The sequence below is a fragment of the Cyrtonyx montezumae genome, unplaced genomic scaffold (assembly GCF_038088225.1).
Source record: "Cyrtonyx montezumae isolate F1298 unplaced genomic scaffold, pur_monq_1.0 scaffold_11, whole genome shotgun sequence".
NCBI classification, from domain to species: domain Eukaryota; kingdom Metazoa; phylum Chordata; class Aves; order Galliformes; family Odontophoridae; genus Cyrtonyx; species Cyrtonyx montezumae.
This window is the reverse complement of record NW_027071837.1, coordinates 8,553,233-8,618,859: the sequence shown is the minus strand read 5'-3', so window position 1 is coordinate 8,618,859 and position 65,627 is coordinate 8,553,233. Positions and strand designations below refer to the sequence as shown.

At 42.3% G+C, this 65,627-nt stretch overlaps 2 protein-coding genes across 2 annotated transcripts; both read right to left on the bottom strand.

Moving 5' to 3' along the window:
• Positions 1–15,799: 15,799 nt before the first annotated feature.
• Positions 15,800–16,597, bottom strand: LOC136044489 (ankyrin repeat domain-containing protein SOWAHD-like). The gene has a single exon (XM_065729814.1). The coding sequence runs from the start codon at positions 16,595–16,597 to the stop codon at positions 15,800–15,802; it is 798 nt and encodes a 265-aa protein (XP_065585886.1).
• An 8,646-nt stretch (positions 16,598–25,243) lies between these two features.
• On the bottom strand, positions 25,244–65,269 carry HDX (highly divergent homeobox). The gene is made up of 11 exons (XM_065729513.1): positions 65,199–65,269; positions 63,616–63,762; positions 60,996–61,142; positions 56,346–57,467; positions 51,362–51,415; positions 43,297–43,443; positions 38,847–39,054; positions 36,293–36,372; positions 30,996–31,079; positions 28,117–28,239; positions 25,244–27,117 (listed from the first exon to the last, which is right to left on the bottom strand). The coding sequence occupies exons 3-11, from the start codon at positions 61,140–61,142 to the stop codon at positions 26,992–26,994; spliced, it is 2,091 nt and encodes a 696-aa protein (XP_065585585.1). The 5' UTR covers positions 63,616–63,762; positions 65,199–65,269; the 3' UTR covers positions 25,244–26,991.
• Between the last annotated feature and the right edge of the window lie 358 nt (positions 65,270–65,627).

Below are 65,627 nucleotides of genomic sequence, written 5' to 3'. Positions count from 1 at the left end.
TTGGTAACGCACGCAGCGGGCGGGCGCCTTTGTCTGTGGGGGAGGGCAGCACGTCCAATCCTGAGGGGGTCAATTGAAGAGCGTGGATGAAAAGTGACGTTTTCTCATCGCTGTTTGATGCTGCGGGGCTGGGAAGCACTAGGCAGCGCTACCACCTGTCTTTAAAGACGGCAGGCTGCCTCGGTGGCACTGCATTTGTTGAGGCACTGCGTGGTTTCTCGGTGAGCCCTGCCCTCTTGATATGGCTAGCAAAGAAAGTCTCAAACTGCTCTTCAGTGCCCAAGAGTTGAGAAGGAGTTAGCATGACCGACGCAAAAAGATGGTGCGTGTCACAGTCCTGCACGCTTTCCCTTGCTGGTCTTTCAACTCAGAGGTCTGACATGAAAGAAACAGGTGTAAGATACACGCAGTTGCGTGCTGCCCTGCTGCCAGCCTTGGTTACACGAGAGCACCCTGCCCCACGGCTCAGCACCGCAGCCCCACTGCAGCCCATTGTGAATGTGTCACTGCAGCTCTGCCAGCTGGCGCGTCAGCGTTTCTACTGCAAGCCTATTTTTAAAGGTCTGTAACTCAACCGTGGAAGACAAATGTTTTGGAATGAAACGGGGAATGTGTGGTAGGAATGTTCCTCAGAAAATAAAAAGTGTGCAGGAAAATGGAGGATTGAAGTTAGCACTACTTAGTATCGAGAGAAAGTTTAAGTTCTGGACATAGAACTGCATAGGCCAGGTCACTTGTAAGAATTATATTTGTTGGAGGAGGATGATACATAGGTGAAGCTTTTAGGGCAACTGTGTGACAGCAGAGGAAGGGACAGGCCCAGCTTTGTGTGCCTTGGTGCACACACTGCTCCATACCCCAGTGCCTCTGCTTGTTGATGTTATTGCTGTGTGTCCTCAAGAATCCAAATGGCCAAATTGCTTTTCCTATGAGATTAGATATGCTTGTGAGGCAAATCTTTATTTAAATATAAGTGAATTGAAGTGAGAAGTGACTTTTTAAAAATGCTTGAGTGCTCAGCAAGAACTGTTACTGTAGATGCTGTTTCCCTGCATCTGAATTTCTTTTATGCCAACAAGGCTTTTCTTTGGCATCTCAAACAATGAGAGGCTGCAAACAACTACTCTGCACCACTAAAGTCCTAACCCTTCGTTCAGAACATTCAGAAGAAAGCAACGATCAAAGTTGGGACTGTTATTCATCCATTGTCAAAGACTGTACAAGGGAAATGATGGTACATGTAGATGTAATAATGATCAATTCAGAAAAAGCGAAGTCAAAACTTCTAGTCTGTCTCACAACTAAAGAAGCAAAAGATACTAATTAAAAGGCAATGACATGTTACTGAAATTAAAAAGTTGGCAAGATCCAAAAAGGTTTCAAATGACTGTTTAAATCATACATACACATTTTCTGTTTGGTTTTTTTTTCTTTAGATCATCTCATCTCACCCATGTCCATGACTGTACAAATATCAGATTTCCTTTGGTGTGCAGCTTTCAGGTGAGGATATTGGATCTCATTTGGTGTGCAATTTTCAGCTGAATATTTTTTACATTTCAGAACCTTAATTTGTTCAGCAAGTTATTCCTATTATATTCCTCAGCATGATGTCGTATGGTCATCATGATATTATAACCTTTGTTCCTGTCATTTAGTAGATGAAGGTGTGGAAATAACTGGGTTCTAAAAATATATTTTCTTTAAAATTACTTTTTTGACAAGGAAAAGTTGCTGAGAATACTCTTCTACCTAGGAATTCTAATAATAATAAGCAGGATCTGTAGCAAAAATTCAGTGTTAATAGTATGAACTCCAGTCACTCAGCTGTCCTTCCTATAGACCTCAGAACTGTGGCCAACTCACAGCATCATCCATGCTTAGTTTGCTTATTCAGTTACCCTGGAAGTATTCATCACACATTTGAAAATATGAGGAACAGATTATTTATGAGATGAAAAATCCCTGCATATCAAATTCCCTGCATATCATTCCTAGCAGTACATATCTCAGAGAGGTGCATTACAGAGCTGCACCCTCTCCCAGCTTTAAAGTCAGTCTTTGTCAGCCTTGTCCATAAAGAAAATTCTTTCAGTAGGGTCCTACAAACATTGTGTTCCTTCATCCAGCAAGTTTTCCAACAAAGGAAAAGTAATAGTATTATAATCAGGCCAATTTCTTCCATTCCCCTCCTCCTGACAGTTAGTGATACTGGAATCTGAACCGTGCTAACCATGGCAAGTGCAGTGCAGTTCCACCCTAGAAAGCAAAGCAGAAAAAGTAGTGTGACTACAGGAATATGTGAAGAGTACCTAGCTCAGCAAGATCTCAGGAAGGAAATCACTTAAAAAGCAAAGTTTGAGGAAACTGCCCAAGCCAAACTGAAGTTTTTATTCTGTTTTCACTACAGTGGTAAATCTCCTGAAAGGGATCAGATGCAAATTTAATTTTTGTAGGTTCTGTTTGAGACAGGACATGAACTCTACTATTGATTGCAAAGGAGGTTTTGGGGTAGGTACAGTTAATTTTGTAGGGCAAGTTTATTCAAGTTTGTAATTATTTCACCTTTAATCTTTTGTACAATACAATTCAACAGTACTTGCACTGTCTGAGCAGTGTAACTCTTTCCTATTGTGTGGATGAATTTACGTGGGCACAAAGCATGCTTCTGTTAATGTGTCTTGTTCTCTCACAAGAAGTAAAAAGAACTGTCCTGAGACACAGAGGCTGTTTAGTTGTGTGCTTGTGTCTATGCCAGAACTGTACTGGAGTAGGAACGGATTTACACAAAGCTCAGGTACTCTGGAGGGTATGCTCTCACACTGATGTACAAGAGTGCAGTGTGTTTATTCTCAGTCCAGTGTCACAGTAGTATCTGATTAACCTGTGGAGATCCTTTAAACACAGAATAAATTGATCTGGCCCTGATAAGGTGAATGTTACAGAAAGATTTTCATATTTCTATAAACTAATATAACAATGTCAAGACTTTCTATATGTTTTGATAAAGTTATGGAAGAGTATAGTGAGAAAATATTTAATCAATGTTGAGTTAGTCTGAATATGCAATATAAATGTGTGTCTATAACCCATTCTATTTATACTGATATTTAAAAATGCAAATAAAGCCAAGCTCACATATGTACTTACAGAAAAGTGATATAAGATATATTATAAACATCTTGATGTCGTTAAACAGTTCATTATGCAGTGTGCCCCACCCTACTGAGGAGAGAGAAGTCAATTATGTGGAGAAACAGCAAGAACCACTTTTATGCTCAGTTATGGTTATGCTGACTGTATGAAGCAGAAGTGAAGAGGCACTTACTGAATTCCTGCTTAAGGTTTATGATTATATTTTTCCAATTATATCTTTTTGTACTATTGTAGCAAGTTTTCCAAAAGCCTGTTCATGGATAAGAATGCAAACCAATTTAAGAGATAACACGCATAGTTAAACACCTTGAGAAAGAGACTTGCTACTTGCTATTTCACTCTCATTAAAGCAGCACTCTTTTCCTATTACATAGGAGTAGCTGGCTAACCCCACAGGACAAATCTGGCAGAAAATTTTGCCACTTTTATCCAAAATGAGCTGAGAAAGTTCTCAGAAAACACAGTGAATTTCTCTCTGCTGGTCACATTGCATCAACAATAGGAAGCTATACAGGCACAGTGAGTGAAACTTCTGCTAGACATTTAATGTCTATGTAATTTTTTATTTTTTTCACTTAGTACTTTGGAGTTGTTCTTCATTTCAAATGCATTTTGAATTCAAATATCCTACAAAATAATTTGTTTTTGCAAACCTGGGTGAAGGCTTCATTCCAGCCAAATGAGAGATCTCTGAAACCATATGCAGTCAAACTAAAAGCTACATACACTCAAGTTAAAAATCCAGTGTCATGTCTCTAACAATGGCTAAGAAAGCAGATGCCAGACATAAAAGATAAACAGGGTAAGCAGTGTCTAACAGTAATTCTCCAGAGTTTGATTTCAGTCTCCACCGAGTCAGGTTTCTTGAGCCATGGACATGTATTATACAGAATTATTCTTGATTGAGACATCTTCTGTGAATTTACCCAAGCTGCCTTCTATCTCCAAATTTTTAGCAACAGTAACATCTCAAAGGTTCCACGTCTATACCTGATCTCAAAAACATCTCCACTTAAGCCTACTGCTTAATTTCATCTGACATTCCCCAGCCGTACATTGCAAAGGGATTAATCACTCTCTTCATATCGCTCATGGTTGTATTTGTGGTGTATATCCCACCTTTACCATCCTTCTCTGTTGCCCAGGCTAAGATTCCTGGGCTGTTCAGTCAGTCATTAATGAAGGTAGGGAGAATCCAGTTTCTCTGTACACAGTTTCACCAGTGATCTGGAAGTAAATATAAAGAAGCTACCAATAGTGTGCACAAATAACAAAGGGAAAGTAATGAGCAGTCATTAGCTATCAAAGTCCTCTGGGGAATAACAAGCAGTTCAAAGCAAAATCCTCCTCTACCATGAGGATTGGATAGACAAGCAACAATCTGGTGAGGAGGGAGTTTGTTTTACATCCATGAGCACCACTGCAGAGATGGAGATTCAGGTTTTGTGTACAGTTTTTGAATCTGTGCATGGAAAAGCACAGTAGCAAACCACAGAAATACTCTAGCCTCTATTTAAAGACTTACTGAGGAAAAAACAAAAGGATCAGCTTTATCAAACCCATATTCATCAATAAGAATTTATTGGGTAGCTCAGTTCCTTTTCCAAAGACTACAGAAGAAAACCAGAGCAACTATATTTATTGTATAAACACCTAAGCTTAGCTGAGGCAAATGCAGGCCAGAAAAAGTAATTAAATATTGAAATGAATTACCACAACAGTCTGAAGACACCCAGAGATGACAGATCTACCACAAGCACTTGATCCTATTTTTTAAAACTTACATACTTCTGAATTTTCCAAAACTTGCTTCATTATTTTTCTTCAAACCAGTTTGATCCTTGAGGCTGAAGCCAAACCAGAGAAATCCAGCTTATATTCACTGCCAATTTTACCTCAGAGCACAGAACAAACCATTATGATGTTCCAGCATGCAAATGTATCAAAATTGACAAATACTTGAGGAACTGATTGCATCTAAAATCATCATGATCTCAATATCAGGGAAGGTTTTGTGATAACAGAGTGTGTTATGCCTAAAATGATCCGGAGCCAAAGCTGTTGCCAGCCCCCAGCTTTAGACAGCCTTCATACCATGCTTCAGACTAGTATCCTAATCACCTCAGGTGAAATGAATGTTCCCTTCTTTTAAGATTATAATTAAGGAACCGTGCTTAGAAAAATATCTCAACCTGAAAGATTAAACAGGGACTTAGTATCTGTCAGCAGTCATTCAGTGGTAGCTGTTTGTGTCTCGAGGCATAAATACACCCATTTAAAATACTAAATTTAGTAATTATTTTCCCCTTGCTGTGGAACAAAAGGACTTGTCTGCATGAGTAATCATTGTGTTCCTGGTAATAAAGATTAGGTTGCTGAATACCACTTCAGTCCTACCAGTTTAGGTCTTCACATAACTGCTGCAACAGTCGCACTTTCAGAATACTCACTCCTGGAGAAAATCCTTCCCAACCCACTACCTTTCTCCGAGGATCTGTGGGTCAATATAACTCGGATCGATTGCTGTTTTTTCTCCACTGCTATCAAGGTTGTTTTCATGCCATCTTGACTTTGCTTCTGTTCCAATTGGGACACAACTTGACTCATCAGTTCTTTATTTGGAATACACATCACATTTCTTCACTTCATCACTTCTCCCAGTGAGGTCAACTGTTTGTGGCCATTCAATACTTCATTCAAGTGCCCATTTCTCAATTTATTTCATTTTCTTATTATCCTGCACAAAGGGTCTTTCTTAAAGGCACAGTTAAGCCAAGTACCTATTTTGCAGAGGGACAAGATATAAACATATGGTAAAAACTGAAATACACGAGAACAAGTATCTGAAGCCCAAATTCTTTTCCCATAAAAAATGGTGAACATGTTCATAATAACACGCTCATTCTCTAAGTAATTGCGATCAGGAATTTAATTTAAACTTCATTTGACTGACATTTCTTGTTTGCAAGGTATCTATTTTAGGAATAATGTCTTGCTAGTATATCTCTCTTCATCTTAGTCATGACTGATAACAGAATAATCATCTCAACCACTTTCCTTTTCCTGCATAATGGCTTTACTGCATTTTTACATACCAAACAGACAAGAATAGAAACAATTAGACAAATAACAGTATTATATGCAGATGAGCCAGTAAGTGGATAGAACTCACCTGAAACTCTATCCTAGTCTGTATATCAGGCTGAGAACCCTTTGTAGTCACATATGGTTTGTTTAACAGATGAAAGGAAGATGCATCTTTCTCTCTGTAGCATGTCTGGAACTCATGTTACTCCAAACTGTTGTTACATACTTGTATTAAATACAGAATTTCTACATGCCATAACTCCTAACTGCTCTTTTCTTGTCTTTCTGCTTTGGCACGCTGCTCTGCACGAGCTCACCGTTCAGTCCTGTCAACGCTATCTGCTAACACAATGCTACCGGCGAAGTCAGAGCTATTTACCCCACTCATGTTGAGCTTTCCCAAGACAAAACTGAAGCAGAAATTACAGTTGTAATTTATTTTTAAACAGTATTTTCCATACAGGGAAATGCCACAACATTCTTTACTGCTTCACATGCTTCACTGTTCATTTCATTATCTTGTTCCTTCTACCACTTTAACAAAGGATAGTGGTCGTAGGGCAGCTGAATTCTCAGTAAAAAAGGACATTACTTGTTACTGTTTCTACGATTTCTTCATAATATTTCCTCATTTGCCATAATCTATGAGGACGAGGGATTACAAAGAGTTTTCAACAAGTTGACTTTGACACTGAAAGAGCTGCTTCTCCTTTTAATGACAAGCTGTCACAGGCATTGATCAGTAGCTATGGCAGAACAGATGATAGCAGTAAAAAATGACAGATGAACAGACCTCTTAATGATAAGGAAAAAGTACAGTTCAAACCATCTGAGGGGCAGATTCTCATTGGCTTAATGGGAGAGGTTTTTTTTTTGTAGTGAACATTGTGTATTGCCTTCAGTGAGAAATGAGAGCACTTTACAAAGGAAGCATCTAATAGAGTGAGGTCAGACTTTTAAAGAATGGCTATTACCCAGCAAAGCAGAACATCAGCAGGTCACTGCAGAGTAAACAATAAATAACTTTATGTCAACAGGAAGAATAATGCTAGTAGGAGGCACCCTGAAAACCCTAAGGAGGCTACAAAAAGCCAGTTCTGGCCCTCGTTAGGTTCACAGCATTTAACCAGTCAGTGGTGCTTCAGTAAGAATAAGCAGATTAGAATCGAGACCTGATTCAAAAAGACTCTAAAGGAGGAGCTAGATGTAGAGTCTTGCTGCTAAAACACTGCTATTACCCAGCTCTTATTAAAGGGGATGAGAAGAAGGCAAAGGCTGCAGCCAAATTAAATTCTACAGCAATGATCTGGCAGTGCTATCCAGTGATACTTCAGTAATTTCAACGGGATTGCTCCTGTTCTAGCAGTACAGGCAAGATGTGATTGCAGCACTTTTTCATAAGAATAAAACCTTCAGTCTTCCTCCATGCTGCAGCCAGGGCAGTGCTCCTGTGCTGCTTTTGTGCCTTTTCCCCTTTGCAGCTAGCTGGGTATACCTGGATGGATGCTTAATACTCTACAGTTTAGAAACACCCGTGTATCTTATAGCTGGGGAAATAAACTCTTATTTTTATTAAAGGCCAGGTTTTTAAACTTGTAATTCTGAGCATCAACGTGTATGTAATAGAAGAACAGCTGCTGGTATTTTCTTGCAACCAACACTATTTAGCACCAGTTTTGTAAGGACATCAAAAAGCACCAGAGATGGACTCTTAAAAAGAGAAGGATCTGATTTCTCAGTATAAAAAAGTAATACTTATTTTTAAAATATGTTAATTGTAATATAAAGAAAAAATAAAGGGAAGAATGCTGGGTTTGTGTGGGAAGAGAGTGTATTTAAATCTAAAATGAATGATGTACCTGGTAATTACAGGAACATTTGAAAGAGATAGTCAGAATTAAAATACTTTAAATATTCAGTTTGAAATATTAATTTAAAAATGTTAAGTATGTATAAGTGCACATGAACGGAGGCAGATGGCACAAGGCTGAAGTTCAGATCAACTCCAAGAAAGAAATCCTCCCCATTAAGTGAAAGCTGAAGTTGCTGAGCTCAGCAGGAAGGGCTGGGGGCAGGATGAGGCCGGGACAGTGGTTCTGCAACTTCAGATTTAATGCTGAATTACCATCTGTAGAGCACTGTAAGTGCCTCCCAATGACTCTTTTATAAAGCACAGGAACTCTGAGATCTCTTAAACGTTCAAATTGAAACACCCTTCTAAATTCTGAATTACCAAACAATGGATGATTAAGTGTAATTATGAAGCTTACAGCAACAGAAGTAACATATTTCTTCTGTTATGACAAAATCCTCATTGCTTAATGCATTTTATAAGACAGTTATAAAGTATTTTATGGTTTTACACACATTTTACATCCATCTATTAATATTGCTTACTTCCCTTACTGAGTGGTAGATGGTTTCCCTCAGAAATTATTCTGTCTGGTTTAACAGCTACAGATAAACCTGTGTCTCCATTTAAGATTGAGAGATGGCATTTTTCAAGCAAGGAGTATGCTTGTCTAAACATAGAACTGGCACAAGACACCTACAGATCCATTACAAAATTAGATAGGATTTCGATGGGGCAAACATTGTATTCTTTTTTCTTTTTTTTATATATATAGGAATATTTTACCATAAAGTTTTTTACATAAAAGATTTTCCTTCACAAGCATCACACTGAGTGCTCAGTGCTTCCTCCCAGCTCCCCGAGTCATGCTGGCAGCCCTGTGTAACCCAGAGATCGATGCAGGGAGCTCACGGGACGCGAGAATTGTCGCTCCTTGTTTGTTCACTTGTTTGTGGAACACTAATCCAGCACTTCTGGCTTTTTCCAGCACTGCTCGGAGACTCCGGGAATGCTTTTTCATGCTATTGTCAAAGGGACATCTACATTTCATTATACCCTCGGTAACTGGAAGATGGGAGAGGTCACCTACAACACCTACTGGCTGCTGAACCAGCTCTTCACCAAATACTGCTGCAAAAGAGTTTCGGGGATTGGTGGTTCAGTCTGAAAAGCACCTGCAGAAACATCTGCTAATGCATTTCACTTCAGAGTCCTTTAAATATCTGTGAGAAACAAGAGCTTCTCCATGGCACCGGCTTGCCTGGGGCTTGGAAGCCTCCACTAACAACAGGCAACATAGAGACGCTGGGCCTAGCCCTGCCTGAACAGACTGCCGTGCTCACCACCAAAGTGGATCGGTTCGAGAGCTCATTCTATCATCAAATACTTCTCATGCAGGAAGGGTTAATTTGGAGAACATTTCAGCTTCTCATTCTGTGTGTGGGTGAGCGTGGGGGCTTCTGTTTTGTTTTTGAGCAGGAAGTTGTATTTTGAGCATTTACTGACTGCCTTAACCCCCCAAATGACAAGCACACTGATTGGCCCTAATGTAGTCCTAAGCTCTTCTGTGCTTTTATCTGCATCCCACTCTCTATGTAAAAACATCTTTCTTCTGCTTTGTCTCCATAGGAGAGCAATGCTTCTCAATTTTTGTTTTAATTTCTTCTCTAGTCTGCTGAAAATGAAGTACATTGTGTGCTGCTGTCAGCCCTTTTGCCTCCAAACTGTCCATCCTTCAGCTGGCATTGAGCTCACAGGGAGCCGCTAAAACCTTTCTCTGTGATCTTGTGAGAGACTCAACACTCTGGGGACTTCAAGACTCCAGTCTGACACGTGGGTTATGGGTTATTGGAACCGCAGTGCAGTGCATCCAGAAAGCTCTGTGAAACAGCATGTGAGGAAGGTCCTGCCCCAGGCAGGGTGCTGGTCAGCCTCACTCCTGGAGCAGTGCTTCTCCACAGCTCCCAGCAGGTTCCTGCAGGAGCCCCTCACAAGCTGTATTTCTTTCTTTAATACAAATTAAAAATTCAGATTTACAATTTCCTAATGTGTTGAAGGAGTCACAAAAAATGTACCTTGAAGTTATCAGGACAGATCTTGGACAGAGAAGCACTAACTCAATTTATTTCCAAGCTCGAGGTTCAAGTTTACAAATGGATGGTACTCTGACTTTGCTGTCAATAAGCTGCTCTCTCTTCTCTTGCTCCTTCTTCCACATGTTCATGCGCCCAAACCCTTCCTGACACTGCCTTTACATATCTCACAAAGTTGTCCTCTTTCTCATTTTTGTGCAAGGCCATTTTGCCCATCAGTTAAATCTGGGCTTGTTACTTGCACTTCCCATCTGTTCTGGTTCTGACTTAAAGTTTCTGTGCCACTGTTTACACCCCAGCTACAATGAGAATTCAGGTGACCTTGGAACCAGGCTTTAAATTCAAACCTAAATCGTGATGGTCGCAACTCTTTGTTTTATCTCCATTCTCCATACATCTTACACCTTGTCTTTGCCTCAGAATAGGGCAGCTCTGCATTGCCTGAGATTCACTTGTGCCAGACCTCCAGATTTCAACAAGGGCGACTCCTGTGTGAGCATCTCCAAGTGGGGAGGACACAAAATCTCCCTCCCTCAGAACTTTGTCCTAGCTCCTCCAGCAGCACAGCCAGCCTGACAGGTGACTGCATCCCCACAACCACACTGAAACCGCTCTGGCACACCTGCTGAGCTGGGAGGCCATCCCAGCACTGCTGAAAGGCAGCAGTCTGCACCCAGGGGATCTGTGGTGGCCGGGCAGTGCCAGCCAGCTCTGGAGGGGTGCCAGGCGAGGAAGTGACGATAACAGCAACGCTTCCCACAAATGGCAAATAGCAGATTGCCAAAGGGGAGCCGGTCACTGCCCCGGTGTTTTTATGAAAAATCTGAAATTGCTCTCAAATAACTGCATGTGGTCAGGGTGTTAACCTGAGTTGTACGCAAGAATGCCAGCTCAGGAGATAAAGCAGCAACTCGAAGGCCGTGCTGCAGTGCTGACAGAGCGGTGACTCAGAGAGGTGCCACCCACTGAACCTCCTTGGATGCTGGGCTCAACACAGCAGCCTCCTTGGATGAGATGCAACAGATGCACACGCTTCCCTTCCCATGTACATATTTCCAATTCACACAGAGACCTATGAGTGTATATATATACACACACACACGTTATACATCGACATTTAAATATAATATAATGCCAGAGTTATGATTTTTTAAATATCTGAAGGATGTGGTATCTTGGAAACCAATTGCTTCAAGTTGCCCAAATCAATTACAGAGTGAATCAACACATTGCTTCAGCGTGGGAGTAGCAAGCAGCTGGTGATGCTGCTGTCCCCATCCTCAGGGGATGCAAGGCTCTGCCAGCACCCAGGTGCCCACTGCCAGCCATGCCCAGGACCCCGGCTCAGGGGCCACAGGCACGGAGTGCTCAGTGTGACACCACAGGTGGCTTCTTCAGTTGGAAGGAATAAGAGGAAGAAATCCTTTAAACAGTACACAGAGGTGATTTAGCTCTTTGTGATGAGTACTTGCACTAATCTGAAATATTTCATCATCTGATTGTTCAGCAATCAAACTAAATCAAACCTCTGAGCATTATTTTCTCTCTACTGCATCGTTCAGACAAATAAGAAACACATACCCTGAAAATAAAATCACATGTGTTTGTCCTATTTCTCAATGAAGAAGCGGATCATAGTGAGCAGCGTGTGAGCTCATAGCCCACTGATGTCAGCAAGAAATGATATTTTCAGGGCAGCACTTGGAGTTTTATAATTTAGATAAATTAACATTCTAACAAAACTGAAATCAGAAAGCCGTAGTTCTGAGGCATGACGGTGGGGCACAGAAAAGCATCTCTCTTCATTTCTTACAGCCCTGAGCTCAGCTGGGAGGCAGAAAGCCATAGCCAAACAGGGTCTGCCTCTGGGACAGAGGTGGTCACCAGCTCCTTATCCCGATTCCCCAAGTTCTTGCACAACTGAGTGGAGAAGCACGCACTGAGCTATTCATTGCAAGTAAAGAAGGGTGAGCAGTGGGCCTGCGTGGCCAGGGCTCACCGGGCATGGCGGAGGTTCACAGTGCATGCAGGCTTCTTATCACAGCCCCAAACCCTGTGTGAGCTGAGAGCAGCTCAATGCACAGATAAGAGACAAGTGAATCCGTTTGTTTTATTTCTCTCAGATCAATTTTGTTTCCTTGGCCAGCTCTTTGAAAATGCTGAAATTTTAAATAATGGTCCAAAAATGGGATGATGTAGCTAGGAGAGTGTGGGTTGCTGAGAGAAGAGATTGAGGAGCTCAATATTTGGCAGAGTTAAGAAAACCAGGAAAGACATGTGGGCATAAAGAAATAATTCAATATTAAATTTCTGGCAGAATTCATTAAATGTGTTTATAGTTGAGATCACAGTGAGCCATTTACTCACTGTTACTGGAAACAAGGCCCACCATCCAAGGGAGTTTGCTTACAATAGTTTTGCAAATATTACAAACCAAGAAGTGGTCTCCCGCTGGGTTGTGCTGCTCTCATGCTTCTCCGTGCTGCATGTCCGAGAGCTCTCAGGGTAACCACTGAGTTAAGTGTTGTAGGAGCAGCAGGGGGCCAGCAGGCCAGGCAGAAGGATCACCTCCTCTTGGATTTGCACAGACATGAGAGATGAGATCCAGGGGGTGATGCTGTTTCTGGGTTAGGGCTTTCTGTGCAGCTCCACTTGCCCTGAAATACTGCTTCCCTTCAGGAGGAGGCAGATGATGCAGCTGGCCTCATGCCCAACTAATAACAGTGCATTCTTGTTTCCAAGGCCTTCCAGGCCAAAAGACAACACTGGTTCCAGCAAGTGCCAGCACAGGACCCCTCCCACATCCCTGTTCTGAGGCCAGCTGTACCCAAAACACTTGTGAAGGAAGGGACAGCACACCTTCAATGGAACATCACACTAAACAGAAAAGAGCAACGGAGTTGCAGACAGGGAGCAGCAAAAGCCTTCCTTTTGAAAACATTTCTAACAAGATTTCTTTTTTTCAAGTGACAAAGAGTTACGTATTCCATCCAAGATTGTTCCGGGTTTCTGTGACAAACAGACACAAATTCAGATACAGTGATAAGGTCTGAAATGCTCAGTTCTCTTTAGGAGGAGCAACACTGCCTCCCCTTTCCTCCTCCTTTCTTCCCTACTAAAATGAAACAAGGAACTGCAAGTAAATAACCAGAAACAGTTTCTTTCTGATGTGTTTTCTTACTCACAGCCTATATGTGGATGAAGTTGCTGCATGAGGAGAACAAGCAGTATGTAAAAGCCTCCATGTGCTCTGTTCAGCCCCACGAAAAGGAGCAAACCCAGCACTGCCCACGTCCACCACAGCATTCTGCTTAGTGGCTCCACTTGTCAGAGGGTGGCACAAGAGGCTGCGGGGAGGCTTTACCTTCCTGAGCAGCAGCTGGCACCACAGCCACAGCTTCAAAGCATCGCTTCCACAGCAGCTCCCCGGACACCCTCCACCTTCCCCTTTCCCTGTGGAAAAGCATCTCTCTGCTGAAGGCCAGCATTTGAAGTAGGTTTCCAGACCCCTTCCTTGGTTACAGGCAGCTCCTTACCCATACAGCACACCAAGATTCCTCAGATGACTGCAGGCAAAATTTTACCTTCTTTCTGATCGTGTTTCCTTTGCAGGCATTTGATGTAGAAGCATGATGTTCAGACAGGAAAAAACACAGGATAGCTGGAAGGCTCAGCATCGCACTGCAAGTCCCTGGATGCTTCATTTTAATTTCTGAGAAGTGTTTCCATTTCCTCAGTTTCAAACAGACCCAGGAATTTAGCTCAGCTGATACACACAGCTGCTTGCTCTTTGTTTCTTGGCTTTGTATAAGTATCAGTATCAAGGCTGTTTAGATGGTACCCTGGAAATCCTGTTTACTTGCTACTCCAGTACAGCAGTGGATATCAGACTGAGTAAGGCTGTTTCGGTTGCTTTAACACACTGGCTGAACTTCTACAGCTGCTTGAGGAAACTGGGAAGCAGCAGAAGCTGAAAGTACCACTGAAGATACAGAACTGCCACCAAACACTTTTCTCTACGATATCAAACACATACTCGTGTTGCAGAGCAAAACTGCTCGGTGGAAATAGGGCAGAGATGAGTCCGCACACTGCCTGACCTCCGTTCCTGAAAGCAATGTTAAACCGAGGAACCGAGCCTTTAGGTACCGCTTAAATGTCAGCGCAGGGAGACAGAACGGCTGAAGGCCTTGCCCCAATTGCTGGCAGCTTCCCGCCGCCAGGTGGGGATACAACCACGGGCAGCTGCCCCGGGACGACTTTCAATTCCCTCCTCAAAACCGAACAACTTCAGTGCTCCCCACAAACGCTGTATTGTCAGACACGATTTCTTCAATTCTCTGCTTTCCTGCCTTTCAAGATTTGAATTTCAATTCAGACAAGTGTGAAGGACGGAAACTGTTTTCCTTTCTTTTGTCTGAAAGCTTGCTTTGTAAGGCCTTTTCTGGTGATTAGACTCTGACTGGAAACTGCCAGTTATCTAGATGGGTGTTATGGTGCCTCAGTGTCACTGCTTATGGTTGTGAAGATAAGCAGAAATAGGGGCAAACAGTCTTTTCTGGGAGGGGGGGTTACGGCTTGGAAAAGCTGATCACCACAAAAGACAACAATGCTCCTGCATGGCTATGAGGGCGACATCCGCTGCTGGCTTAACTGTTTGGGCAGACATGTCACACAAACAAAGAGAAAAGAAAAAAAACAGAGAAATGGAGAATAAGAGGCCCTCACTGAACCAAGAACTCTTGGAGAAGAACTCCCCCCCAAAAAATCTTTGACGGAGAACTCCTGAAGAGAAAAAACCTTTGGTGGAGAATTCCCTGAGGGGGAAACCTCTTTGGAAGAACCCCTTGGCCTGCTTGCTGCCATCTCCATCCCCCGCAGTGACCTGACAAGTTCCTGAGATCAACGGACCTACTACGAACCTCGCTGGGTCCACGGTGGTCATGATATCTCTCTTGCTTTCTGCCAAGACTCCTTGCTTTCTATCTCTTTTCTATCGCACACCTTCCCTTCCCCATATCCCTAAGCAACTAGTATTTGTAATAAACTGGCTGGGCTAACGTTTGACCCGTTGTGTCTTAATCTCATGCCAGCTATACACATAATCAAAGAACTTCGTCTCCCGCCTTTGTATTGGAGCGTGACAAGAAGAGCAGTAAGAGACTGCCCCTCTGTATGTACACAAACCGCACAAGGCACAGTGGTGGGTGGGATCAGCACTACGCTGAGGGTCATGATGCTGTAGGGGGGTTTATCAAGCAGAGGAAATCTCATGGGCTTCCATCAGTTTTCCATGGTTTTGAGCAGCAAGTCAAATTTTGGGAGCTGCCCCTGGATCCTGGTCCCAGCAGGAGCCACCGCACACTGCACCACGGGGCATCCTCTTCCCTCGCTCCCCGTGAGGCTGAGCAGCTCAGGCTCCCCCTTCCCATGGACAGGGGTCCTTAGGGAAGAGGACTGGGAGATTGCCAGAGGGATTGGGAGTGCTTTGAAAGGAAGCTCTGGGCACTGATAAACGGGGAACTCTAACTTTTATTCTAACGAGAAACAACTACTATGCAATAAAACAACAACAGTCCAAAGGAAAGCCAATTCAGGGGCAGGGGAAACTTCAGTGTCTCTGGGAGAAGGACAACAGTCTCCTGATGAACCGGGGCACAGACAGCTGTCTCCAGGGGCGCGGGGCTCCTCCTTCAACGCTGGTGCCATGAGTGCCAGGCTGGGCTGAGTTCTCCCTGCAGGCTCCTGCCAGCTCCTTCAGCTCCCTGGAGGCACCTGCCCGCAGGTACTGCCATGCCCTGCGCCCGCTCTGATCCCTGCAGCTGGTGTCTGCCTCGTACTCCCTCACAAGCAGTTCCACAAGTGATGTGTGGCCCTGCTGTGCAGCCAGGATCAGAGGGGTGAGTCCACCCTTCGTCGTGCTGATGTTCACATTCACGGCACAGCCCTTCTCACGAGCACTGGAGATGACCTCGGCGAAGGTCTTCTGCTGGCCGTGCTTGGCCAGCCAGTGGAGGGCGGTGAATCCTGTTATGGGGTCTGCGGTGCTCAGCAGGCTGGGGTCCTGCTCCAGCAGCCCCAAGATGGTCTTACTGTCACCCCCAGCCAGGGCCAGCAGCCACTCACGGTGCAGGGCGATGAACGGCACCTTGGAGCTGTCCTCCTGGTGCCCTGCGAGCAGGTCGGGGCCACTGGCTGCCGTCTGCACGGCACCAGCCCGCATGGCACAGCTGAGGCTGCTGCTCTGCAGAAGCATTTCCCTCAGCTCCTTCAGCCGGGCGTTGTCAGGGCCACCATGGAGCCTGAGTGCAGCCCTGCTAGGATGGGCGACCTCGGGGCAGAGAGGTTCCTGGGCAGCACCTGCTGCTCCATCCTCCACGAAGCATTCTGCCTGCTGCAGGTGGGCCATGGCAGTGCCACCTGAGGGGCTCCTCACACTCTCTACATATGTGCAGGTCAGAGAATGAGCTGCTCTGCACTGTGCCAACACACTGTGGCACAGTGCTGCCTAGCAACGGTGGAACCCCAACTGCTGCCCCAACTGCTGCCCCAACTGCTGCCCCAACTGCCAATCCCCGACTCTGGGGGTTGGGGCACTCCAACCTGCAGGGCCACAGCCCCCCACGCCTGCTGCCATCCCCTGCGCTCTTTCCAGGGGGAGCCCGCACCTGGACGCTGCAGAAATGAAGCAAGTCCATTATCTGCAGAGCAGGAGACGCTTGACTTTCAGCACGAGGGCATCCATATTGAAGCAGAAATGCCACTCTCACCTTTTCACTACCTTCCATTTGGCTTTACACGGGAGAAGTAAGGGTTTTGCTACAGACGAAAACATTTTACATACAAACATTTTGCAGCTACATTGCAAAATGTACATTTCAACACCAGATAAATTGGAATAAATACGATGGCATAGGTAAAACTTCATTTCCTGTAAAAGCTGAAGTTGCATTACACATCTAACCATTCCTCAAAAGGAGATTTCTACATTACTGCACCATGTACAATGGCTACAGAACTACGACGTTTCAAAATCATCCAGAGATAAGTACAATTTTCTTCTCAAATCCATTTCAAAAGCTGAAGTTTTGTCCAAATGCGCTGCTTCTCACAGAGCCCTCCCTGGAAAACTGTTCCCAGATGGAGGGTGCAATTTTCACCACCACCAAAGCTAACCTGGAATAGCAGGTAGCTTCAAGAGGCAGCCCTTCACCTGACACAATGACTTTGCCTCTGATCCCTTCTGTTTCTCATTCAACATGGATGAGAACACATTACCCATGTCCCTGGCAAGCCCCTCGTGCCAATTCATGGGTGCGTCCCATGGGACGTGTCCTTCTGTGGATGGTGTTTTTGTTCCTAAAGCCTCCTGCTCACTCTGAGGTAGAGAGGGAGAATTTTTAAATTCTTAAATATTTTCCAAAACAATTTTTCCCCCTCAGTGCCATCTCTAAGGCTCACTGGATCTATGATTAATTTTATTAGTTTGGAAGTGTATGTTATTTTAAAAGCGTGCTTTCCTGATGAGTGCTATAATGTTAATTGTTCTAGACGCTCTGCAGTGTACTGCCCACCACAACACGTTTCAGTAGTCCAGCACTCATCCCCTTTTTATTTTCTGTCTCAGAGCAGTTAAAAGTTGTGCTTATGAACAAAATGATAGCGTCCCATCACTTGCTGACCTACGGAGTGGCTCGTCACAACTCCAAGTCTACCTGCAGCACTGTAACATCATCAGAAACGTGCCCAGAGATGCCTCACGCCTCTGGCTGCAATGGCTGTAACTGTGACCTGGTTCATTCTCCACATAACCTTTTAGACTAAAAAATAAAAATCACTCTACCACTTGGGGTCTTCTCTCTTCTTCCTCCTCACTCTTCTTCTAATCTGTGAGAAGGCAGCCAGGATCAGAAGGGTGAGTCCACCCTTCGCCGTGTGGGTGTCCACGCTGATGGCACAGCCCTTCTCACGGGCACAGGAGGTGACGTCGGTGGAGCTCTTCTGGTGGCCGTGCTTGGCCAGCCAGTGGAGGGCGGTGAGCCCTGTCACGGGGTCTGCCACTCTTGGCAGTCTGGGCCTCTGCAGCATCTTCCCTCCTAGTCTTGGTCATCTCTAACTTTACATTTAAATTCTATTCAGGAGAGATATTATTACACCACTCTGCCCGGTGGAAATAGGGCAGAGATGAGTCCGCACACTGCCTGACCTCCGTTCCTGAAAGCAATGTTAAACCGAGGAACCGAGCCTTTAGGTACCGCTTAAATGTCAGCGCAGGGAGACAGAACGGCTGAAGGCCTTGCCCCAATTGCTGGCAGCTTCCCGCCGCCAGGTGGGGATACAACCACGGGCAGCTGCCCCGGGACGACTTTCAATTCCCTCCTCAAAACCGAACAACTTCAGTGCTCCCCACAAACGCTGTATTGTCAGACACGATTTCTTCATTTCTCTGCTTTCCTGCCTTTCAAGATTTATTCTGCGTCCCACCCACGTAAACCCATAACTGCACCGCGGGCTGCGATGCTCACAGCTCCCAGCGCTAGGGCACAGCCCCTCTACTCCGTGTGTCCATAGCTCCGTCCTCCCGACGGCCACGCTGCTGAGGGCGGATTGTGTCGTAACGCCGTTTTGGGCGCATTCAGTTGACTCTAACAGACTGGGGATCTTAGTTTCCATTTCCAGGGGCTACGTTGGCCATCACGCCCATCATCACTGCAGTTTAAGGATGGAAAGAGGAGGAGCGGCGCGAGCGCACTGAGCGCGGCCGCCCGGAGCTCTGCTGCCGCCCCTGGCCACGGTGGGCACAGGCACACAGCCGGGGGGCGCGGGCTCTCCCCGCAGCTGCCGCTGAGCGGCCCCGCCGTCCTGTTTGTAATCTGCTCTTCCTCAGGGCTACGCAGGGAACGGGACGACGGTTCTTAGTTCGGCGCGCCGAAAAGCAAGAGAAAGCTCAGGACACCGCTCTCGCTGCACCACAAGCGGGCGTCACAGGGAGGGAGGGGAAACCGTGTTCCCTGTGCCTGACAACCCAGCTGAAGTGAGAGCACTTTAAAGGCTTAATGTCACAAAGATCTGCTGCTGTGCCGCACTCTGAGCAGCACTGATCTACAAATTTCTGGGGTTAGACTCAGCTTGAGAAGAACATTTCTAAATAAATGTCAAATATTCACACGCTCTTTCTAATACACTCTAACATGAGTAAAGAATGGATTCAAATTTCAAATAGGAAAAGTGTTCTGCGAAGTCCAAGTGCAAATGCAAGAGCACACGTTTTAAGAATTGTTAAAGTGCTATTGGAATAGAGCATAAGAAAACAAAAAACAAAAAACAGTCATCATTTCCTCCCCTCCTTTCCCCTTATCAAAATACATAATGCTGGAGTTTAGGAGGAGAACGATGGCTCTCGGACATCACCTTTTACCTTTGTCATTTTATCTTCTGCATCTCCATGGCAAACACATCAGCCTGAGTGATTATATCTAAGGTCACAGCAGGCTGCTACAGTAAACAGAAAGGAAAAAGGAGCTGTGTCTGTGCAGGGAAGACACAGAACACACAGCCCTGGGATTTCTTTTAACCAAAAGCTGATCATATGCAAACAAAAGAAATAAAAAAGAAATAAAATGTACTCTTCACCATGCAGATACGCCCATAGAGGAAAGAGAATCTCCCCCCTAGTCTTGGTCATCGCTAACGTTGCTGTTGGGCTTGCAGCTCTGTGTCACAAGCATTACTCAGGCCTAAGCTGGCAACGGGACAGCGGTTCTTAGTTCAGTAAGCTCCCACCGCTGCTGATGCAGTGATCACACAGCTGGAGAAGTGCTCTGACAAAAACCAACAGGAACCTCAGGAGAGCGACTGCGTACACAGCTGATACCCACAATCAGAATCTTACCACAGAACTGCAAAATCATCAGTTGGTGCCATTTGGGCCCTAACTCGTCCCTCCTCACTGCCACAACACGGGCTGCGGGTGCAAGGCGTTACTGAGCGAGGGGAGGTGCCAGGAACCGCAGTGCTACTGTTAAGATGACGAACACAGAAACAGAGAACGTCGTGTAGGAAAAGGACTCAGTTCACCTTTATTTCATTTCGCCATAGGCCCAAACTTGACAGACGTAGAAAAATATCCTTGAGTCTAGTAGGCAAAGTTACCAGCGCTAAATAGCCCTTTGCTGCGACCGTCTGGGCACTCCAGATACGTTTGTGCAGGCATCGCTTTTGTCTTTCTTTTTCAGGAAAAGGATTTCTAACCCTAAACAATAAGCTACGGAGATAAAGCTGGCTGTGACCGAGGCATGCATCCCATGGCGGCTTCCAAAACGTAACGAAAGTTAAGAAAGAAACCTCGTACATTTGGAGGAGACAATTTAGAACAACTTTAGGAAAAAACAATTAACCGAAGACATTTCAAAGCCAATTCCGTAAACTATTGGAGGATAAGTTAAAATAGCTATGGCACGACTTCTCACCAGAAAATTAAGGCAAAGACCAACATTGTATATAAAAATAGCTGAGCAGGATTCTAAAGAAGGAAATGAGCATTTTTGTTATTACAGAATTATAAATACCCTTATATATACAGAACAACAAGAAAAAAACAATATAAATTCATGGAGTATTTCACGAGGCATTCATCTCTCAAATCAGCCAAGATCAGACGTCCTGGACTACAGCTGGAGGTACATCAGGTCATGACTTACAGTAGGCATTTTGCTACACATACTGACACAAATAACAGATGCAGAATGAAGAGTGCCACGTCACACAGACCCATCCATCCACACGGGTTCCAGGCCTGGGCAGACTGGCCCAGAAAGCAATCACCCTTGTTTTAAGATTATTCTTTGTTGGCTAATGAAAATAGATAAGATACAGAATGCTGTTAAAACTTGCAGAAGAAAAGATCCAATCAATGTTTTGCGAAATTAAAACAAATTAACACAGCAGAAGATTGGTTACCTCTTCATAAACACAGCAGTTTGTCTCTATGCCAAGACCACTTACAGGTATCGTTGCTGGGGACACTTCAGCTGATTTCCAATCCCCCAGATCAGCAGTTTTGCAGTTGAACTGTAACCTATGTTTGTACAGAAGCACAGAGCGGTGTCATCCGTCCAGTAAATCCTACACAGATGAGCCTGAGTCACGTGCTCTCACGTGAGTGATGTTACTGTTTGAGGTGCAGCTTCCTCTGCAGGTGCCACTGTTACCGCGTCGGTTACATCTGTGCCCATCACAATTCCGGATTCGCGCATGCTCCCAGAAATCCTTGAAATCACAGAGATGGAATCATTCCCAGAGCAATATTTTTGGCGAGCACAGTTCAGCTGATTCTCCAATGATGTCATACACTGCACTTCACAAAATCTGAGCTAATGCAGAAGCTCTTGTTGTCCGAGCTGTACAGTGTCTCAGTTTATTCACTTGGACAACCCCTACGGCCTTCTCCACAGCCACGGACTGCGGGGGACAGAGAAAGTACAATCCTATCCTCTTCCATCGCGCTGCTGACACTATCTGACTGATCCCTCTGATCAATTAATCTGTGTTGCATTAAGAAACGTCACATCAGACATTCAGTACCACAGCATTTCATATATTCACTTCTTCCAACAGCTGTACCAAAAATTGAACAGCATCGAAAATTCACCGTACCATCCTGGAGCTTCAATAGAAATACTTAACTACATTAACATATGCTGATCTTTTTTTTCCTCAAAGATCACATCTTTATTATTTCCCTGTCCGTAGCTTGAGACAAGTACATAAAGTAGCACCAGAACAAAAACCAAACTGAATGTTTCGCACAACTAAAAAACAGGCACAAAGTTGGAGAATGTGTGTTGGAAATAATTTATTGCCTATAAAAGCTTTTTTATTTTATTTTTTAATTCACATTTTCTGTGTGGTTTTAAGGGTGGTGTTACGTTTCAGAGGTAGCGTGTGTAAAATGAAATACAGAACTGGAAAAGTTTTCCTTCATTCAGTAATACAGTAAAACGTTCACCATAACCAAAGCACTGACCTGAAAGCATTTTCCTTACAGAGACATTCTTAAGCATCTTTTATTGAAAATGAATGCTTTTCTGTCTAAAAACAACACCCACCAGCACAAGCCCGAGGTTCTGATTCTGCCCCTTCCACATCTGTTACCTTCTGACTGCAGTGTCAGCCACCACCTCACGGAGACAAACACTCCTTAGTCAAGAGCAGAGCCCTGCTCTACCACCACAAGCACGTGGTGGTACTGCTTGCTTGGTTTTGCTCATAACTTCTAACAGTTGGCCAAGGTGCTAAAATATTAATTGGTTCATAAATCAAACACCATAAAACAGCTTTTCTTAATAACCGTCTCCTCTTTGACCAGGCATCTGACAGCTGATGCACTCACTAAGTGTTAGGATGCTGTGGGGCAGAAAAGGCAGAGTCCTGAAACGAAGGCTGACCGTCAGGCAGCTGCCAGTCCCTCCGATGCGTAACGCAGCCTCGCAATTCCCAGCTGATCCTAAGGATCTGGGCAGCAGGACTGGAGGTAGTAAATCAAGCTTTTGGTTGCAACATTCCAAACTGCTAATTCTTCATGGTTCAGAGATCTGTGTGCTATTCCATTTATGCATATTATTTTTGTCTTCTATCACTATCCTGAGAGCAACAGTCAGCTACAACTACAGTAGCTCTGGACAAGTTAGTGCTGTGCATTGCCACCTGGAACGTCACTAACAGGGCAGTGCAATGGGGACCCCCCTCAGATGGCTGATGAATTCCGGGCTGTAATTGCCACAGTAAAGATGCTCATGATACGGTTGATTTGTCCTATCATTTCAACTCTGTATGGACAACAGTAGCTATTGCTGCCTCTTTGGGGAGGAGACCTGATGAGCTGCTTCCCAAGATTAGAAGATGAAGCTGTATGTTAATACATTCCTTTTCTTTTACTCAGAGGACTGTGAAGCCCATGACCTGTTTGTCGTTTTCAGACATTTTATTGCCTTGGCAAAAAAGAAATACTTGGAAAGATTAAAGTGCAGTGCTGCTTCAAGAACTAAATACTCGAGAAAATTGACACTTGTATAGTACATCTGTTCATGTATTTTTAAATCTGCCAAAATTTATCTATTAGAATATTTACTACTACTCACTCCTGCTAGGCCTATAGACTTGACAGAAACATTATCTGCAGGGAAATGAAAAGAGGCATAGCTTCAGGAAACAGCTTTCTGAAGTATAAGCAAGCTTGCTAGCATCAAAGAATTTCAGTGCTCCCTAAGGAGGGAAGAGCGTCTCGTTTCTGTCTTGAAGTGTCTGTTCTGAATTACCTTCTTCCACTTCAGTTTCCTCAGAAAGACACACTTCATCACTGATATTCCTACAGATGCACTAGGAATAAAGAATGCCTGCAAAGTCATCTTCCATGGACAAAGCAAATGAGAGCCTTAGCAGAAAGGCGATGAGAGCACCAATACGCGGCATGCCTGCTGTTGTCATTATTCAAGTTACAGATCCGCATCAGCGAGATGGCAAAGCAAGGCTTGTTTCTTCCATCATGACACAACACAACATTAGCTTTCTGTATCGTGTACAGTCTATACAAATGTGTGTTCTGTGGTCATCCTCTGATCAGAGGAGGTAAACACAAATCAAAATGCTAAGCAAGTCCTGGGCCCAGACAGCTATCACCTATCATTTTCCATCTTCTAAAGCACCTTCAGGGAAGAAATGAGTATCCTGTGACCCCGTACTAGGATTTGATGCTTGTCTGCACAACTGCTAAGACAAAGTTGGCCAAGAAAATGGATGGCAACAACGTCAAACTCCCTCACTCTGTTCTAAGGCCCAGGTAGATGCAGGATATCTGGATTTGGACATAATTTGAATAGAGCATCTGCGTAGAAAATTAAGTTGTCTGTCAGGAGCGCAGGCAAAGAAAAAAAACCCAAATCAGAAAGCCTTAAAGCAAATGGGATGCTAGTCTGGTCTGCAAGGTTTACATATGTATTTTCTGTAATTGTCACAGATTGGTATGTTTTCTGTTACAGAACCTCCTAAGCCAGCATGGAGCTTTACAGCCACCGTACTGCTAAACTCCTGTTGCTGCAGTAGTAAAACAAAACCAGCAATGGTTATATAGCATCAAGATTTTTGCTTTACCTGTGACAGGAAATAAACTCTGATAATGAAAAAACCAAACAAACAACAAACTGCTGTACAGTGTTATCCTATTCTGTTACACAGGAAAATAATTCACACACCTTTCTGAATTGCTGTAATACTGTCAAATGCTTCAGGGTATGGAAACAGGACTACTTTCCTCTGTTTTGGCTTGTCACTGTACAGGAAGAGAAGGACCAAAGAAGCACGTGCCCAGAGGTGTGGTGTGGGTGCTGACTGCAGCTGGAGTTGTAGCTGTGCTTTTAAAGAGGAGTTCCACTCCCTGTAGTGAAGGGACTTAGGCCTAAGTGCTTGAACCTGACAGCAGCTCATTCTAAAGTAATTCCTTCAATTTGTAATTTGTTTGGCACATCAAATATAAGCAGGACAGAGCAAATACAAGTTATTATCAATGAAAATTTTCTTGTATTAAAGTAGATAATTTAACTGAGTGAAATCAAGTCTATCCTGCCCTTTGTATTGGGAATTCAAGCAAAAGCAGCAGGAAAGTAGGGTCCAAATAGTGGTAAATCAGAGTCATTCTTTTTAATTTCAGCGAAGCTCACAGAGGTTTCATTGTCAGTGGCACAAATTTCCTATCTAGAGAGAGTAGTAACAGAGAGCATTGTTAACTCAGTATAGAAAACCCTTTATAAAAGACTTTTTCCAGAGTGAGCAGAATTACAGTTGGGCTCCTTTTCACGTTTGAAGGCTTGTACTGTGATCTTTGATCACAAACCTTAATGACTTTTAAATGGGCGCTCATTTCAGCAGGCATGTGAAGTGATGCTCCTCCTTTGAGTAGGGATATCAGCATGCACCTACCAGGCAGGGTGCAGTACCTCAGCACAGGCAGTGAGTGTGTGAGCAGTGCTCCACTTACACACTTAACAGAGTGCCTTCTCTCTCTCTCTCTCTGTCTCTCAGGACACTATTACTGAGCTAATACCTTCACTCAAATGCAGGCCTAACAGCTTCCTTCTGTAGAGTTACTCTGTATGAGGTTTTCTGAGTACTAAATACTAACTGAACTGTATAGCAGTCAGAATTTCAGAACTGTGAAACCTTTTTTATAAACCTTTATGCAACTGGCACTTAGCAATATTGTTAAACCCCTCCATGCCCAAGTACAACACAGAAACGAGGGGAAAAAATGGAAGAACAGAGCTCAGCAGAAATCCTAAGATTACAAAACCTGCAGGAGTGATTAGGGAGGACTAGACAGAAAATCTGAAATCATTAGTGAGTTAATCTCAGTGTTAAAGAAAAAAAACCGTTTTGGGTCATCCCCTACCTGCCACCACTCCTGAATTCTCTGGCCCACACCTATTGCCTACACTGAAATTAATGGGATTACTTACTGCACTGCATGAACAGGGACTCACCAGACTATATTCTTACTTGGAGTAAAATCGAAAGTCGGGCTTTCTAACAAACTCTGAAGATAGGTTTCAGAAATGCTTGTTGAGGAATATTCAGATTAGAAGATACCGATCATTAATAACATGGGCACACACCTACAAACCCTACTAAATTCAACTGAATGTGTCTGCACATCCATTTATTCCGATGAGGAAAGGGATTCAATTGACCAACAGCTGGGAAAGCAGAAACTCATTTCAGCCACGGCCTGCAATCAAGCTCACAGTTTAAAAATGGCAACTGTGACGTGGCCAAAAAATTTGTCAGACAAGGCTACTTCAAAACCAGGTCACATGTAGAAAGTCTGTGATGGTCAATTCCAAACACTTAAATGCCTTTGAGGGCATAACAGATTTAAGAGAGCATCTTGATAAAAGGGAGTAAGGTTTGTTGAAGAGTATATTCATGGTACTTAAAACAATGAACAGAACTTCAGCACTAGACCTCAACAAATAAAAAAAGGTAACTACATTCATAGAATCCTAACACCCCGAATAGCAGTGCAAACCTGTCTAATCCCAATTGCTGTTGTGAGAGTATCAGAAGAGCCACACTGTGCAGCTGCCAGGTTTCCCACGTGATCTCATTGGTGGATCACTACAGACTGACACTGTATATCAACAGTTTAGTGATGATTCCAATTACTCCATTCACCTTTCCAAGTGTTTTCTACTGTTTTGGTCACAAAATGTTAAGGTTAAACTATCTGAAGTCATGTGATGGAAAACAATTTCAGATTTGCAAGGAGTTCAAGCACAACTCAAAGAAGCTCATTATTCTATTTGGATTCTCAATTTTTAGTCCACCTACCTGAGTCAAAATGAGGAAAAAATTAAAACCAGGAATAGTGAGCAAGCAACTCTGAAAAATTAGCTGTTTGTGTAACAGGACATTTGTTTTCCACTCTTGGATCCCTGCTCAGAAAGTTTTTGCTACAGAGCAAGCGTTACTGTGGAAAGTCAGAAGTTATCCTAATCAAGGCCAAACTGCTAAAAGTGAAACATTTCCTCACACGGTTCTTTCATTTAGCAAAAACAACACTCAAAAATTCTGACATTGCAAACTGCAGCCATTAAGTACTATAGTCATTCTTCAGGGAGGTCTACTTCACCTTGGGCTCTCCTTTTTGGGTTGAAGAATGCTGTATAGCAAAATGCTGTTCTCTTGAAACCTACACACTATGTGGGGTTTCTTTCTGTCAATTAGAAATAATTAAAAAAAAAAGAAGTAAAATCACAAACTGTCTGAGGCATTTTTCTCCGATAAAGACGACAAGCTGAATGAGGTATCATCAGGCTCTGGGGATGTGTGATTGAAATCCATTTCTTCTAATTCAGGAGGTAAGTCTGAGAGAAGTGCCTGTAATTAAAAGAAGTATTACAATGCAGCATTAGGTTTATCTTTTATATCAGCAATTTAATGTGATTTAAACATATAGTTAAAAAAACACAATAAAACAAAAAACTTCAATGAGCTTTTTGTCAGTGTTCATATTGGATGGACTGAAAACAAACAAAACCCCCACAGATCAGTACTGATAGATACTGAGAAGGAAAACATTGACCAAGGTGATGCAACTTAGACCAACAGTCCCATACGTCTTTCAGTTATTCTGGAGACAACTCAAAACATTTTCCCCAGACTGGATAAGATCAAATAATCTACATCCATTTATTTTATTCAGTCACTGTGAACATGCAAAAGCTTTACTGTATCTACACTTGTGCTACACAGAGGATATGCAGAAGATAGAAGCAGATACTGCATGCAGGACTGCTACAGTTACATTATTTAAACATTTCAAGTTCCCTTTCCTTAACATTGAGCTCACATGGTTTTATAAAACATCTAGAAGCCAAAATTTATTTTGGAAGTAAAAGTCTTCTAAGTTTTTTTCTTGCAAGTTATAGTTCCTATTTTTACACCTGAAGGACTACAAACTCTAAAGGTGAAAGGAAAAAAAAGACAACAAATTCTGTCCAAAAAAAAACCCAGATACAAGACACGTTCTGACAAAGTACTCAAGGAAATGTTATGCATTATGCAGTGTGGTAAAACTGAAGCCTGGCTTTTTTTCCTATATCCACCTTGGAACTCACAAAAGACACATCCAACTTGCTCAGTGCAGGCTGCTGCACTGCCTGCCCTTTGCAAACAGTAACACTTTTTAATGTCACTGCTCATCTAAATTGTGAGATCTTTTATTTAACGTTCAACTTTTCTTGGTCTGCAAGATGTTCTGCACAGTGCTGTCCCTGATCATCATTTGAGCTTCTGGGCCCTACAGAATAAAAATAAAGAAATGACAGAACACAATATGACAAATACCCATTATGAGTTGTGTACTTTGACACTCACCTGCTGCTGTTCCTTATCATCTGATTTAATAGCAAGTATCAAACTCCGTGTAAACGTCTGCAGTTCAAAATACTTCTGTTTGTGATTCTCCAACTCATTTTCAATGAATCTGACTTCTTCATTCTGAGGGGAAAATTGCATAAAGTTTTGCAAGTAATAAATACTGCATCACTTTAATACATACTAGTACTTAAAACTTTTTTTTGTGAAACTAAGTAAAACAACGTCATGATTCCTGCCCAAACCAGTACTAAGTAAAAAAAGTCTACAATTGTAGAATTCTTGAACATAGGATGTACACATTGGATAGAAACAGGGGTTCCTGATGGACCACCAGGAGCAGCACCCCAAACCTACGAACATGTACCGTCTCCTTTCTCATTAACCCCCAAAAGAGGACTGGAATGGCCAATCACATTTCATGCAGACAAGGCATTTCACAATTGCTATCATAAAGAATTAATGATTTGAGTCAAAATGCATAAACTTCTTAAAGGAAGCACTTCTTATAAAACAAGGATGATCTCTCATTCCATTTTAAAATAAACATGGAGCCTAGGTAGGTCTCTTCCCAGAAGAGATGATCTTGAAAAGGCAGGCTGACCCATGACATGGAGCAACAACTCAGTTCTGTTGTTATACCAGGAGGTCTGAGACAAAGGCCAGGGAAACTAACTTGAGCATTCCTCAAAGTTACCAAAATTAAAACACCGCATCCTTAGGACAGTAAAATTTGCCATGTGTCATGGAGCAGCAGCTTACCAACCTCCACGGGATCTGTCAGGTTACTGAATAAATCAGAACGTATTTGTGAGAATGGAGAAATATTATTCATCTGCATACAGTGAATAAAGAGACATTTTGTAGAGTCATGGAACCATCAGAGCTCGAAGGTTTTTCCAGCCTTTGTATAAGTTTATGTCATTGTACTTGCAAATCACTTACTTAATACAGAAATAACCAACATCCCGATTAAAAATTCAGATTGATACATACTTCAGTTTGTTCCAAGTAGCTCTTCTCTCTTAAACTTACCAACCGATTGCCATGTGAGGCCCAAAACAAAATCTAGATCATTGTGAAGCTAAAATTAATTTTCTCTAGTTATTAACCTTTGGAAAGATCATGTAACCTAAACCTGCAGTTCACTTTTAAGAATCAAAGTCACTGTATGTTTTTGCAAAAGATATCTGCATAGTGGCACCAAATGCACAGTAACAACAATAAAAATACCCATTAAAATATTACTGTATATGATTATGGTTATACATGATACACACAGAGTAAGCATGTAGGTTCACAGACGCTTCATGGCAAGTGCTGTGTTTACCAGGGGATACCAGGGACAAGAAAATGGAAGATAGCAATTTAAAACAGACAACTTTGAGTAAACTCTAAGCTGAAGTTAAAGTAGTTCATTCCACGGTAAAATTGCATTCTCACACACTTCATACAGTGCTGCACAAGGCCTCACCTGTAATCCGCAGTCTAGCCTACCTGAGAGCCTAAAACCCTGCTAAGGAGTACATAACTGCAAGAAAGAGCAGAGGGGAAGAGGGAAGAACCTGCAGTGAATGCCTTAAGAAGTAATTGCAAATGTGTATGGTGATCTAGATTTGAGATTCTAGTATGAAGCCATTGTATACAGGTCTCTTGTTCCAACACAATTAGAGTTTTTGGGCAGAAGGCCGGATACTGTAGCAGAATATTCCCTTTTGAAAATGAACGAGAGAATTAAAAAACAAAACAAAACCAAAAAAATACCAGCCTTATTAGGCAGCCACATGACTAATTGGGTTGGCTGTAGTGTATATAGAATCCTTTCTGGCTGGATTTGATGGCAGCAAATAGTTACATAAGCAAACTTCAATTTGGGGGCTTACATAAGAAAATCAGCTTAATGTGTTTCTTTTAGATGGAAACTTACAAGATGCTTATGAAGCAGTGGATTTTGGCCAGCCAAAGATGGAATTCAGATTTATGCACAAAATACATAGCCACAAAGACTAATCACTATTGTCAAACAACAAAGCAACAAACAAGACTCTGTAGGGCACGCTGTCACAACAAGCCTTTCAGTTTGGTGACAGGTGACATTATGAAAAGGTCATTCCTTATCCATATTCATTCTGTACTGCCCTTACCAGGAAAACACTGCTTGAGGGAGTAGTTTTTGTTCCGAATAGATGATCTATTCATTATTTTGGTAACTGATTATCATTAGACGAGCATACCTGTTTCTAACTAAAAAAATTAGCTACTTACATAAAAATGCGCTCAATACATGATAAAGAGCTGTGGCAACTCGTGTGAGAGCTGTAACAAATATAACCTTTGCCATTTGGGAGAAGACAGCAGCTGTCAGATACCAAAGTGACTTTCCTCCAACCCGCAACTACCGCTCACAGACAAGTTCTGCACTACATTGTTAGGATGATTTATTTCTCAGTTCCTCCATTTTATTAAAGAGTTCAGCTGTTAGGTCCCTTCCCAGAGCTGGCAGCATCATGCTGCATTTTAAATCGCTCTGTAGCACTCCAAAGAACAATTCTGGCACATAACAATGAAGTTTTGTTTTAGATACTACATAAATTTGTTTTGGGACACGTGGTGGGAGCTGCAGATGGCTACAGCTGGAGTAACATAGCTCCTCTGTAGAAATTAATGTTTCCTGCTTCCCTCTGCACTGAAATACAGGTAAACTTCCTTTAAGTGGGATGTGGAGATGTGACCAAGGGATGATGTGTGGCACTGTGACTTCCTGGTACGAGTAGGAGTTCCAGGCTCCCACCTGCCTTGCTGAATTCCTTCAGACAGACCTGGCAGAATGTTCTGTGAAGGACTATCCTGCATAACATTTCACAGTCTCAATTACTCACCTTGTAATCCAAAAGAGAACTCATTTGATCCACTTCAGAATTACTTATCATATCACTTTCTTCATCATCAATAATTTCAATTTTCTGAAACAGAAGTAAATGGTTCATTCCAAATATCCAAATGGATACATCACATAAACAACCCTATCTCAGAGTGACACGACAGGGTGAGGGTAGGAGGAGCTGGTGCTTCCTCAGGAACAATTTGGAAGTGTGGAGCACCCATTAGATGACAATCATGCTCCTCAGCCACAGGATCCAGGAGGAAACCCAACTGAAGCCGTGCTCAAGAGCTGCTGCCATGGTGACTCAGGCTGTTTACATGTCACCATGCTTATGGCATTAAATCACAAATCATATCTCATTACGGCCCACAAGAGCCTGCATTTTATTCCATAAGCAGCTCATTGAAGACTTCCTAGAGAGCAAAGACTATCACAGTTTATTCCTCTAGAGCAAAAAAGACATTACAGCAAGTGACAAGCAAGTCCTAACTGACCTACTTCTTGCCTAAGGAACTGAGGAGGTCTCTTGGCCTACTTTGGTCATAGTGCAAGTCAAATGCCCTAAAATGCATAAGTGGGGAGTTCTAATTCCATACACATGGACATTTTCCCTTTAATTCATAACAATTCTTGGAGTTTTTTTATATTGAGATTATAAGACAACTAAAGTTAAATATTTAAGGCCACCTTTAAATGCTGCTTAAGACTCAGAAACATCATATAATTGTATCACAAATTTTAACTATACTAACCTATGTGCAGTGTATTTTTCTTCCCAACAGAAAGCTTTCTTACATGAGAAAAATCAACATAAAATGTTATTTCTAGAGGAGAAAATACAGAATTTACACATCCTTAAATTCCCATCTAAATTAGATCTCAAACAATTGTAATGAATTTGAATACAGACAAGAACAATAAGAGACTAGCACTTTGAGCTAAGAATTCAGAAGGATAAGTGCTCAGATAAAACCAGAAATTTCTCTCTACTTTTGAGAGGAGAAGCAGTGGTTGGGAAATAAGAGGATGTTTTGGCTGTTTCGGTTTTACTGTTCTTCACTCTTCTGTCAGTTGAAAGTGGATAACAGAGACTGAAAACAATAGATTAAAGTGGTATTGCACCACTATTTAGTATGCATGTAATACAGTGTAGGCAGGGACTCACATGACACAACAGACCCTAAAGGCTGGTTCTTGGGCTGCTATGTTAGAGAAGGTTTCTTCACTACAGCACGTGTGTGTGCCTCCTTCCCTCCTCCCGCAGATCAGCCATCAGAAACTTCCTCGTAATCCCAGTGAGATATCCCTAAGGAGTGGACACCACTCTCACTACACGACAAGCAGGCGTCACAGGGAGGGAGGGGAAACCGTATTCTCTGTCCTTCAGTGCCTGAAAACCCAGCTAAAGTGAGAGCACTTTAAAGGCTTAATGTCACAAAGATCTGCTGCTGTATCATACTCTGAGCAGCACTGATCTACAAATTTCTGGGGTTAGACTCAGCTTGAGAAGAACATTTCTAAATAAATGTCAAATATTCACACGCTCTTTCTAATACACTCTAACATGAGAAAAGAATGGATTCAAATTTCAAATAGGAAAAGTGTTCTGCGAAGTCCAAGTGCAAATGCAAGAGCACACGTTTTAAGAACTGTTACAGTGCTATTGGAATAGAGCATAAAAAAACAAAAAACAAAAAACAGTCATCATTTCCTCCCCTCCATTCCCCTTATCAACATATATAATGCTGGAGTTTAGGAGGAGAACGATGGCTCTCGGACATCACCTTTTACCTTTGTCATTTTATCTTCTGCATCTCCATGGCAAACACATCAGCCTGAGTGATTATATCTAAGGTCACAGCAGGCTGCTACAGTAAACAGAAAGGAAAAAGGAGCCGTGTCGGTGCAGGGAAGACACAGAACACACAGCCCTGGGATTTCTTTTAACCAAAAGCTAATCATATGCAAACAAAAGAAATAAAAAAGAAATAAAATGTACTCTTCACCATGCAGATACGTCCGTTGAAGAAAGAGAATCTCCTGTTCATTACTCATCACAGCGTTTGTGTGATTAACATGAAAACAAATGTTCTCATTGTGAACTGCCCCTCTGTATGTACACAAACCGCACAAGGCACAGTGGTGGGTGGGATCAGCACTACGCTGAGGGTCATGATGCTGTAGGGGGGTTTATCAAGCAGAGGAAATCTCATGGGCTTCCATCAGTTTTCCATGGTTTTGAGCAGCAAGTCAAATTTTGGGAGCTGCCCCTGGATCCTGGTCCCAGCAGGAGCCACCGCACACTGCACCACGGGGCATCCTCTTCCCTCGCTCCCCGTGAGGCTGAGCAGCTCAGGCTCCCCCTTCCCATGGACAGGGGTCCTTAGGGAAGAGGACTGAGAGATTGCCAGAGGGATTGGGAGTGCCTTGAAAGGAAGCTCTGGGCACTGATAAACGGGAAACTCTAACTTTTATTCTAACGAGAAACAACTACTATGCAATAAAACAACAACAGTCCAAAGGAAAAGCCAATTCAGGGGCAGGGGAAACTTCAGTGTCTCTGGGAGAAGGACAACAGTCTCCTGATGAACCGGGGCACAGACAGCTGTCTCCAGGGGCGCGGGGCTCCTCCTTCAACGCTGGTGCCATGAGTGCCAGGCTGGGCCGAGTTCTCCCCGCAGGCTCCTGCCAGCTCCTTCAGCTCCCTGGAGGCGCCTGCCCACAGGTACTGCCATGCCCTGCGCCCGCTCTGATCCCTGCAGCTGGTGTCTGCCTCGTACTCCCTCACAAGCAGTTCCACAAGTGATGTGTGGCCCTGCTGTGCAGCCAGGATCAGAGGGGTGAGTCCACCCTTCGTCGTGCTGATGTTCACATTCACGGCACAGCCCTTCTCACGAGCACTGGAGATGACCTCGGCGAAGGTCTTCTGCTGGCCGTGCTTGGCCAGCCAGTGGAGGGCGGTGAATCCTGTTATGGGGTCTGCGGTGCTCAGCAGGCTGGGGTCCTGCTCCAGCAGCCCCAAGATGGTCTTACTGTCACCCCCAGCCAGGGCCAGCAGCCACTCACGGTGCAGGGCGATGAACGGCACCTTGGAGCTGTCCTCCTGGTGCCCTGCGAGCAGGTCGGGGCCACTGGCTGCCGTCTGCACGGCACCAGCCCGCATGGCACAGCTGAGGCTGCTGCTCTGCAGAAGCATTTCCCTCAGCTCCTTCAGCCGGGCGTTGTCAGGGCCACCATGGAGCCTGAGTGCAGCCCTGCTAGGATGGGCGACCTCGGGGCAGAGAGGTCCCTGGGCAGCACCTGCTGCTCCATCCTCCACGAAGCATTCTGCCTGCTGCAGGTGGGCCATGGCAGTGCCACCTGAGGGGCTCCTCACACTCTCTACATATGTGCAGGTCAGAGAATGAGCTGCTCTGCACTGTGCCAACACACTGTGGCACAGTGCTGCCTAGCAACGGTGGAACCCCAACTGCTGCCCCAACTGCTGCCCCAACTGCTGCCCAACTGCTGCCCCAACTGCCAATCCCCGACTCTGGGGGTTGGGGCACTCCAACCTGCAGGGCCACAGCCCCCCACGCCTGCTGCCATCCCCTGCGCTCTTTCCAGGGGGAGCCCGCACCTGGACGCTGCAGAAATGAAGCAAGTCCATTATCTGCAGAGCAGGAGACGCTTGACTTTCAGCACGAGGGCATCCATACTGAAGCAGAAATGCCACTCTCACTTTTTCACTACCTTCCATTTGGCTTTACACTGGAGAAGTAAGGGTTTTGCTACAGAGAGGATGTCTTTCCCGCATGCATGACTGGGCAAAATGGACATTTCAACACCAGATAAATTGGAATAAATACGATGGCATAGGTAAAACTTCATTTCCTGTAAAAGCTGAAGTTGCATTACACATCTAACCAACATCTAACACAGAGCCCTCCCTGGAAAACTGTTCCCAGATGGAGGGTGCAATTTTCACCACCACCAAAGCTAACCTGGAATAGCAGGTAGATTCAAGAGGCAGCCCTTCACCTGACACAATGACTTTGCCTCTGATCCCTCCTGTTTCTCATTCAACATGGATGAGAACACATTACCCATGTCCCTGGCAAGCCCCTGGTGCCAATTCATGGGTGCGTCCCATGGGACGTGTCCTTCTGTGGATGGTGTTTTTGTTCCTAAAGCCTCCTGCTCACTCTGAGGTAGAGAGGGAGAATTTTTAAATTCTTAAATATTTTCCAAAACAATTTTTCCCCCTCAGTGCCATCTCTAAGGCTCACTGGATCTATGATTAATTTAATTAGTTTGGAAGTGTATGTTATTTTAGAAGTGTGCTTTCCTGATGAGTGCTATAATGTTAATTGTTCTAGACGCTCTGCAGTGTACTGCCCACCACAACACGTTTCAGTAGTCCAGCACTCATCCCCTTTTTATTTTCTGTCTCAGAGCAGTTAAAAGTTGTGCTTATGAACAAAATGATAGCGTCCCATCACTTGCTGACCTACGGAGTGGCTCGTCACAACTCCAAGTCTACCTGCAGCACTGTAACATCATCAGAAACGTGCCCAGAGATGCCTCACGCCTCTGGCTGCAATGGCTGTAACTGTGACCTGGTTCATTCTCCACATAACCTTTTAGACTAAAAAATAAAAATCACTCTACCACTTGGGGTCTTCTCTCTTCTTCCTCCTCACTCGCCTTCTCACAGAAGAAAGGCTAAACTAAGGGACATACTGCATGATTTGTCACAACTCCTCCCCCTTTGCCTTTCCTTCCTCGTCTCACTGCAGTCAATTTAGAACAGCAAGAACAACTGTGTTTGACTTAAAGTGAATTCAAGTGAGAGAACAAGAATCATTTAAATAACACCCTATGGAGATTAAGGGAATGTATAGCACATACCAACCTGGGCTGATGTCAGATTCAGGGCTAGGTATGAAGAGGGAACACTAACAATGCCTGACTTCCTTAAAGCTACAGAAATCCACCTTCGAATTTTATTTTTAACTCTTACAGTTTTAATATACTAGGTACTAACAGAGCACTACCCAAGCACTGCACTTTGCACTACAGGAAAAGAACACTGGACTGTTACAGTATGGAAAAATCTCTAGTACTCAGTTTCTACTGAATGTGCATAAAAGTTCAGATACTTTTAGGACAGCTTCTTTCAGCACTCCAAGAACATGAAAAGACACTCCCAGAACTCAATTGACGTTCTTACCTCGTGAAAAACAGCGTTGAACAGCAACTTGAACATTAGACATTAAGGAATTCATATCAGTGGAAAAGAAGTGTACATACCACATTATCAGCAGAGACTGGATGCCGGTCATCATCTTTGTGATGAATTTCTTCATTTTGAAGAGCTTCATTTGTTTCTTCTGCAAAAATAAAGGAGCTTTTCAGATTTCATTCAACTTTTATGCTTAAGGAATATAAGTTGTCCCTACAACTAAATATGTCACATCTACTAGAAACAAAAAATGAACATCATTATCAGAAGCTAAACAAAAAATAATACTCTGAGTCTCATTAAACAAGACATTGTACCACAAGTGTCCCAGGCCAAAGTCATTCTAATTGATAGTTGGAAAGACAGAAAAAATATCAGTTATCTCTTGCCATGTACAATAACATTCCTAGTTTTAGGGTCAGGTTGGAATATTCAAAAGTGCTGAGAGGGGCAGCACTGGGACAAGGTACATCTCTTCTAAGCACGTGGAGCAGTAACAGGATTTAACAATGTGATGTAAATGACTACCAGCTCTTGCAGGGAAAGGTTAATATTTAGGCCAGGCCATAGAGAGATGGTTATTGTTTTGAATAACATTTTAATCAGCAAATTTCTCTAAACTGAACACTTTGATTTGAAACAATTTGAAATAATCTGCCACTGGCTGCATGCCAGGGGAAAATTTCTGCTCAAACAAAAGCAAGTGGCTCAAAATGGGAAAAAGCTCAAGGTAGGGAGCAACCACCACCTTGTGCTGCTCACAGGGACCCCAGCAGCCCCGAGCTCTCCTCACTCTGTAGCATGCAGCCTCCACTTCCCTTGTTCCACCAGTGAATCCAATTCCCTGCAGCGCTCCAATTCTTTAACTATTCATTCTCAGCTAGTGTAAACTGGCACAGTATAATGGCCTCCACACAGCATTCATTTACACCAACTATGGATTCAGTAATGTCACTTTAAAAAAGGCAAGGCACTGTGAGTATCTGAATGCTTCACTGTGGAGAGTACAGCCTTTTTTTTTTTCCCTTTCTTTTCCTTTTTTTCATATTTCCACAGTACTTCTTAAAAGCTAATGCCAATACTTTCACTTTAATTAGGCAAATTAAAATATCCTTTCTTTAAGAGTTGTGGGTTTTTTTTTGTTTATTTTGTTGTTTTAATATAACTCTCAGTCCTAATTAACAATCACATCTGTGGCTGAACAGCATACACGAGGATCAGTGTATTTCCAGGAAGTTCTTAGTAAACTGAGCTGTGGCACTACAACCAACTGGTTTGAACCATAGAAGTCAACAGAAACAATGCCTGTGTTTGAATGGAAGACATTCCTGATACTTCCTTACACTTAGACTATACTCACCTACTCACTGTCCCACACTGTGTCGTAAGAAAGTCTCGTTCAATACGAGACTTTCACTTTAAGCTGCAGGAAACTCAGATTCTTCCCCCATCACCACTTTCTTTCAAACTGATCTGACTATATCAGTGCCTTTCACACCTCAGGCAAACCAAGGACTCTGATTCCACATCTCACTTGGCTTTCAGTCATTTGACCCATTTCTTTATCATCTTATTCTCTCTATAGCTTTGTCATAACCTACTATCTCAAACTCATTCCAGCAGTTCTCCATTTTTCTAGTCCCTTCCTCTAAATTGTTCAGACAAAATGACAAGATCAAGTCTGGCACATTAAGCAGAAACAGCGTGCACTTGATCAGCTCAGACAGCAAAGGTTTTATTGATTTCTCCTAATCGGAAGCACTGGGAGCAATTAGTCAAGGTTGCAAAGCTGGTGAAAGGAGTAGAGTGGCCGTTCATGAGTGTGCATGAGGGAAAGGCAGAGGTTTGTCCCATGTGGTCAGATGGCTCTGTGAGGTGCAGCAACAGGGAAATAAGTTCAAGACACTTATCACTCCAGAGCATGGAATTCAGTGTGCACAAACACGCACCCTACTGACTTGGATCTTTCCTGCAGATTGGTATTGGCCTGTCAAAGCACATACACACACCTGAGACAGCTTAATGACACAAGTTCTGCTGCACTCTGACACATACTGAAGATCCTTTAGTTCAAGACAGAGTTCGAGCTGATTTATTTTCTGAACTTATCATTTTGAGTTTATTGCGGAAACAACAACTGCATAGTTCTGGTCACCTCAAAGCTAGCAGCTTCACATGCATCAGTGCCTGTTTAGCCAAGGATTGTTGACGCAACCCTAAAAGGAATCGGTGTTCAAGTTGGCTGAGTAGAGCTGGTAAGTTACCAGAAAGCACTTGTAAAAAAAAAAACTCAGCTTCCTGGGGAAAGGAGACTGATCCACTGGTACTGTCCATCCCTCGGCTGCACCAGCAAACTGTGAACTTGTTAATTAACTTCTGAAGAATGTGGCAGAAAAAGAATCTTATGACAAAAAGTTTCTGCAAGCTTTGTGATAAAAAACATCGACAGCATTCACAGAGAGAGGTAAAAGAAAGAGAGCAAACAGTACTGTCAGTACAGAAAACTTGCAGCTTTTAGATGCTCTTTCAGACATTTTTGAATGCAAACAACAGAGTGCCCAAAGCATGCACGCAGTACAAGGTTAAAAATACATGCACAGAGGTAACTGCATTTTCAAATACCTTGTGAGCTTCCTTCAGATAAGCAGATTGATACTTCATCATTCCTATCATTATCATCCCCCACTTCAGTAGCAGTTTCCTCTCCTGGATTAAGTGCTGATTTAGAAACAAATTCAGATTGATCAGAGAAATCAGCAGGACCTCCTCTAGGGGGTGGGACCTCAATCCCCATTAAACGGTATTTCCGTCTTCGATTCCCAATCCACGTCTTGCAAGAGAAATAAACATGAATTATAACAGAAACTAAAACAAAAGCAACAGACCCACAACCAAGTGAAATTAGCACATCTGTACTCAAAGAAAAAGAGCATGGCCAGCAATCCAAGGGAGGTGACTATTCCCCTGTATTTGGCCATCAGGTGGTTGCTTCCTGGAGTACTGTGTTCAGTTTTAGTCTCTGGTCTAAGGGAAAAGGAAAGCCAAGTGCAGAGTGAAAGAGACAGAGACAACAGCTGCAAGTCACAGCAAGAACAGTTCTGACTAGAACGAGAAAAAAGAAAACAGATGTTTTACACTGATGATGGTTAAACACAGGAATAGTTCGGCCACAGGAGTCTTGGAATCTCCAGCCTTGTAGGTTGGAGATTCAACTCAACATTTCACTGGACAATGCCCTGACCTAACTACAAAGCCAGTTCTGCTCTGAATAAAGAAAAAGACTAGGTGATTTTGTAAGGTCCATCCCTCTCTAAATTATTCTGTAAAAATCAACATACGGTCTGGATTCAAGTTCTCTTGCTTCACAGCTTCTTACATGAAGAAACCATCCAGTGACCCAAATGGTCCATCTATTCTAAGATTTCCTAGAGCACAGAAGAAAATGTTCAAGATAGTAGCTTTACATCACTCCACTTAGATACGGGAGGATACTTTGTAAAGTAAGGTAAGTGAAGTAAGCTCAAAACAATATTATCTTTCTCCCCTCTTTAGCTGAATTACGTGCCTTTAGGAAAAGAAATTATGGAACTTCATAACTGTTCACTGACTTCCTTTCTCTGATAAATTCTAAAGAAAAATTACACTAAAATTATCAAAGACTCAAAAAAAGAGTTCAGTGTGATGTAGTAAGAATTGTCAGCAACTCTTTATCTCTTAACTCTCTTCCTTTCCTTGCATTACTCAAGCTTTTCAGTTCTCACCCATTTCAATTCCACTTACCAGCTCCTGTTCACAGATACTTTGTTACATCAGTGTCAATTTATCATTGGCACCCAAAACCCTTCTTAGAGCATGGAATCAGCTTCTTTGCCTAATCATAACTTCTAGTCTTCTTGCCCTGGCCCTCCCCTCTTCCACACCCTCTATAAGATGACAGGAGCAGTGCTGTCAGTGCTGGAAGCACATCCATCATCACTCCAGGACCTGACTACATGCTGGCCCAGGGCTGCTAACATGGGAATTGGGCTGCATAATCTGTCATCATACAGAGCATGCTTGATTACTGCAATGATTAGCTATGTACAACATGGTCAATAGTGGGTTTAGAAGCATGGTTAGTGCTGGAATTTCTGGACTGCTGAAAGAACAAACATACCTCTAGAAAGCACGTGCAATTGCTACTTTTGAAAGCACGTTAACAGGGCCTGGAAAATGCACATGCCTTCATAATGCCTAAGCTCCAGCAGAGCTTGCCAAACACATTATAATGTTGCAGGATTTTTTTCTTTAAAGATACATGAAACAATGCTACTATGGCCTTATTTTGTAAATATTTGTACTGTTTCTTCTTCCTAACTACTGTTACAACATGTAGCACAAAAAAAGATTAGTAAAAAAACTTAATGCTTATAGTACCTTGGTTATCAAATAGAAAAATTAAGAAATATGAGCAACAATCCCAACTATTATAATTTCATGCTGTGCCAGTCTCGGGAAAAAATAAAATAAGACATATTAAGATTCTCCTCTAAGTAGACAGAAGGTGGCATGGTTAACATTGGTCTTAGCAAATAATTTTTCCTAGATGCTACTTGCTTTCCCAGCTCTAATTTTTCTCAGTGACAAAAGCAAAACACACACAAAAAAAGCTAACTAGAGATTTTTGTACAATATATAGCATTTGGGGTGGCAATAAATAGTACTAACAACTATACAGTTTAAGAATCAATCTGCATTTTTTTTTCATAAAAAAATTCTGAAAGAAAAAAATATATATATAAAAAGAAAAGGCTCCTAGACAAGATAGATATGACCAGTCTTTTAATGTACTTTTCATAGCAGAAATTTTCATTCAAACTATTGACTACGTCACAGACAATGACTGTATTTTTGCAGTATATGAAAATGGGAAAAGGAACTTGTAAGCTTCCATACAGAGCACATGCTACGCTTAAATGTGAATATTCTGGAGTCATGCAACGATGTGAGTATGAGCAGAACAGTATTTCCCTGTAGGCAGAGAGTAGTAATTCCAGTTACATCCCTAAAATAGTGTGTCCTTAAAAACTTCAAAAAAACTCCTGTAAAGTACGTATGATCAGAATCACTAAGCCCACTTACAACAGCCAGAAACAAACTCAGCAGCAGCTTCACTTGGTGACCAGGATGAGATAAGGAAGAGAGGACAGAGGCTAGACAGAAGCAGCTGCTGTATGTTTGCTGTAAGCCTGTAGGTAAACAGGCTGACAGGGAGTCACCTAAAAAGCATGATTATATCTCTCCAGTGATTGAGGTTAAGGTGTCAAGACACTAGAAAGATTCTAGGTTGAAACCTTCAGAAATCCCACATAATGGAAAAAAAACAGACTGAACATTCCAAGTTGTTTTTTCACTTTGTCTCTTGGTCATAAACTGGATCTAGACCATGCCCACGCCCCCAAAAAGCTGTTATTCAGATAGGATTATGCAGCCTTTCTGTGAAAAAATCTCTGCAAAATTACTATTAACTCAAGTTGTCAATAGCACAGCATGAAGTAAGATCATCCCAAATCTCACTATAATTGTCAAGTCTGTCAGTATAGAGGAACCTGAGGCAGAGGTTAGTATGATACTGGCAACAATAATTGTTACCATGAAGAAAAATTTTTGTTTGCACATTCATTTGTGTGTGCATGCACACACTGTAGAGTACTATAGAGCTCATCTGAACCTGGTGCAATTGACCTGATGTGCACAAAACTTCATACTGCTATTCTCTGTATGCCAAAAAGGGAACAAAATAAGGGAGAATAAGAAAGGGTGTTGGTCTTCCTGTTATCCAGGAGACCATTTTTACTGCTTTCAGCGGAAACAGCTTCACTTTTCAGAAAGTAAACTGGAAGAGCTTGGAAAACATGGAGAAGCTTTGCTCTCTACAGAGAAAAGAATAATTCCTTTAAGCCTCCAAAAAAGTGCAACTTCATTTTTTCTTAATCCAGATTCACTCGGCAAGTAAACAGCCAGAGCAGTGTTCACTACTGAAACTAATTTGGTACCATATTGATATACCAACCCAACAGAAATCTTCACAAGAGAAGAATTTCAAATAAAGGCTCTCATCTCTCCTTCTGGTTTGGTAGCATTTGGTCTTTTAAGTACAATCATTTCATGTTCTATTAAATAAAAAAATCGTCATGCATTTTACTTTATTTTTCATACACTTTTGAGAAGTTTGATTGCTGTCATCCTCTTTTTCCTTCAACATCAGGTTTTAAGGGAGAGTCAGAAAAAAAAGACGAAGGCTGAAAGGAGCAGTCAAAATTGTCATGCCCATTAAGATGGGAAAGGACAGCTAATCATATTTTTGTGCTGACTGCATAGACAGTCAGCCTGTTTTCTGAAGAATGAAAGCACTGAGTGAAAAAAGACACGTGTGTTTTTAGGGTGATGACACATCCGGTAACTGTGAATACAGTAGCAACTACACTCAGATGCTTTACCAAACTTCCAAACCTCTGGAGCAGATGACTCTCAGCAAATAGGTTATGTGCATTAAGCACGTACTTCCTAAGGGAATACTTCCTCAAAGACACGGACTACCAAATTTAAGGGACCCAGAATTCTCTATAGTACCCTTTGCCCTCTATCACATCTCAATCCAGCTTCAAGGCAGCCTTGGAAAATAAATTTTATTTTTGAATGTTTTCTTTTTCCACTAAGTATTACAAAATGTTTTCCCGGTATCTTTAGAAAGGCTTTTTTGTATCTTAATTGCTATATAAATGATAACATTTCTCATTCTTCTAGGATATCCCTAAAAACATGCAGGACTTGGTGAAAACCTCACTTGAATCTAAAGTGAATGTCAAACAGTTTGGAGTGCTACTTCTACTCCTGATCAATAAGACTCTTACCTGAGGGCTTTTTTTCTATATATAGACTACAGAAAGAACGAGAGAACACTTCCTAACATGGTCATTCATTATGTAATATGTGAAATCTATTTCAAGCTTCCTCATGAAATTTTTAAAAGCTTTCATCTGTCCTATTTTTGCTTCTGCGACAAGATAGGGGAAGGCTTTGGATTTCTTACCCGTACTATTTCACAGTCAACATTTAATTCTGCAGCAACAGCTTCAATTTTCTCTCTGCAGACTGAGCCCAGGCTGGTCATGCCATTGTCCCAGTATTTCTTTAGGGTAGCTAAGTCTCGGTCACTAAATTGTGTGCGGTCCTGTAACTGCAAGATAAAAAGAAACAGAATACTGTTAGATTAAAAATCCTTATACTACTCAATTAATTTCCAGAGGTCTTGCACACAGCAGGACGTATGCTATACCATCTCTGTGGCTTTTTTTCTAACACTCCCTTAAGATTTTTTTTTTTTTTAAGTTCAGCTTCTTATCCAGGCCAGTACAGTGTTCCCTGGGATTTGCTTGAAAGGCAGTGGCACTGCTAAAGCAAGTTTAAAGCACTTTAGCTTTGTTCCAAACTCCACCTGATTTTTTAATTTGTTTTATCTCGCTCTAAAAGGCCTTCCTGAAAATAACTTTTTCCACTTGTGCTGTTTACTCTCTCCACCCAATTTATGCAAATTATTCCTTAAGGCTTTTCATGTTTTTTACCCTCCCCCACCTAAAGTTCTTTTATCTTACTGCAAACTACAATACATGCATAATTCAAAGGATTCTGAGTTCCTAAAGGGAATACTTTAATGTTTATTTGGTGAGCTTCAGTTTAAATTGCTTCTCCTGTTTATTTGCAAGTTCTCTAACTCTTTGTGCATATTTATCAAAATAGGTAATAGTAGATTACTGATAATCAGCAGTGAAACTGAGAAACAAAGCCTACACTTCCTGCTACTTCTTCCTGCTGCTTTTATGGGCATCAGTTTGCTAGCAGGACTTTAAAGTTTTATCAATAGCTTTTCAACCAGAATTTTAACTAACATTTCCAGTTTCAATTTGGCTGTGATTTCATCCACCCAAGTACATAACACCAGAAGCTGTTCCCATCCAGCTGCTGTCACATCGGATAGCAACCAGGTGCCAGAGCCATGGCCACCCTGTGCCTGGAGCCCAAGCCCAGCACACAGCCTGCTTTCATCTACAAGGAATCCATGTGGCACATTTCATGACTGCACTAAGACAAGCAGCAAAGTGCAGTGAGTGAACTTCACCTCAAGAGCACACTGCTGAACAGAACTAAATCCCTCATGCGCACTCACTCCTAAGCAGATGCTGTTTATCCTGACCTGCCCTATGCTCTTCCTACCTACAAGCCACCTTTAAAGAAAGGCATACGGTCTTTTCCCAAACCACTCTGACAGTATCTATCCCTATAGTGGCTGACAAAGCAGACTGTAACTTCTGAAAAGGGCTGGATGAATTCCCTCGTTCTGCATGGAATGGTTGGAGAGAGGCAGTCAAGCATCAAGAAAAGGAAAGGTAGAAAGGAATGTGATAGCAGTGCTCACTACAAAAGGAGAAATAAGTCACTCTGGCCTTCCCAGCTCTCAGGGATGGGCTGGAAGCCTAGGGCAACCTTATCTTCTGAAGTGTACTGTACATTTATTAAAAAAATAAAACAAAAATCACTTGTTATTGCCAGAAAGTTACTTGAAAACCCTGCTACAACAATTCACCACTCAAACAGCATCTTCAATTACCAGGAAAACAAAAAAGATTGTCAGAATTAACATGCATAGCTTCATGAACACCCCTATAGATGTGCTATGGAATCTCCCCCCACTCAGTAGAGGGGAGAGACAAGCTGCAGGAAATCTGCCTCTGGACCTTCACTGGGAGCCGATCCAACCCACAGTGCTCCCCACATCTGTTCTGACAGCCAAACTGGAGCAAGATGCGCAGTAAGGACAGCTGGTGGTGGAGCACGAGGTCACGCTGGGGATGTGGTTTAGTAGGTACAGGAGTGATGGGGTCTACAGTTGGACTAGATGACCTTACTGTTTTTTTCCAACCTTAATAATTCTATGCTGCATCTTGACACATAACTTCTCATTATCTAAGGAAATGCTTCTCCTACTGAAGGAATGCCAGGCAAGAAAACCTCTTGTAATGAAAAAGTTTTTTCTACGTGATACCATAAAGGATCCAAAGTTACACAGCAACTACCTGAATTAACACACAGATGTGAGAAGACTGCAGGGAATCAGAATGGCTGAGGTAGGAAGGGACCTGAAAGCCCACCCAGTCCCAACCCCCTGCTGTGGGCTGGCTGCCCCCCACCAGCTCAGGATGCCCAGGTCCCCATCCAACCTGAGCCCAAGCACCGCCAGGTACGCAGAACCCACAACATTCCAGGTAGCAGTGCCAGGGCCTCACTGCCCTCTGAGTAAAGAATTTCTTCCTAACATCTTACCAAAATCTCCCCCTCTTCCAGAGGTTGCTCAGCTTTTGCATACTAAATACATGGATTTCATTTTTCCTCATTCTTGGGAATAATTCCCAGTGTTTAAGATGACAACATGTATTTTTGCTTTTCAGTTGATCTTGCAGCTGCTGTCACATCAGGTACTTTACCCTTCCTCATTCTGCTGAAGGACTCATGCAGCAGCACATGAATCACGCTGATAGAGATCGCAGGTCAGACAAGGGAATGGAGAACAAGCTTTTCCAGTCAACTGATATGAAAGAATAAAACAACTCCACAGCACACACTGCATGAGAAAGTCCAGAAAGCAAAAACAAAACTGAAAGACATTCAAGAAAATAGATGACAGTATTGTTTAGAAACAAATGAAGTAGGAAACAGAAGCTATAACCACAGAATCATAGAATCGTTTGAGTTGGAACGGATGGACCCTTAAAGGTCATGTAATCCAACTTCCCTGCAATGAGCAGGGACACCAATATCTCAGTCAGGAATTTGAGAGCCTAGTCCAGCCTGACCAACCTGAGTACCTCCAAGGAGAGGATTGAGACCAGTGCCCAGATCTTACCAGTGCTCCCTGAAGAAAAATATTTGGCACCTGGGGGCTCAGACTGAACAACAAGTCACTACAGGTAGCAGGTTCCTGCACACTAAATGACACAGAAGCTGCCTACCCACATGCTTGCTCCCTACAGACATAACTGCACTACACTGCTTCAGGGAGCACAAAGGAAAACTCTATCCTTTACTTACACTGCTCTCACTGCTGGGATCCACCTCAGCCCATGTGCTTACTAAATGTAAATAGCACCTAAGGTTGTACAAAACTCAGATCCAGACTGATGGCTTTCTCTAAGTGACCATGCAGTGTCTTTGCATGGATTTCTTATAGAACTACATTCAATTACATTATCATGCCCTTGACAAATGCTGTAAGTTTGACTCCTGCATTATATGCTACTCAAAAATTACTTGACACAAAAGTTGGTGCCTTGTGTGAGGAAATGAAGGGCAAAATTCCTACACTGAACATGCACATACACTTCCATCAGTTTAGTTAATAACCTCCTCCTATTTAATGTCATCAGAGCAATGGGAAAAACAAAGAAAGAAAATGTACAGTTCTACAAATACCACAGTACTGATGGTGATATACCAGTCACCACAGGAGGGGAAAAAAATAAAGATAATACTGAAAATCCTCATCTTTAGGATAGCACTTCCTATAGCTGAAAACAAGTCTGTAATTCAGTTCCTATTTTCTACTTCATTATTACAAATACTGTGAATACAGTTCTCATGTCCGTTCTTCAGACCCACTACTTGCTGATTTGAGGTCTGACTTTATACTTGAGAGCATTAACTGCCTGTGGAATACTTTTTATTAGTTCTGTTGTCCATACTTTGAAAAGCAGAGAGAAGCTTCTTCCAGCAGAAAACAGCCCATCAACTCACAATGAAAAGCAATCCTTGAGAGCAAATTGAATCAGCAGTTCTGCCAAGCTCAGGGTTAAACCCTGCTTATCCCCTGACCTCTCAAGTGTAATAACAACATTCTTATAAGAGATGACCCAGTTTATTATAGGCAACCCTGGCACTTGGCCAAGCCCCTCATAATACTCACTGTGCCTGCAATATTTGTGGTGCAAATCTAGAGCCTGTAATTGGTATGAATAATTACATTTCAGTGGAGCACCCTTAGCCTGTCGTTTATTAGTGCCTGCCTTTTTTAGATCAGTTTTTATGTGTCAATTGAAAAAGTCTAGATTAGGCATTATCTTAAAGGCATATTCTGAAGTGAAAGAGCTAGAGCTTTAACATAAATATAACGACTGTTGCATTTATAATGCAGCTGAGCACTATATATTGTTCCATATGAAAAGTTATGTTTAAATTCCACTGAAGTCATCATAAAGAAGTCAACAGCTCAGTTCTGAAGCTCTGAGATTAAGTGTTCGAAGACCACAGTTACTTCTAGCAAATAAACCTCTCACAACAAATACTAGTCACTACTGTAGAGTATCTTGCTCCCTAGCAAACTCTGCAATTTCTTCTTCAATGACCAACAGTGCATCTCTTCATAGAAATGACAGGCTAGTCTTCAGCCACACACAACTCTGGTGTATAGAATTTGCTTTACTGTCATTAAAAAACCCTTCAAAAATTTGGAAGGAATTTTCCTTTAAAACTATCAGGAGAAATACGCAGTCAGAGTACTCCTGAAGAACCTGAAGTCTGTAGGCTGGTGCCCTGCGTGCACTTCCACCCAGCCCACTGGGACTCCCAGGCTACACTAATTATCCCTAGGGAATTAAGAAAATAAAAGGATGCAGCTGGTGGCCATAATTACCAAAATGGTTTGGAGAGCAGGGGGAAATTTCTGTTCAGAAACCAAGTCCCAAGATTTCCTTTGTCAACATGTGAGCAGATAAGTACCCATGACAAGACACTTTCAACCTTAAGACAAAGAAACACACCTGAAGGCCCCCAGCAAAACGCTAGGAGTGAGCTGTTAGAATTCTCACCATCAGTCTCACTCATAGAGCAGAAGATGCAGAGAAAAATGCAATCTGCAGAGCCTTCAGACAAAAACGTGCTTGGTTATGGACAGCAAACCATTATGGCTCATACACCACTAGTATGCAACCTTAGATTTCTGGAAGAGACTTTCTGCACCTTGTTCCACTATTTTGGTGAGCCTGACGTTAGCTCTGAGGGAGGCAGGACTGATAAATAATTCAGGATCAGCATACAGCTTTAAAATAAAAAGGTGTAACTGAAGTGCACTTGGTTTTAATTCCTGTGAGTTCCCCTTTTACTTTGAAAGCCACCCAAAGATATATTTTTCATCAATACACATAGGCTTAACATGGCTGTAGTTTTCATAAGGTTTTTGACCACATCCCAACAAGGTATTTTCTTTATCAGTTGTACTGATGTATCCACCCCACCAGAATCCTCCACACACACCAGCTGCCAATGCCCTGTTCCCCCTGATGTGTAAGTTCAACTGGTGGCAGGACTCAAGCAACCTGGAGCTAGATCTGATCCTTCATCTGATCCAAAGTGCATGACTGTACTCCTTCAGTGACAAACAGAACTCCAAGAACAGTTTAATGCCAATGCCTCTAGAATTTTATTGAAATTGGCTATAATAACTCAGTGATCTAAAATCAAAATGCAAATATTCAGGACAGAAGCCCTCCACTTCACAACACAGAACTCCAAGTTTTTTGAAGGCCATTCACATGAATAAGAAAGTGAATATTAGTGTAGAACTATCACTAACAGTCAGGATTACATCATTCTAAAGCATAGCTGAGCAGACCAGCAAGAGTTTCTGTAGAACTGCACAGTTATTTAACTTGATGCAGCTGAAGGACAAGGAGAAGAAAACAAATTACCAAGTCAGAAGATAAAAACAAATTCAGGGCATCTAAACCAAAATCTTCTCTATTTTAAACAAAATACAGATCAGCCTTTTTGCTGCTTGAATGGTGGTAATTGCCATAATCACAGTTCTACAACTGTATGCATTCTATTTCTGTTTCCTCATGTTCTTTCTTCAAAAGAATTTCACATTTGAAACTGAAGTTTCCCAAGAAGTAGATCTTCTCTTTTGTTTCCTTACACCCATGTACACATATCAGTTTTGGAGTGCCAACCCCGCAACTACATAGCCATTACCATTTTCCTGGTCACCTTTAAGAAATAAAACACTCTTCTGAACACCAGCCCACAAACTATGCAGTTCCTCAACTGCTTATCCAGCTCACTCTACATAAATTCATCTACAGAAAACTCCAACATCCCAATTTAAATCGGCTGATGGTGATATTTACCCTTGTAAATACCCTTGTATTTGTCTGGAGTGACAGACAGAAAGGTGGGATACTCTCTGCCCTGCAGAGCAAGGGAGATGCTCCATTTATGGTTCACTCTATCCTGTGAAGATGGCTGCCTTGGAATTCTATCCATTGCCTTCTCAGTCATAACATAACCTCCCTGAAGCAGCTACTGCAATTTGTCTACTGCAATTGCTTACATCTGCATTTTCCAGTTGGGTTCGTGCCCAGGTGGCAGTGCATCCTTGGTAAAGCAAAAAAGAGGGGGAACTAAAATAAATCAGTCTAGTGTTGCATCCTGGTTGAAGATGAATAGGAGATGTAAAGAGATAAAGAAACAAATTCATTTACATAGGGAATTCAGAGCAAAAATGGACTGGAAAAAAATAGTTTACATTGTTAAATTGGTAATTAAAGTTACAGTTTATGGAGAGAGGCAATGCTTAAACAGCAGCTGATGTTAATGGAAAAGTCTTCCCTTAAGTGGTCCAATATCTAAGGCTCAATCTAGAGAAATGTGAAGTTGTAATGCTTACTTCCAAAATAAGAGTGGGAGTATGGTGTGCTGTGGGGAAAGATAGCTATACTTGAAATGCCAGAAGGAAGTGGAACCAACAACCCCTCCCCAGGAGACTCTACCCTGGAGCAATCTCACTTGCAAACAGTGAGCAGACTGGCACAGTAACTTCCCCTGCTACAGAAGGAATCAGTAAATGTGGAGCTCATTAAGAGATAAAATGTCCCAAATATCCACAAGAAGTCAGCTGCAACACTGAGCTGCTCATGTGCCTGCCCAAGCTTCAAGAAATTCCACCCCCATGTTTTTTCTCACCCCTACCATACACACGCTACATACACTTAAGCCTAAATGGCATGCTAATCAATATGCAAATGCTTTGTGACTCATTAGTCCGCACATACAGAAAAGAAGAAATCAATAGGGAAAATTTAATGTGCTCAATCATGATTCCCTACTGAAAAACATTTCAAGTTTAATTCTGTCTGATATGAACATAAACAGTCACAAAGTCTGAATGATAGCAAAGAACAGGTAAGTCTTTTCAGAAACAAATTCCGTGTTCAGAAACATTTCTAAATTATAATTTTACTGACTGTCAAAAGTTCAAGATGTCCTGCCTAAACACAACCCACTCACATTAAACTGGAGACATGAGAGGAGATATGGTGTTACCCCCCTCCCCCAGTAACATTGCAGTTGAGGGCTCTGCACTATACCAGGACAGAATCTGCCCCGAGTGGCTGCAATCAGCATCAATAACTCAGCCTTCATGCACCAGTACTACCCACACCAAACAGAGATGGAAAGCATACAGGAAGAGGAATTTTGGCACTACAGTATCATAACAAAGTGAGAGTGCCAATGTAAAAACTCACAGCTAGTTTTTGCTGCCCCACCCTCCTCATTGCTCCCAGCCACACAATCCTGCTGTCTACTTAGAGCTAGCAATCCCAAGTACATTCAGCTCACTAAAATCTTGAAAAATATAAACTCAGCAGAAAGAAACTCAGCAGAAGAAATATATATCTGACAAGTCAGAGGTTTAACTTGGATTACCTTGCAACAAGAGACTGGCACCAGTGCTATGGCTGGGGTGGCAGGAGTAGGGAGCATGGGTGGAATAAAATTGCCTTTTCAACTGGGGAGAACTGTGAAACCACATCAGGCATACACTGAGACTGTACTCAAGGGCACTGACCAGCTGCTTGATGTTTGAAAAGGTCATCAAATGATAATGGGATGGTGCCTTCCAGAAAAAGGCTGCATTTACAAAAGCTCTCTCAAGAAAACTTGTACATGGAATGTACAACAACAGGACCTAGTATTTCCAAGAATGCATTTAGATAAACTTCTCATTCCTGTACTTACAGTATTAGATACTTGAATGGAAATATACTTACTGCTCTTTTTCTGGAACAACCTGTAATCCAAGGCACAGTGAGGTTTCCTGAAATCTGTAGAGAGGAAGGGGAAAACAGAACAGAAAACAATACCAGCTTAGGTTGCTACAATAACAATCAGTGAGCAACTTTCAAAAGACTTCAATACCGTGCACTTGGTTCTGATAACAAGTTTAATATAAACAGTTTAAGATTTAAATGCAAAGCCACACTTAGCATTACTGTTACAGGAGTAACAACAGAACTGCTTCTTCAGAGAGTGACCACATAACCACAATTCAGACACTTATGTACTTTTGCTACCTCAAAACTTACATTTCAGAACACAAGTTCACATCTCCCAACTGCACAAAGCTTGTAAGATTAAGCATACCAGAGTTAGCCAAGTGCCTGATGTTTAACAGAACTGCTCTGTTTTTCAGTTATGTCAGTTAAACTTTCAGAATTAAAACAAACAAACAGAAACAAAACACTAGGACACGAGTAACTGAATTATTCAATGTCCAATACGAAGAATTTGCAGAGTAGAAGAAAAACCGGGGACATGAGGCTAGTGAAGGAAGAGAAATGGGTATGAAGGTGAAGGTTAGCTCCCTTGATTCTCATTGCTCCTCCACCATTCCCAGAGGTCAAACTTGTTAAAAAGTAAAATAAAACCTTGTACTGTTTTCCCTGGACATGTGCAGTGTTTTATAGCCTGGAATATTTTAGGCTTATTTAGGATTTCATGTCAGCTTCTGCTGTAGACAAGCAATGCTTCAGAGAATAAACATAGCTCAAGAGATTGATTAATCTCGTGTCATTACACACACTGTACATGAAGAAAAAAACCTCCTCTTGATGACTATAGCAACTATGCTAAAGTGTTTGTATTAGGGAAATGCTCTAATTATGAATCTTTCAGCATGGGTGTGACTAAATATAGAATACCTGGTACAGTTAATCTATTGCACAAGTACATACCTTCATAACCTGAGGGTTACCCAATGACAGACTTTCTCATTACAGCACAAGGAGGGTTGAGGAAGAGAGCTAGAATTAAACACTTCTCTCTCCTAAGAGGAAATCTGCATCAGCTTTCTCACCTAAATTATTCATTTCTTAGTAGCACACATTTTAGAAACAAGTTACGTCTATTAAGATGTGCCATCCCACACAACAGCAATGCATTCAGAACTCACACAGTTGGCTTTTCTGAGGCTTCCTGTTCAGTTGTTTAACGTTCCTTCCCCTGGTAAATTAACTACAATGTGAAGCTGATTTGGATCAGATCTAACACTAGTGTATATTCTCATACCTCAAAAGACCAACAAATTTCAGGTGGAGCTAAATAAACGCAAAACAGTGCTTTTCTATGCAAGTGAAAGGTATGAAGAGTATTAACAGTTAACTGGAAGGCAAACACACACTAGTTCTGACAGATCTGATGTCAAATACAATCCCTCAGTGCAATTCTTTGAAAGATAAGAGAGATAGAAACATACACTGAGAACTACAATGGCTCTAAAAGTGACTATGCAGTACAAGGTCCCTGCACAGCCTTTTCCCAATTCACCTGTGGATTCACTGTCCCAAACTCACAGCACTGGAACAATTCACAAGCCCCTCCACCACCCTCAGCTGCTGCACGTGCTGGTGTAAGTGGAGGTGGCACGCAGTGCTCCTGCAGCCTGATGCTCTCCCCAGCACTCCCACACACTGTCTCTGATCACACTTCTGCAAGGTCTTATCCCAGAAATAAAGCACAGGTAACTGGGACAAATGTAGCTTCTGTTACAAGAACCCGTGTCAGGAAACACTTTGCTCAAGTCCCATTACAGAACCATGTTGTTTGGCCTAGCACTAAGCTGTGCTGCCCAAAATTAACAAGAAACTCCTCCTCTCATCTTCAAAAATCTCTAACAAAGCAACCAAAGCACTCTGACATGATCATAACACAAAATAAACATTATCAGTTTCCTTTAATAAAACTAACTTTAGCATCCTTAAAATGAATTTTAGTAATAGAGAAATAAGTACTATATATATCCCACTCTGCTGTACTGGCTGCAAGGCTTAGAATTTTTCCCTAGAAAAGCATAGGGCTGAATGAGATTATTCAGTGTGTATAACAAAGTAATTAAAAAAAACACATATACTTTCAACAGTATTTTTGTTCCTCAGGGTTGGGGAAGGAAACCAAGGATAAATCCCTATTCAGCCCCGAGAACCAGTAAGAATATCCTCTGCAGTTCAATAAACTCAACACCAAACTAACTAAAGTTAATAGGTCAAACAATTTGCTTAGCAAAATTACTCGGGCATTACAATTGACTATTTTATTAAATTTATTTCTAGGCTACACTAAGATGAATTTGATTAATTGAACCAGTAAGCTGTGACTAATTGCTAATTAGATGCCCCACCAATGTATACAACAGTAATTACTTCATCAAAACACACATCACATGTTCCTGCCTTTAAAGCAGCATCCGCTTGGATGTTTCACTGCTCTAACAATCACGTAACTCAGGTTACTATCTTTAACCTTAGGAAGATATCCCTACTTTTAAGGGTTTCAGAACAGTGCCAACAGTGAAAACACACTGGAACTCTCACCAAGGAATACAGTGATCCAGAGAAGTCAGAGCCATCATTTCTTCAAGGCAGTACAGGACTTGCCCAGCTTGTAGGACACTTTTCCTCTGCAGTTTCTACAGAAATGTTTCTACAGAACCATGACATGCTTTAAGACCACAGCTTATATCTTCCCCTATAAATTCTGATACTGAAAAGTGGCATCTTAATATTTCACAGAGTGGACTGCTGCAGCAACAAGTGCATTAATAGCTGTGAAAGACAGAAACTGTTTTTCTTTGTCTCAAAGCTTGCTTCGTAAGGCCTTTTCTGGTGACAAGACTCTGACTGATAATTGCCGGTTATCTGGATGGGTGTTATGGTGCCATTGTCTCTGCTTATGGTTGTAAAGATAAGCAGAAATAGGTGCAAATAGTCTTTTCCGTGGGGGTACGGCTTGGAGAAGCTGACCACCACAAAGACAATGCGCCTGCATGGCAATGAAGGCGACATCCGCTGCTGGCTTATCTGTTGGGCCAGACATGTCACACAAATAAACTCCTGAGAAATGGGGGATAAAAGGCCTTCACTGAACTAAGGATTTTGGAGAAGAACTCCCAAAGAAAAAATCTTTGAGGAGAACTCCCGAAGAGACTTAGGACGGACCCCTTGGCCTGCTTGCTGCCATCTCCCATCCCCCGCGGTGACCTGACAAGTTCCTGAGATCAACAGACCTACTACGAACCTCGCTGGATCCACGGTGGTGATTATATCTCTCTTGCTTTCTGCCAAGATTCCTTGCTTTTCATCTCTTTTCTATCGTCCACCTTCCCTTCCCCATATTCCTAAGCAACTAGTATTTGTAATAAACCGGTTGGGCTAACATTTGACCCGTTGTGTCTTAATCTCACCATCGGGTATACATATACATATAAAGAACCTCGTCTCCCTCCTTTATATTGGAGCGTGACAATAGCACAGTGCTTCCAAGTTCTACAAGTGTGTAAGGGCAAAGGATGTCCCAGAAAATAGGATTTCCCTCAACCCAAGGAATATTCCTAAACCCAGAGGGCATGGTTTGTGAAATACTCGCAGGGAGGTCAAATGGTGTAAAGAACTCCTCACTCAAACAGCAGGTACATCATTGTAACAGAGGAAAGAAGTGTCAAAGAAACAAAGTAAGTTACAGAGACATCCCTGATCTCCTTCATACCACAACACAGGCCAGATGGAATGGTTCATGACAGGTGTTTTATCTATACAGCAATTCAGTACCTACCCCTAAAGTACTACAAACCCGGGTTATGTCCAATTTCATTAGAAATTAAAAAAAAAAGAAAAAGTTTTTCAAAAGTGAAACAAAATGCCAAGAGCACACAGCTGGATGTATCCATACTGTATTTCGTTAAGTGAAACTTTTCGCGACAGTTTCCTTAACTACACTGTATCCACTTCAGCAGTTTCGCTGTCCCTTTACAGAACAGATGTGAATATTTGCAGCTTTTCTTCTCCTATGAAGAAGGAATTTCAAAAACAAACAATATTTAATGAATTTTAAAACTCAACAACAGTAATATCAAACAGACTGTCTGAGAGGAAAAGGGGAAAAAAAGCAGCTCCTTTGAAGTATTCAACTAATAAAAGGCCACAAGTAAGCACTGCCGATGTCCTGTCTACTATACAGAATCCAAACCATAGTAGTTCTAGTGATTTCTGGTGAGGAGCACTTAAAGACTCAAAAAGCTTTCTTTCAAGTTCTCTCAGGATATAGGAACAAGTCAGAAAGAAGAGTGGGAAAAAAAAAAGACAGAAAAACCACCATGTATCATATTGTTCCCTGCAACGCACAAGAAAATATGATATATTTTTATATGGCTCATTTTCAGGATAAATTAAAACAGAAATAATATGCAAAAGCAATGGGCAATATAACATCCTGTCAGTCATAAGACATAGATGGAAGAGCCAATTCAACCTGACATTAATAAGGGCACGCAGCTGTACAGCACATGGATGATGGTGTGATCCCTGTGCCACATGCAAAGTATGCCTGCAGAGGACCAACAAAGGGCACAGCTGTGACATGCACTGGTAAGCCAAGTCAGGACACATGGCTTCAGCATGTACCAGCAGTCGTAGGTATGAGCCCCCTGTAAACATGTCATCCCTTGAATTCACAAAGCCCACGCTGATCTTCAGTATGTGACTACCACTGCAGCCACAGGCTCAGCTACCCAGATACACAAGCTACCATATTACAATCCTTTTGTCACTTTTAATAAGGAATTACCTCTGCTGAAAGACATAAATGGAGCATAGCTTACACAAATACAAATCTACCATTCACTATTTAACAAATTCCAAAGACAACAGTACTTATCTGTGGCCCTGTCTTCAACATTTGCAGACAGACACTTGACAAGATTACCTGGTAATTATTTTGGTTTTGTGACAGCCTCAGTTGATTTGAAGATGTAAAATGAGGAGAAAAAGTACTTCTTGATGTATTAGCACTGTTATATAATGTACTGGATGTATGTAATGAGGTCCGTGCAGGCAAGTGGTAGTCTCTGCTGTGATAAAGCATGCTGTCAGGCACGTCCCTGGCATTCACCATCTGAGAACTACAGCTTGCATTTCTTCCTGGCCCAGACAAGGCTGCACTTTGGTTCTCCACTCGAACAGAACTGCTGCTTTCACAGTATCTTGAATAGCTTTGAATTTGTGCTCCCATGGATGCCAGTTCTTCTTCTCTAGCATATTCATCATCCACATCTCCAGTTTCCATCGCAATGGACAGAGAGCTGCCCTCCACTGAGCAGTGCTTCTGTGCTGTGCTTCCTCCCACAATTCTCTGAGGTTGATCTGTAACCGCCAGAGAAAACACCTCGCGGATTTCCAGGTTCTGTGTGCTACAAGAAGGGTCCCTAGTGTTAGCCCTTTGTCCAGGGGGCACATGCGATGCGAGAGCAGCATGTTCTGGCTTTTGTAACCTCTGACATCCCATGAGTTCAGCTTTACAGGGTCTGTGGCATATCATTGGTTTCTGAGGTAACACTAACTCTGCAGTTTGGACTGATGAACCACCGTAGCTTTTTTTCGTGTGACTATAAATGGAGTTTGCAGAATTCAGTACACTTGTTTGTCTAGATAAAATAATAGTCTTTTCCCCTACTAATAGGGAAGCATTTTTACAGTGTGGTATTTGTCGTCCTATAGGGATGTGCTGCTGCTGAAAGTCCGTGTCACTTTTTCCTGTTAGTCTTGGAATAGAGGTTTTATGTATTTCTGCCATTGAAGCATTTGTTTGCTTGGTGGATCCCTGCCTACCGGATGAACTAGCAGGACTGTATATACCAGTAACTATTACGTCATTATTAGAAGAGGTCCAAGAAGACTGCTGACTTTGGGATCGAGCAATATTTACTACATTTCTAACTGTTGCTTCTGGTGGTACCGAGGGAGTAGTAGAGGCAGTCCCTGGGGGAGCACCTCCAGATTCTACAGCACTCTTGCTGCTCATCTTCCTTCTTTTATTGCCAACCCACGTCTGCAAGCAATAAACACAAGCATTAAATAAGCAGAAAATGTTAGGCAATTTAAGTTTCAAGCAGATTTAACAAAATGTTAAGCACTAAAGTTGAGACAAGTTTAAAAATCCATAAATCTTTTAGCGATTATGCAGATTCTGAACAAGTCAAGGTAGAAATCCATCCATCTCATGCTTCAGACTCGTGTAGTAATACACATTAGAAGCTACCTTGACTTCAAATCTCTAGTTTCTCAAAATCCCTGAGACTGTATCATGCCTCCTATCCCAAAGTTATCCTTAAGATTAATTTCAATGGTACCCTGTCACTAATTTCCCCCAAAATCAGTTTTTGTATTTAGCACCTTGGGATCCCAAACCTTCACTGAGATATACACCTGGATTTACTTCTAAAGGAAGGAAGATTCTGTAACCAAATAACTGACAGACACAACTCTCAGAATTGTCTTGCCCAGAAACTGTTACTTCTTGAATTTAGGTTAAGAGGGAGAAGAACAGGAAGAACTCCTTCTGATAAAACACTTTTGTCAAATATTTAAACCTACTGTCTAATTCCTCTTCTGCCAGCTGCACTAATCAAGATCAGATGTCAAAAACTGCTTTTGAAAGCACTGGTAGACAAGATTAGTACTGGGGTTAGACTGCAATAGAAGTTTGCTATTACAGACATTCCTGAAAGTGATAGTGACAATATATGGACACATTCTTGATGTAGGTAATTCTTTCCTTGCTATAAGACTTGAGCACAAAATAAAACACACTGTTCTAAACACATAGGAAAGCTTGTCTTGCAAGTAACAAATTAAGGTACAGCTGAAGGAACGTAAAGGGAAATATTAACTTCAGTGTTTCAAGATAAAGAAGATTAATCTGGTGGAAGCATCAGCTTTAACACTAGAAGAGTAAGTGCCATATAACTACTAGAAACTTCCATGATCAACAAGGCAAAACTTGCCTCATTCTTTTACCACAGAATGTTTGTGCTGCATGTGACAGCATAAATGAGCACACAAGTGCCAAAGAACTAAAAGAAATTAAATAATCCTTTAGCATCAGCTCCTGCTGGTTATTATATGTAGATACAGTGAAATAGTTGTCTGCACCACTCTGGGTATCATGTGCTGCATACCTAAAAACAAAACAAGGCCCATCTCAGCACTGAGCAACCCAAAGGAGTTGATTCAATCAATAAACCACTTCATCTCGGCAAAAGCAAAGAGGACTGGGTACATCTCTCAGATTTCCATTTCATCACATGAAAGAAGGCAAGATTTCTTCACACACTAACACCTACTACGGCAGTAAACAGATTTTCTAGAGCAAAATACGTTACTCTATTTTAAAGAAATTTTGAAGTCCCTGATCCATTCTGCTCATGTTCCTTGCCCAATTTTACAAAATGCCTAATATGAGGCATGATTTATTGCATGCAATCAAGTCTCAGTTACTTGTTTTAGAATTTCGCTTTACAGAACCAAGTTTAAATAGATGAAATTAGAGCCACAAGTCTCAAGTTATTTCCTTTTATTGCTTAAAACAAATTTAGAAGATCAAATTTATTTTTCATTATTTCTTTTCAGTCAGCAAACTTTTAAAGCAGAAATTATAATTAGAGACACTGCAAATTTTGAGCTAGAAAAAGGAACACTCCCCCTGAATTTCAGATTGTCCTATAATCTAAATACACTCCAAGTGACTACCAGTAGCAGTCAGCCATTAGTTTTAGCCAGTTTCACACTAAATATGACAATAAGATGTCCTCAGGAACTCCTTCAAGAGATGTGAATGAATAATGAAGATCTAAGGGCTCTGTTACAGTAACATTTACTGTTGTACTGAGGGGAGAACCATACACACCACCACGCTGATCAAAACCATGCCATTCAAACCTTTCATGGTTCAAATACATCTCTATCAAATTTGAAGAGGGTAGAGAATTTTCCACAAGTAACTCTTCTATGTTCCCTAATTTTGAAAGGGAGAGGCATATTTTATGTATTACAGTAGTAAAATCTGTAGGTGTCCAAATCATAAATAGGACTTCTTCCCAACACAACTCAAGGTTAGGAAAAACAGATGTAGTTCTATGGGACAAGGATACAGAATTCAGGAATAAATTTATTTATGGAGTTATTAAATTTGAATTATAACATAAATTTGTTTTCCTCTTATAGTTGTATCTACACATCATTCTGTTAGTCACTATGCAAGGAAGCACTAATCCCTGTCTAGAAGTCTTACAGAAAAACAATACAGTGGGCTGCTAACTAAGAGGCAAAAAAGGGGAAATATGAAGAAGAAAAAGGCAAGATCATTAAAAATATGACAAATGCAGGACAAATGATTTGCTTCCATTGCACCTCACAAGTAGGAAGAGTATACGTTACGTGAAGAAGGGCTCAGCAAAGGAAGACAACTGAAGAAAAAGGCTATGTCATTATTGTAGTATGGGTAATAGAGAAGGGCATGGTAATAGGAAGATGGAAAGTAAATGAGGAGTGTAAGCAGGGGAGAGACTGACTGCCGCCTTGAATCCAAATAAAAATAGAAAAATAGGTACAACTACACTGTCAGCAAGCAGGTTCCTGTTACAGCTCTCCATTGCAGTGAGTTAGAACTTATGGGTGACTTTAAGAACATCCTGAGCTGAAAAAGTAACCTGAATATTTCCAGAGTATTCTGAGAGGGGAATCTAGTTAAGAACTAAGGGGCAGGAGGGGCTGTTATTTTCAGTATACCATAGGCACACGTCTAAGAAGAATTAGACTGGTCTCACTTCTTCCTCCTCCGTGTCCAGTATTGTGCCATCTACTGCTAGGTTCGCTACCACTTTTATTCTTTCAGTTTATGCTTCACGGTTTCTATTTCTACTCCAAAACAACAGCTATTTTATTGTTTAGTGTTTCACAAAGGGATTTTTATTTCCCTTCCCACGGGATTCATAGATGAAGAGCTCCTGTTAGCACCACTGATATTCTTCTGTAAGAAAACAATGTACTTGCTGTAAATAATGATGTGTGACACAATATTTATGACTGTAACATGAAATATGAATGTGGCAGTGTTTCATATGAAAAACTGTGATTTTTTTTCCCCAAATACATTTGGCCATAAAAACTGCTTTATCTTAAGAACACTTTCCTATGAACATGACCCTTCTTTGATGCGATAAACTACACAAAGTTTCTATAGGTCAATTCCATCTGCAGTTTAATTTAAAAGCTACAACCAACAAGACACAAGAACAAAACTAAAACAAACCACAACCAACAGCAAAACAAATAATCTCTGTGCCATCCAGGCACCCTCTTAGTACAACAATCATGTGATGACGTTTCAGAGAGAACAGACTACAAACAGTCTCACTGGATAAAAATGCACGTCATACAAGCGCGAAGTCTGATTTTACATGTAGGAACACACTTCTTATCTCGGAAAGTATTTTGTGTAAAGGAATGAATATGTATAACTTACACATAAACAAGTAACTTACGAACTTACACAAATTTGGAAGGCCTCTGTACTTACCCTGACTACACTGAAGTCCAGTTTAGTCTCTTGTGCACACTGTAATATGAGCTGAAAGCAATTTTTACTTTGATTTGTCATTCCATTTTCATAATAACGTTGTAATATCCTTTGTTGTTCTACAGTAAATACAGAACGCAGATTCATCTAAAAATAAAAGAAGATATTCTGAAAGTTGTAATAAAAGCTGTAAATACTTGTAGAATGCACAAGCTCTTATTTATGCTTGTGATAATGTTAAGCACTGACATCCTTTCCCTATGAAATCCTTTACTGATACTCTTACTTTCTTTCAAAAAGAAACAAAACCCTAAAGAAACAACACTGTTACAGTCAGCACTAGTGAATCTGTTGTGATGGACTCACATTGAACAGGTGAACTATATGAAATTCTGTCAGTTGTGTTCTGTACATAACTAAGTATTACATTGTATTGCTAAGTCCAAGAGCCTCCAGTTTAAGACAAAATTAACGAAAAAAAGGCATTAGGTAGAACACAATAACACCAGCCATTCCAGCAATACTGGCAGATGTGTCCCCTTCCCTAACAAAAAGAGATACATGATCTGAAAAAAGAATGAAGGTTACAGTCTGGCACCAGGAGCTTCCACTGTCTCTGGCTTCAGCAAATGCTATACTATTCTGGCTGGTTACTCCTACTCCTGCTGTGACAGCACTTCACAGCTGCATGATCAAAAAGATCAGGGCAAAGCACAGAAGACCAACTCAAAAACAAACCACAAACAGAAGGGCTGTAGGGGGCATGGGCCAGCTCTCTGCCTAGGAAGCCACAGCTACATGGGGCTACAGTGGTGGCCCAAGGCAGCCTCTTCAGCAGCAGTTCAGTAGATGTGTTAGACCAGGTATGTCTCACAGCACATGAAAATCACACCTGAGATTGGAAATGGCAAACTGCATAACATTGCCAAGTGCAATCAAATTAATACAGAAGAGACTCCATAGTGGCAAAGTGAAGTTTCCCATTAGTTACAGGTTCTAAGCCAATAACATACAATCCCCCAGTTATCTAATTCCAATTAGAATTACTGAAATCAGTAAGAAAAACCCCATCACCACAATATCTCCAATATAGGCCCTTTATTTTGCCTCATACAGAATGGAGCCAGGTGAGACAAAGCAATCCTCTGTCCAGAAGCCCACATCTCACTTTGTGCTTCAGGAGGAGGAGGAAAAAAAAAAAAAGCCATCAACACCACCAGTTATTTTTAACACTTTAAATACTCACTTCAAAATAAGGCACAATGAATGGGAGAAGCCATACCATAATCTTGCAGGAAAATAAAGAGGAATCGGACCCCTTTGTAGTTACTAAGCTTTTAGTCAATATTTCTGGAAATTTTAGATGAAAAGTAGTAGAGTGGAAATAGGCCTGATTCTTACAGAACATCTAACAGTGCAAACAGAGAAAATCATTACAGGTTCAAAAGCACGAGCAAAAATTACTGTATTCCTTTCAGTAATACTTAAAACATAAGATAATTTTGTAATCATTTTTTTTACTCCTGTTTCTAATTCTTACTTTATACTCTCAGTCTAGTGTATTACAATCAAAGTCAGGCTTTGCTAGAGTTATGCACCTCCCAGAATCTGTACTTTAATTACTTTCAAGCTGGGCAAAGGAGAGACTTGCTTTGAACATTGTGATCCTGAAAGAAACTGGTTGAATAAAAAAACAAACAAATAAACAAACAAAAACACCCTCATATTAATCTACTTCATAACATTAAGACAGGTCTTCTGACCTCCCAAGAGGATATGCGTGATGATGCAGTCACCAGCTGATTTATGCAACTTTTAAAGAACATAATCATACTATGCAGACTTGGAAGGGACCCACAAGGACCACTGAGTCCAAACCCCGGCTCCACACAGGACCACCCAAAATCTAATACCTGTGTCTGAGAATGATGTCCAAAGGCTTCTTGAACTCTGGCAGCTTGGGGCCCCAAGGAGCCCGAATGTGAGTTGACTTTGATTTGATTTTGAACCTCCCCTTGGGGCCCATAGCAACTGGCAGGACCTACGTTACATTTCTGTATCTAATACACTTCTACTATTTGTGGTTTTGTCTTAGGAAAAAAAAAAAACAAAAAAAAACCCACATGAATTTCAACTATTTAGATTGCATATTTATCAAAATCTCATGTGATATGTAAGCTGTTCATAGCAGGGCAGGAAACAGAAATTCTCATGAAGATCTTAATTACACTGAACAACAGGAAGGAAATCAGGAATCACCTTAATATCAGGTGGTTAAATTTTTAGTTTTCTTCTCTTAACTTCCTAATTTCTTTGAGAAATATTACCTGTTTAGTATTGTCTTCACAGCTATACAGAAGAAGACATTATTTTTTATATTTCCTTTAATATCAGAGTTCCCTGCCTGATAGTGGAAATATACCCAAATTGGAGATAACTTAAAAGTGCTGACATTCCCTGCAGTAATGCAGTCACATTAGTATCAAGGGAATCAGTAGTTCATACATCTCTATAATGAATTCAGTATTGTTTAAGACAATCTCTGTAACTCCAAAGGATGTAATCTCCTTTTCCCAATTTGTATACCTACAAAGTATACCAGTTTGTTTAGATTGCTCACCTTTATCTTGAACTGCAGACTCCAAGTTACAAATCCACATGGATTCTTATCATAATTTAGTTTTAATCTTGACTCGCCAAGCTTAGAAAAGACACATAGGAGATTTTCAGAAAACTGGGCATCCAGCTGGTAAGCAACACATTGAAACTGAAATGAGAGTTTGTTTCAGAAAAGAACACTATGAAATTCACAAAATTCAGGCTGAACAGTACACAAAGTGAAAGCCCATGAATGTTCAATAAGAGCTAAGGGTAACAAAGCAGTATTTATAACAACTCAACATCTGCCTGCTCTGCTAATAAAATGAGACAGTTTTGGCAAGCACCTTGACATTTAAGTGACAGTGCTGGGAACAATCTCCAACAAATGAAAAATTAGGTTTGCTGTACTTCCTTCAGTTATGATCCCTAAGCCAACTAACATCATTCAGCTTCCCAGCCTGGCAATCTCCCACTCCTCAATCTATGATAAAGACACCAAGATGGAAATGTTGAACTTCATTCCCTGTCTGAACTGAACACTAACTGAAAAAATATACATTACCAAAAGAAGCCTTCTCTAAACGCAGTGGTTAGGGAGATGTAAGTGTGCTCAGGGTGCTGAAGTCAGGCCCTACGGACCTCCAGCTGCTAAGCAGTACAAATGAAGATGAGTACTGCGATGCCCTTCAGTTTCTTCAAGGCTGCTGAATACAAGGCTCAGGAAGGACAACCCTGCTAACACATTTCAGCCTGTCTCGCTCCTCATCAGAGGAGATGAAGGTTATCTCTACGGCTGAACTTCTTGAAGTTCAGGGACTTTTCCCGAAGCATCTACCATCTTTGCTTTCCAGTGGCAGGCGTGAGCTTGAGTGGAGGAATTTACGCCAGGTTGGTTTCTGAAATAGTACTGCTGAAGAATAACCCTACGATTTCAAACAGCAATCAGCCTTGGACGTGAAAAATCATACTTAGGAATATTTCCACTCGGTTCAAGACACAGCAAGTTAACTGTGTAGAAAATCTTTACGTGATAAAACCGTCAGGGATTAATACACAGCGACAGAAGGGACTACGGGGTTTTGGTTGGCTGGAAGAAAGCAAAGGAATACGAAAAGAAAACGGCGACTTGACAACAACACCCCAACGTTTACCTGAGGGGAGGTGATGTGCCTTCTGCGCATGCGCACACACCGCCCCGCAGCTCTCCCCACGCAGCTCAGCGCAGTGCGCAGGCGCAGTCGCCCTCCGTCAGCCGGCCGCAGCCCGAACTCGCTCACGGCGCGCCGGAGTGCGCGCACGCGCAGGGAGCGCTCTTCCCCGACATGCAGACGCGGAGCGCGCCGAACGCGCGCGTGCGCGCTTCCCTAGCGGCGCGTGCTCAGCGCCCGCCCGCGCGGGGCCGCTGGGGGAGGCTTAGTGCGCGTGCGCGGCCGAGGTGGGTCTGCGCGCGAGAACGAGCCCGCGCGGCCGCCCTCCCCCACCGCCAGGCCGCCGGCCCCGGGCCGCCTCCCGCCCGCCCGGCCCCGCCGCGCCGCCTCACGGGGCCGGCCCCCGGCCGCACCCCTCGGCCCCGGGACCCGGCCGCCGCCCGGCCCCGCTTACCGTGCTTTGCGGGGCCGGTCCGGGGGGCTCGGGGCTCCGGATTCAGCCGGTTTCGGCTGGGTCGGTCCCGGCGTCACACAATGAAATCAGCGCCTCCGATCATTAATTCTCATCATGATCGTGACGTCAGCGCAGACAGCGGCCAATGAGAGCGTGAGATCAGCGCCGGCCGGGACAGTGCTCGCCCCCGCCCCCCGGGCCGGGGGGGGCGCCGCCGCCCTCCGCCGCTCCGCGCCCCCGTGCCCGCCGGCATCTCCGCCCCAGCATCCCCGGCCCGGGAGGCGGCGGCGGCGGCGGGAGCGCCCGGTGAAGGGGCAGCGAGCGCCCAACGGCGGCTGAACCGCATCGGCTGCACTTTGCGGCCGTGTTACCGCTGGGCAGATGGGGAGGTGTGCCCCGTAAAACCGAAAAGACAGAAGAAGAGCGGCG

Bases quoted from the DNA above. Each gene is read 5' to 3' on its own strand.
- HDX (XM_065729513.1), bottom strand. From the start codon at position 61,142: ATGAATCTGCGTTCTGTATTTACTGTAGAACAACAAAGGATATTACAA. The intron at 36,373-38,846 runs GTATTTGAAAAT...TTATTTTTGCAG, and splicing joins ATCTGAAGGAAGCTCACAAG to AAGAAACAAATGAAGCTCTT. The intron at 28,240-30,995 runs GTGAGTAATTGA...TTTTCCCCTCAG, and splicing joins GTTCTCTTTTGGATTACAAG to AATGAAGAAGTCAGATTCAT.
- LOC136044489 (XM_065729814.1), bottom strand. From the start codon at position 16,597: ATGGCCCACCTGCAGCAGGCAGAATGCTTCGTGGAGGATGGAGCAGCA.